This window comes from Opisthocomus hoazin, chromosome 12, assembly GCF_030867145.1.
Source record: "Opisthocomus hoazin isolate bOpiHoa1 chromosome 12, bOpiHoa1.hap1, whole genome shotgun sequence".
Classification (NCBI taxonomy): Eukaryota; Metazoa; Chordata; class Aves; order Opisthocomiformes; family Opisthocomidae; genus Opisthocomus; species Opisthocomus hoazin.
The window spans coordinates 24,561,412-24,630,391 of NC_134425.1; the positions used below are offsets into that span (position 1 = coordinate 24,561,412).

Below are 68,980 nucleotides of genomic sequence, written 5' to 3' on the forward strand. Positions count from 1 at the left end.
ATTGTTTAACGTTAATGATTACCTAGGGACTAAACCCTCTGTTCCCAGACCTAATGTCCAGATGGGCAGGGCTGTACAAGGGACATAGCAGTATTGTTCGTGCTTTATGATTAACTAATTCCATCACTGTGGTTACAATGGGACCATCAGAAAAAACAGATGAACAAAGCTGGAAAAATCATACTTGGGACAGATGTGCTCACTGGCCAGCTCGGTTTTGCTGTGCTCAGTGGGAACAGTACCATAGACTGGTGGCCTGGCAGAAGCTGTGAATCTCAAGGCTTTCTTTCCCCTTTTAACTTTTAAAAGTCCCACTAGTATTGGGTCCTTCATGCTCACTCAACTACGCCTCGCCTGCTATTGTACAGAGCCAACACAAGACATGATCACACAGGACAGTGCATGTCAGACTCCTGACCCGGTCTCTTCCAGTATCTAATTGCCATCTCACTGAAGATATTCCAGTTTGGGATGTTTACTGCTCAGGTATGGGAAGACTGACACTAAAATGAGGAATCTGCCAGCAAGCATAAATCTATCAGGGCGCTGACCACAGAGTTTCTGGTACTGTTATTTTAATGATATTTAACAATTAAAGCACAAAGACTGTAGTTTTAGGCTGGCAGTTAAAATGGTCAATTTTGATTTTCTATCATGAATAAAACAGGCAAGACTGCGAAGGATCGGTTTCGGGATGGAGTACTGTGTGGCAGTGTAACTCCTGCTGTGTCACAAAGAGCATCCTTCACTTCTGTCACAAAAACCAGCCAAGCATCCAGCATCCCTTGTTTGCAAGTCCATCAGGAAGGTACCTCCTCATTCTCTGGAGCCTTTGCCTAACATCTAGAGCCACTGTAGAGGTGAGAAAACATAAATCAGATTTTTGAGCCATATATACCTGAACTTCTCGTCTCAGCAAGTGAGACCAGAGCCAGAAGGGTTTTGTAAACAGCACGGTGAGGGTGGACGAGGTCACCCAGTCCGCAGTGAGCCTGCCACTAATTTGAAAGCTTTCGAGCATTGTCTGGGGGCAGATTTCATCAGTGTAACGATCTGTCGTACATCAGTGGTTTCTGAGTGCAAAACCTGTGGCCATCTGTAATCCTCTCCGTCTAATCTCTTCCAGCTTTTAAGAATAATTTTAAACTCTCTCAATTCCCACAATGCCTGTAAATTTGGCAGCTCTGGGCTCTGTGGGAAGGGAAAGACCCTTTCTTTCTCCTTTATGTGCTAGCCTGGTAAGATTTTACCATTCATGGGGTATTTAATTGTTTTACTATGAAGCACACAGACACAGAGCCCTTTGGCAAGGGCAGCCTTTAGAAATAAATTGAGTCATTATCCTTACAACAGAAAAGCTAATTCAATATGGATCTGTCCTCCAGTTAAGGGCATGCGCACCCCTTAGAGAATGGTATTACTGACTGACCAGACTTCTGCTAGTAACTGGTGCTTGCAAAAGCATCATGGATCCCACTGCCCTGCCTGTGGAAATGGCTTCTTGATGGCTGCTATAACAACATGCGCTCGTGTGGGATCAGCCTGGTCCTGGGCCCTCCTTTTATGGTGCTGCTGCACTCCCAGGACTACCACATCATCCACTGCTAGAAGGTCTCAGCTCAGAGACTGTTTGTCCTCTGACCTGCCCAGAGCCTAGTTGCCCTCTACTTTCTGCCTGCTTTTCTACACAAAACATAGCTGGCAATGCAACCCCAGGTTTGAAGTAGCCTTATCCTTTGTATGGGAGAATCTGCCGAGGCTGTAAAACTCCCATCTGGCCACAAAGAGAAAAATAAAGAATTGCAGGTTGGTGTCTGTCCACTGTGCAGGTGAGGGAGTGGAGTGGAGTTGTGAGAGGTGCAAAGATCTGTGTCTTGGTCACTTCTCACCTGTAAGTGGCTGAAGTGTGGCTGATACCTGATCTGGCATAAAGCTTCCCAGTGAAACATTAGCCCACTGACATGTGTAAGGAAATCTGAGCCAGCAAGGTGGGTTTATCCTGGATCACCTCTTTGAATAACGCACTTCCTCATCTGCCTTGGCTTTCTTTTACCTTACCCCTGTTTTTATTTGCTATCCTCTGTTCTTATTGGGAAGGAGGCATTTCATGTGGGACAGGACTGGAAAGGATTTTAAGGGCCTGCTGATTCCAGTGTCCTTCTAAAGGTATTGAGGCAATTCATAAAATGTCTCTTGGGCCACTTGGTGCCCTCTCTGTCACCAGGCTTCTCCATGCAAACTCTGACCAAATGGCTCCATGGAGCTGCTAGGGCCCACGCGCTGAGGCACCGTGGGTCATGCTAGGGAACAGGGCCCTGCCACAGCTGCTGCAGGCTATACTCTCGACAATCTCCACATGTGCTTTGATGAAAAAGCAAGGTTCCCATCCAGAGATGTATCCAAGCTGTGGAGCTGGCTAAGTAAGCTGTGCAGCAGACCTCCTGTGCAGTAGCTCTGCTGGCCTGGAATCATTCACTACGGGGCACACAGTCCCAAGCCACCTTCTGTCAGGATAGTAAACACTGTCATCTCTGGGTGCTAGATGGGGTTGCTCACATGTGCTCGCTATCTGCTGAAATGAATTCAGCCAAGAGGACCATGCTGGTGGCCTCATTCTGCCCTACATTCTGGTACATGACCCATCCACGCCGTTCATGCCTTCACCATGGGAGCCTCCATTGCAGCTGCTGCCTCCAGCGCAGAACCAAAGCCATCCATCGTGGCCCTTGAAGATTTGTCTCCAAGGCCAGTTTTGAGCCAACTAATCCTGTGAGATCTGAAGGCACCAGTGGCCAAAAGTTGTTTTCTTGCAGAGTTCCTCAGCAAAGACAAGGTGCATCATTCCTACTGGGCACCTGGCCAGGAGGGCTGTCACCAGAAGCCAGGAGTCGGGACCTTATTGCTAAGGCCGGCAGCAAGGGGAGCAGTGTGATCTGGAAACACAAAAGGAGAAGCATAAAATGCCAAGGAGATGACTTAAAAGACATGTCGTTGCACAACAGGGATCTGGGCCTGGGGAAGGAAGCAGCACTTTTCTCTCAGACATCTCACTGTGCTTTGGTAACGCAAGCTTTAATCAAAGCCTTTGCACTGGCAGGGTTGCAAGTACCACACAGCATTTGTTTTTCTAGGTGGTAAACTGAATGAACGCGTCTCAAAGGCTGCGAAGGTCGTGCTGTACAGACTGGTTTGGCTGGGTTGGTGTTTTACTGCGGTCAATAGATTTTTATCAGATGCTTTTACTTGTTAAATTTTCCTTGGTAATGGGAACAATCCAGCAAGTAATAAATGATGGAGCACCAGGAGACACGCAGCCAAGGAGATGGCTTGTTTGGCTGGATCCCCTCCTGCACAAGGGAGGCTTTGTGCAAGCTCACAGAAGCACCGTGTTCAGCTTGCTGTGGGCAGAGCTGGAGGCAGGCTTCGGGCTTTGTCTCCATGCAGAATCAGGCCAGCCTCGTTAACCACGGGGCTTAAAACTCATCAGTTCCGAGGTTGCAGCCAGGCTTCTGGGAGGCTGTGGCTCCTTGTGAGAGGTGTCCGTCTCCCAGCAGCAGGGGCAAGGAGGCAGCTGGTCCTTTGGGCAAAGGAAGAGGCTCGGGCTGGCTTCGGGCAGGGTCCCGCGCTACCTGTGAGAGCTGCCACGGGGGTCATGCTTCGCTGGCAGTGCTGACCTTGTCTGAGACATGCAAAGCGGGAAGGGGCCGGCGTCACCAAGCTGGCCAACCCACAGCCAATGGCTCAAGGACATGGGCTGGCCATGGCTCCACCAGCACCTGGTCTCATGCAAGTTGGCTTTGTCCCCTGTGGATCCAGATAACATGAAATAAGTGAAGTCATGCTCACAGTGAGTGAGGTGCCAGTCACCTCTGGCTCAGGCAGTGTCACTGTCAGCTGCCAGCATCACCTTGGGAAACCTTCTCTTTGCGGTGACACCAGCACCATGTTGGAACAGTGCAGCCGGTAATCGGGGACCTGCCTTGGAGCGGCACCCCCATGGGGAGGGCAGGGTCAAACCCACCTCTCAGAGATGTTTTCCTGGCTCTTGCAGGGTTATGCAGCCCCTTTTGGCACAAATCAACTACAAAGAGGCCTTGGGATCATCAGCTGCCTTCCAGCTGATTCCCATGGCATTTCAAACACAATATCACAAGAGCCACAGATAATACACGTGAAAGGCCCTACTCAGTGGCACAGAGGAGCACTAACAGGGTATTGCAGGAACACAGAGTACTGAATTTCCTATGTGCAGGACTGGCTGTATCTAGGGAGAAGAAGAGAACCATGAAAAAATCATCCAGGGTTTCCCTGGGATGCCCCTGTCCTAAACATGCCATGGCGTGGACCCTGCCCTTGCTAATTCTGCACATGGTAAATGTATTCAAATGCTGGGAAGAAATCAGTTCAGCTGACGCTGCCCTAGTCTGTACGCAGACAGGCGCTCGAACCTGGATTTCCCTCCAGCCTTCTCCCAGCACCGTTTCCCGTCCCCTTGGCTGGTTGGTTTGGGCATGTGCATCCACAGCCACCGCACACCTCGCCAGGGAGAAGAGCGGTCCAGGGATAACCTGCTGGGAGCACGTCAGCCCTCCAGCAGCCCCAGCGCCTTTGCTTTCTGCCTCTCGCCAGCTCCTTTTGCCCGCAGTTATTAGTGCATACAAGGGGTACTGTAATTTCTTTTTCTTAACAGTTTTCTCATCCTTGATGAAAGGAAGGAGTTTTCACATCCCTCGTACCATCCCACCTTCTCTGTCCTGCTCTCCAAAGGCACGCTTGGCCTTTCGTGAGCTGGCAAGGGACTTCTTGTCCCCACCAGGACCTCCCTGGGGGAAGGCCCAGCTGCAGGCAGCTGTAGCCTGGTGATGCCCCTCCTGCTGCCCTCCAGGTCCCCTAACCACTGCCCCCATGCTCTTTGGGTCCTTCAGTTTTTTGTAAATGCCCTTAAACAGCACCAGAGCTTCTCCTGCCTCCCGCTGCCCTTGCTTCTGCCTGCAAGTGGGAGCAGGGTGGGCAGAGACCGCAGTGGGTGCGCAGAAAGCAAGCTCCTGGGCAGGATGGACTGTCCAGGGAGAAGCCATGGGGCAGAACCCGGGGCAGAGCAGCTGCGCCTCAGAGACCCTTTCTGTGCAGGCAGATGCTGGCAGCAGCCTCCAGCAGCCCCTCCGCCGCACAGGAATGCCAGGGGGTCTCACGAGCCCCAGTGAGCAGCAAGGACTGCATGGGGCCGGGGGGTGCCGGCCCAGCATCGGGTGAGAGGTGGCACGATCTGACCCTCGCACACCACGCGCCATGCCACCGGCTTGGCCCCACACTTGAGGGGTCTGGACGACGCTGGCGTCAGCCCCAGGCGAGGTCAGAGCTCGGGACAGACACAGCAAGGGGGCATCGGAAAGAAGAGGGGGGCAGGAGAGCTCGGAGCCAGGCACATCCAGCCACGTGCCCCGTTTCCCTGCAGCCCATGGGATCCAGGCCACCCTGTCCCCCAGGAGATCGTGGCCGCAGGAGTTTGTGGCTGCAGAGCAGTTCCCGTGGGTGGTGGCACTGCAAGACAACCTCCTGGCCTTTGGCTCCATCCTGAACGAACACTGGATGCCCAGCACCGCAGCCAGGCTGTGGGGCAGGTCTGTACCCTGAGAGGCGCCTGCGTCGCCCCAGGCAAGGCTGGGGAAGCAGCAGGGAACACCACCACGTCCCACTGCTCAGGAGGGTCTTGTTGTTGCCCAGCAAGCTGGGTGAGCATCCCTCAGCCAGCATCAGGGCAGGCAGAGTTTGCCCCAGGTTTTTCCTTGCACCCAGTCCCCTCCATCCACCCTTTGCAGGTCGGGCATGAAGAGGTGATGGGAGGACCAGTCCCAGGATTCGATCAGCTCTGTCATCGCCCACAAGGACTTTAATGAGGTGACGCTCTACAACAACGTTGCTCTGCTCAGGACAGCCGCCCCGCCAGAGTTCAGCAGCATTGTTCAGCCCATCTGCTTACCCCACAGGAGCCTCTCTGCCTTGGACCTCGTGAACTTCTGGGTCTCAGGCTGGATCCACCCCACTGCAAGTAAGCCCCACTGCTGCAGCAAAGAGCTTCCTCCAGCAGGGCAGAGTGCCACCTTCCCACTCCCTCCTGCCAACAAGCCCAGTGGGAGGAAGGGGACCAGGGCTTGTCCTGGGAGGAAGAAGCACCCACTGGTCACCCACCAGTGACCCACCAGTTTTTTTGGAGGCCAGGGGCTGCCCAGAGCCGTAGGCTCACCGTGGTCCCCCAGCCAGGCAGGGGACAGTGCTGCAGCAGCTTCTTGAGGATGCTGTCTGTGGTGGGTGTGGATCCCTGCCCGCTGAAAAGGATCCCTGCAACCACACGCTGCAGCCCCAGGGATGCCGACGAAGTGGCAGGCGGTTTGGAAAGGGACACGGAGCACCAACCCAGCCCGAGCAGACGTTTAGCCAAACCGCCTCCTCCCCATTCTGCTCATCTCCGACTCCCGGCTGGGAGAGCTGCCAAAACACTTGTTGGGCTTCTCTTGCTCAGTTCTTACAGGAAAAGATCCCTTCCACACAGCTTGCAGATAGCAAGCGTGGGAGACTGAACGTGTGACAGCCGTCTGTGCATGTGCTGCAGGGTAAGCATCTCCCTGCGGGTGCTGCTTCTGGTCCCCGGACCTCTCCCACTGCCAAGACCTCCAAGGGCCTTTGATGTGGCCAAGGTCAAAGATGCTTGGGAGGCAAAACCGAGAGGGGTTGCTTGTGGTACGTACCACAGGATCAGGCGCAGGGCTGGGCTGATGGGGGCACAGGCAGCCACAGGGAGCGATGCTGGTCACTTCTGGGGCACGCAGGGACATCATCAGCCCAGAGGCAGCCAGCCCCCTGAGTCAGTGGTGCTTTGCTACCAGTGATGATAAATGACCGAACTGCTGTGATCTGCCCTCCTCTCACCCCAGCGAAGCCCACAGCCCCTGAGAGCAACGGCAGGAGGGGCACTGCTGAGAAACAACCCTGCCTTTTTTTGTCTCTCAAAAGGGTGATACCGGCAGCCCTGTCATGTGCCAGATTGGAGGGACTGAGAAATGAGTCCTGAAAGGCATTCTCAGTGAGAGTGGCATGAGATGCCACGGACCATTCCTGTACACCCCAGTGTCCTACTGCAGTGACTGGATCTTGGCCACCACCGAGAGGACAGGACCTCCTGCATTCCCCACCCTAGTCAGGGCGCAAGCTGATCTGCAAGCTCCACCCGAAGACTGGGAAGAGGCTTCCAGACCAGCAGTGAGGATATTTTAGGAAGATGGTTTCAACCCCAAGAAAGGAAAGACAGAGATGAACTCATCTGAGGCCGGGCCATCTGAGATGATTTATAACTCCTGCAGTGGGAAAACGCTTCCCATCTCCAAGGGACACTTACACTCGCCCCAGGTGCTTGGGAAAGGGGTAGCTGCTCCCTTCTTGCTGTTTTGTTTATTTAGGTAAATGAATATCCTTTTGCAATCAGAAATCTTGCTTGGTTCCTGCATGCCATGTTGAAATTATTTGCCCTATATGCTCACACTGCTCCGCTCTCTTCTATTGTTGGTGCACGCTCAGATATGTTGAACTGCCATGTGTCCCAGGGAGTCCCCTCTGGTTCCTGCTGCATTAGGTGATCACTAGGGCTTGCCCAGAGAGCCAGGACAGTTCCTGTGAACATGTCAGATTTGATCACCAGAGGCTAACTGCTTGCGGTGATGGAGGGAGGGGGGGGCACCCAGAGCAGAGCTGCCTGACCTAGCAGGACCTGTGGAGGGGCCAGGCAGCAGACCTTGGTGGAAGCCAGCACATGCTGGGACAGACCAAAGAGATGTCCTCACAACAGAGCCATGGGTTTCTTTATCATTTCATGCAGAAGTGGTTTCACCTTGCCGCAGCTTGCAGGGTGCTACATTTAGCCACTCGACAGCAAACTTCCCCACAGGGCTGGCTCTTTCTGCAGCTTCCACTGCCCACTTTGCAGCACCCGACAAGCCTAGTGCTGCTTACCAGACATCACGACCTGTTTCCATGCTCTGCGGTAGCTTTGCAAGGACATCTGCAACAGGAGAAAGGAGAAGGCCTTAACATGTTCAGACAGTGATATGTTGTGGAGAAAGCTGCAAGGCTGGACTCTAGCCTGGCCTGAGCTGCTGTATGGCTTGCCCCTTCATCCCCCCCTGCTCCCACCCACCATCGGCGCTCGCTGTGGCATGCTGAGGAGAGCTCCGCAGGTCTACACCAGCTTTGGTGTCTCACCTGAATGCCCCAGGAAGCCTGGAGACCCCACACAACGGCCCTGTATAGAAACCTACAGCCCCTTGCATGGCAGCAGGGGTGTTGGACATGACATGCCACAGAGGGGCCGGCAAAGAAAACAGGTTTATAGCCTCACTGTTATCCCAGGGAGAACTACAGGTTCCTTCTTTAGCCCCTTAAGCCCTTGCTGTACTCCAGCTCACAGAGGCTGGCAGCACTCTGGGCACTGCTGCATAGACATCATGCAAGCCAGAGCCTGGCTCTCCTGGTCAAGGGGAGCAGCTGGGTGAGATCTGCTTGCACAAAGACAGACCCACGCGCAGGCTGCCCACCAGCTCTGAGGAAGACACAGCTGGAGCCCTATTTCTGAACTCACCACTGGTGCTGGTGGGTCAAGCCCAAATCCACGAAGCTTTGACCTCTGAGAAAGGCTGGACCGTATGAGCCCTGTCCATTGCAGACTGGGGTGCTGAGGGGCTGAGTGCGGGCCAGGCGCAATCCCAGAGCCTTCTGCTGCGCAGCAACAGCTAAGCCCAGCTCTGCTCGAGGATAAGCAGGGTGTCAGGGTGCAGGACCACACTATCCACCCTATCCAGCCCAGCCGCTTCCCTCTCCGCACTGCTGTACGCACAGATGTCCTGACTGGGGCTGGGGTGCAGACATGTCCTGCTGCCTCCAGGCTTTGACTGTGCTCCTCTATGTTATATCTCTCTGTCTCCTCCCAGGCTGCAGGAGCTGGGGCAGGAGGAGAGTCAAAGATACTCCTGCAACTTTGCCATGAACTCATGTTTGGATCTTGGCTAGCCTTTCCTTGTCAAGGAAGAGTCAAGATACAAGTGAGTAAGAAGTGTCTGAGATCATCAGAGAGGACTACGAACACTAAGGGGCCGTCAAGGGTGCTGTAAAAAGGCCGGCGCAGGTTACATATGCAGGGTCCCCTTCTCCTTACAGACACGACGGGAGTCAGTATAGCAACAGCCCGATGGTGCTTCCTGTCAATTTACAAGCTGTGTCCTTGCCTCGGCTTCCCCTCTGAGCTCAGTCATTAAAATTCAGCCTCCATCCTCCAGGTAGGGAGCAATCGCTGCTCCGTAAAAAGGAAGAGCCTCCGGCTCTGCCAGGCACCAGCGAAACCCCCACAAAAGCTCTCACAGGGCTCCTGGGGGGCCGAGAGCAAGCAGTCTGGTCCCCAGGACGGCTGCGGGTGGGCAGGCAGATGCGGCTCCATGGGGACACAGCTCCCGGCTGGCACACGTCTGGGCTCCTGCACGCCCAGCCCGGCCTCGCTCACCTCGGCAATGGCCACCTTCCTCTCCCAAGCCTTCAGGCTCTTTTCGAGGTCAGTAACAGCCATCTTCTTCCACACGTAACTCAGCACAGGGGGAACGCTGTAGTCTGAGAGTTGCTTCTGCAGCTGCCGATTCACGCTCTCAGCTTTGGCCCATTGCTGCCGGAGGAACAGGGACAGAGGGCAAGGAGATCCCAGGGAAACATCCCTCTGCCAGCCTGCTGCCAGTCATCCAGGGAAGCAGGCAGGCAGGATAAGCTAAACCCCCAGCACTGCGGGGGAGCGGAGGAATGCATCCACCCCATCCCTGCCAGGCAGCACTGCTAGGGAGCCCCTTGAACCCACTTCCCAAAGCTGTGGTGTCCCCGCCAGGCTGTGTCCCCAGACTGGTATGACAGCAGTGCCGCTTCTCACTGGGGAGGACACTGCTGATGAAAAGTTCAAGGAAACAGAATTTCAAGAAGCCAGTGGCAGGTCCCTGTGGAGCTACGGCCAAAATCCACAAAATGGCCTGTTCTGCAAACCTGTCCGTGCTCACTGGCGCCAGCACGAGCCCCGGGACTTTCTCAGACCCAGAAAGGCATACAGGTATCCAGCTCATTGCCAGGCCTTGAATGGACATCAGTATCCAACATACCACCAAAAGAACCTCAAGAGAGTCCTCCCAAGTGAAGTCTCAGGGCCTCCCAAATTGCTCTCTTACCTCCTCCACCAGAACAGCTTCTCTTTCAGTTTTCTCCAGCAGCTCCTTCCTCTGGGAGATGTCTTTCATCAGAGACGCGGATGTTGCCATGGCATCCTGCAGCTTTGTCTGGAACAGGAGAGCAGGACATGATCAGCGGCAGCTCCCAGCCACCTGCAAAGCCACCCCTCTGCTCCTCCAGCTTGGTCGCAGCTGGCGGTGCAGGAGCTCTGCGGCACTGCTCGTTCCCTGCAGAAGGCAGCGTCATGCCCTGGTCACACAGCTACTGCTTCCTTACATCCTCTGTGTCACGCTACAGCACAGCCCACGGCACAGCAGCCAGGCTTTAGGACTGACCTGGACAGAATGGCTGATCAGAGAACACACCCAGCTGAGAAGAACTTTTCATTGATAAGAGCAGAGACTCAGAGTGACGGCTGCAGCTCATGACATCTTTCCAAATGTCGCAGGTTACGTAAAAAATGTATTTTCCTGTGCAAGACAGCACCGAAGCTCTTTCCTACTGGCATTTTCCCCTGGGGCATAAAATAACCACGCTGCAAATCACGAACCCCATCGTCAGGCTGCAGCCAAAGATGAATGAGAGCATCGCTGCTTTTGGCGTGTCGGGCAAACCGCCCAACCGAACTGCTCAGGCAGTGGGAAAGCAGGGAGGTGTCTCTCTGACTGAGAAAGGGAAGGATGCAAGAGCTATTCATCAGCTCCTGTGTGACCCTCAGAAACAAGAAAGGGAAAATGGAGGTGCTGAGAGGTTCACTCACTTTATAGAAGTTGAGGACGCGGACAGTCTTCTCTGAGGTCAGTTTTAGCTGCAGCAGCTCCTGGTTCTTCTCAGCAATCTTCTGCTGGTACTGGGCATTTCTAACCTGCAGCTGCTGCAGACGGAACTCAAGGAATGTCTCTCCCATCTGCTCCTTCTGCAAACCCTGAGGAAGCAGTGCTGTAGGTTGTTGACCAAAGCTACATCTCGAGTAAGAGAGCTTTGCTCTATGGGGAAAGCAGACCTAAAGAACAGGGTCTGCAGCCTGGCCCCAAACCTGAGGCTCAGGGAGAAAGGCGAGACACAGCGTGCCACCGAGCCTGTGCTCTGTGTCACAGCGTAGAGGGTCCAAGCAGCACAGACAGGGCCCCCCTGGCGAGGCTCCTGCCGTGCCAGCAGCAGCCAGTCCCCAGGGAACTGCTCTGATCCACCATACATCCTTTCCAGGGCACAAAGGGCATAAAGAGATCTGCCAGCTGCCACCCTGTGAGACTTCTGATCTCATCCCGTGCACACAGACATGTGCCAGGTCTGAACCTGGGCGGACAACAATGCCCTTTGACAAAGACAGCAAGGCCAGGAGCAATGGAGATGGAGGAGGAGGAAGAGGAGGAGGAGGGCCATGCATCTCTACACAGAGCAGGCCCTGTGTCTGCACTGGGCTGTATTCCTTTCGTTCTTCAAGCACAGAGTCACAGAGTGGTTTGGGTTGGAAGGGACCTTATAGACCACCTCGTTCCAACCCCCTGCCATGGGCTGGGACCCTTGCCACCAGCCCAGGGTGCTCAAAGACCCGTCCAACCTGGCCTTGAACACTGCCAGGGAGGGGGCAGCCACAGTTTATCTGGGCAGCCTGTGCCAGGGCCTCACCACCCTTCTTCAAGGGGCCATCTAGTCCCTGTTTCTCCCGACTGCCACACGCACCTGCTTGAGCTGCTGCTGTAGCTTCTTCTTGTCACCCTTGAGCAAAGAGTTTTTGAAGCGCAACTTCTGTCTCAGCAGATCCTAAAGAAATACAGCAGATTATGGTGGAGCAGCAGAGCCTGGGAGAAGAAAGAGCAGCCAGACCCCACTCCTTCTGCTGTGGTTCCCGTTTGTGTCATCCGCACGCTGCAGCCTGCACTGCTGGCTTAGAAAGGAGCCCAGCGAAAAACACTGCTCAGCATCACCCTGCCCCGAACGTGGGGGCATGGCCGTGTCCTTCCCCAGGCTCCGCTAAGGCCCCTGCATCATCTGTGCTGCAGCTCAGCAACCTGGTGAGCACCTGAGCTAGGCACTGACTGACAAGTGTGCCAGGGGCTGCCCAAAGACACTTGCCGTGACATAGGCCACACTGGAGTATGGGAACTCGGATTTTCCCTAACCGACATGCTTGTCAGATAACAGACTGGCCTTAGACTTTGCCTCGATGCACTGACCCGCTGGCGGTTCTTCTCCTCCATGTATCTCAGCAGCTTATCGGAAGCTCTGATACTCCCTTTCTTGCTGGATATGGTGCTGACGATGTCTTTCTCAAAGTCACTGATGGCTTTCTGCACATCAGCGCACCAAATGTCTGCTTCTTCAATGACTGCCTGTAGAAATAAAGTCACACAACAGTCAAGAGGTGCTAACTTCCGTTATTCAAACAGCTTTGGGAACAGAGAACACCAGAAAGGACCAGGCATGCTCTCGGCTGGCATCACTAGCGTTTCTCCCATGGGAGCACCGAGTTCCGCCCTGTGCAGCTCGGGGCATGCGCTGCAGGCTCACGCAGCGCTGCCACTTCATTGAGTTGAAAAGAACAAGAAAAAACATCTCACACACGCCCGAGCTTCAACATCTGTCACTCCGTCCCAACCTACAAACACTGCCAGCCTGACCAAGCCAACACCAGACAAAATACCACCCTTGGTTTACTGCGCATGGCCTGCGGCTGCCTGCTGCAGCTCTCCTGGCCACTGCAGGCAGTGTCAGTGGTCTGGACCGAATGCAGAGGTCTCTCCTTCCCCAGAAGCTCCTGGGCATCTTGGCTAGGAGGAGGTCTCAGCAGCCAGCACAGGGCAGGCGGAAATGGTGATAGAGCCGCGAGGAGCCTGCAGCACTGACGCAGTCTCGGAGACTTGGAGCATGCTCTGAATAAATCCCAGAGACAGCAGAAAACAGAGCCCGGTGGGGGCTGCACGGGGCCCAGCCAAACCAGGAAGCTTCTGGGAGCTTCTAGAATGAAAAATATGTCTGGCACAAAGTGCATACCTTCAAGAAGCTGACAAAAAGGAAATTGTTCTTTCGAACGTTGCCTTTTTCATCTCACACAGCAGATCTGATCTTCTCTACCTAAAAATCTTCCCCTCGCCTGTATTATTATTATTAGTTCCCGCCGTAATAAGATCCATCTTTAGAGACTGGGCACCTCTGCTCTCGGGGAGTGTGCTTGCCTTCAAGCAAGGGCTGAGGGGAGAGGACAGTTCTGGCTCCCCCCCTCAACACGTGACCCCTCCCAGCAATGCTCTGCTACGAACAGCCCTCACCAAGCAAGTCCATCTCACTGCCTGAGGCGTGGCACCTTGGAAGAGCTGTGAAAAGGAACCAGACTGTTTCACGCCTGGGTGATGGTAAGGGTCCCAGAGAGCCATACCTCGAGGTACTGCAAGGTCTTCTCCGAGTCCTCCTTCATCCTCTGAATCTCATCCTTCGTCTCAGACAGCTCCCGCTCAGCCAGCTCACATTTCTGCTCCACTGTCAGGCCTGCAGAATAGTCCGTCGCGCACTGCAGCTTGGACTTGTACCTGCCATGAGTCTGCAACAACCAAGGAACAACGCAGATGCCGTTAGAAAGCCGGCGCTGGCCAACCATTGCTGCATTTGCCTGTACTCAAAAAGTAATGTTAACGCTCACGTTGGAGGGATTCCAGCTTACAGCAAGGACAAGGAGGCCACTCTGGAGCAGAGGAAACCCCGGGCCACGCCTGGGCTCACCCCATCTGTCCTCTTCTCCACCCACAAAACCCACCATGCAAGCGCTCTCAGTTCAATTGAGGGTGAGAGGCTGCAGCCAACGCGACAGCATCACGTGGGCAGGTAAAAGACCTCGTCGCAGTGAAGGTGCTCATGGCTGTGTCCAGGTTAAGGGCTCGCTGCTGCGAAGCCCAAGCGCAGAAGGCTGTTGGGGGACTTCCTTCGTGACATTTCAACCCGGGGAGCCTGCCTGCTGGCCTGCGGTCAGATGTGCGCCGAGACTGGGTGTCGGCGGGGCCGCGGAGGGAGGAAGGCTCACGGCTCTGCGCGGCGAGGCGGCAGCCAGACCCAAACCCCAGCGCCCGCAGGCTTGGAGCCGTACCTGTGCCAGCTTCGGCGCGGCGTCCTGCAGCTCGGCCAGCAGCTGGCCCGGCTCCATCTTACGGTACCGTTTCTCCAACATTTCCACCTCGGTTCGCAGCAGGGCATTGGCATGACTGCGGGGGGGACGGGGTCGGGTCTGAGCCCCCAGACAAGCCCCGCGGCACCGGGTCCCGTCGGGGGTCCGGGGCGGGGGAGCGGGCAGCCGGACCCCCGGGGCCTTGGGATGCCGCCAGCCCGGGCCTCCCCGGCCCTCGCCCGGCCCCCGCAGTCCCCGGCCCGGCTCCCCTGGCCCCCCGCGCCCCGCCGGTACCGTGCTTCCCGCAGCTGCGCCCGGAGCTGTGGCAGCGGCAGCACTCCGCCATGGCCGTCTCCTGGCAACCTCATCTCCCCAGTGCCGGCCAGCCTCTGCTCGGTGGTCAGAGACCTCTCCTTCAGGAAGGCGGAGGGAGTCAGCTGAAACACAAAACACCAGCAAGAGCTACAGAACTGCCTGTGCTCAGAAAGGCTTTCCTTGTTCCAGTGCCACTGATGACAAATTTGTGATCCCCCCAACTAGGACAGTCCTGGAAGTCCTGTAAGCTACCTGCTGAAATATTTAACACCAGTAAATTAATAATGCAGAGCAGAATACACATGCTCTAACCGAGTGGCTCTGTCCCATCAGCTTCTCTTTCATGATCTGATGTGACACATTTGGGGATTTCTGCTCGTCGGGCATTTGTTTTCTCTTTGGTTTTGCTGGATTGAGCCAGCGACCTTTGAAGGGAGCGGGGAGGAGTTACCAGAACTCCCCCAGCTCCACCCTTGCACGATGCTCACAGCCAACACGCACGTGGAGACGTCACTGCTGGCTGAGTCGAAGCGAAGCAGAAAAGCAGCCTTGTGCCCAGACCGAGGTGGAGAGGAATGCGTCCAAGTTGGAGTTCTCTCTTTTTAACTAGCACTTGTTTTCTCTCTCTTCTGGCCTCACAGACCCCTCCACAGAAGTACACAGAGATATTTCCTTGACACAGCCTCAGCGCTGGGTCACCTCCGGCCAGCAAAGGGGATGTGTGTGGATGGGAAGGAGGAATTGCCCTGACTCCATAGCTGTTTGCGGGGCTGGATCTGCTCTCCACGCACGATATGAGACACCATAAAAGAGCTGCTTGGAACCTAGGCTATGTGGGACCAGCCACGTCTCTCCAGTCTTCAAGCAGACTTTGAGCAACCCACCACATGCCCAGCTGCCCAGAGGCATGGTCGGCCTACGAGGCAACGAGGCCTACATTACAGAAGATGTTACTGCCCACACAGCAACAAGGATGGAAAGCAGCACACGCTCATGTTCCATCTATTCCAGAGCAATGCCCACTACATTCATTTCACTTGGCTCCACTGGCCCATCCAGGGGAGACTCTGGACTTTCCCCGAAGCAGCACACAGTCCATCCCCCACCGCAGCATGATGGCCACCTCCAACAGCAGCATGGCACTGAAGAGATGGGGAGGTGGTGCCCAGCTTCACCATACTGCTAGACAACCGGAGGGACGGGCACAGCAGGGACACCGGGGCAGTTTCCAGCCTTACCACAGCTCCTACCTGGCCACAGCAGGTACTTACAGTTACAGGCTCCTCTGCCTCTCTCGCTAGCTTTGCATTACGAGGTGCTACCACGTTGCTCTGCAATCCATTGGACATTTTGGGGCAACGGAGCTTGCCAGTGGCTGTGCCTCAGCTCACCTAGAAGGAGCGACAATGGCACTGGAGGGTTGGACTGGATGACCCACAGAGGTCCCTTCCAACCCTGAACATTCTGTGACTCTGTGACTCTGACATTCTAGAATCCCATTCACGGCAGTCTCCAAGGACACAGCTGTGTCTCCAGGCTCTGGCATCCTTCAGAAGTGGAGAACATGAGGCCTCCCCACCCCGTTCCATGATGAAGACCATATTTCAGTGGCAGAGTGGAGATTCATAGAAGTCAGACCCCAGAACAAACAATCCCTGAGCCAAAACAGCAGTCCCACAAGCCACAGACACACACCGGGGGCCTGCTGGCATTTCTCACCTTGCCCCCTTCCAGCACTTTTGGAACACCATTTACTGGAATTATTAAACAAATCTCTATTAATATCCAAACTATCCTTTATTACTCTCTAGCAGTCTTTTGGTGGGAACAGAAGGAAGCCAAACATCACTCAGCCGCTTCATTTTGCAAGAGCAGCTGAGCTGACACGATGGTGCGCCCGACCCCACGAAGCGCTCAGTGTGTTACGAACAGCCTGAAACCCAGGGATCGCTGCTGCCCTGAGCAGTGACAAAGCCAGACCGCTGTCCTCCTCTGCAAACCAAATGTCCACCCTGGGCACCAGGAGCCTGCTGAGGTTTCTAACTAATGGAGCACAGAGTTCAATACCCGGATTAAGAACTATAGCTTCTCAAGGCTAATTTGGTTGGTGTAAGTTACAAAAAAACATCCAGCAAATATGACTCCTTCCAGGCATGAAATCACCACAGCGCCCAAGAGCGTTCCTCCACGGAGAACGAGGACCCTAATTTTTACTTATTAACACCCAAACTCCAGGCTCCCTACAGGCAGAGGCTGTAACCGCAGAAATAACGGCATCAAACTATTAAAGGAACATGAGCAATTAGCTCAAATATAAAGGCAATAGATGTGAAAGCAGGGCAGCTGAAGACTTTATCCTAACGACAGTTCTTTTCCAGCATCCTTATCCCGCAGGCAGCACAGGTTAACGGGTCTCTGGGCCGTTCTTCTTCCAGCCCCCAGCCCGCCGACCACCCCTCCATCTGCACTGCACAAAGCGGGTGTGCGAGTGAGGGCAAGGAGAGAAGACAACTCCACAGAGCGGGTCTCGACCACCAACAAAAATCCAAGGTAAACACGCACCGCTAAGGACTACTTCGGACTAGAAATAACTCTCCCCTCCCTTTCTGGCTAAGTGGACCAGGGAACAGCTTGTTTTCGGGGACCTGACAGACCAGTGCTCTCGAACCAAGCTCTGCCCTCAGCCTTTTTACGTCCCGACATGAAGGAAAATCACAGATCCTGTTCCCTCCTGCTTCCTTCTGTTCCACTTCACCATTTTTATGCAGACTCGTTGCATACAGCAAGGCATCATCTACACAAAGATGACCATGCCCTTCCCCTCCAGCTTTACCCAGTCACTTCCAGGCGATAACACCACTCCTTTACTCCCCAAACAGCGACAGCATTGGGCGGGTTTGTTGTGCTGGGCCCTTTGCAGTGCTCGGAAACGACAAGGCTGCCATTTCCCCTTTGCTCTTGCCAGAAACATGGGAGCACAGCACTGTCCAACGGACAGGCTGCAGCAACAGCTAGGATTTAACGCTGGAAATAACTATTTTTCAAGAGAGAAATCTGATGGGGATGGTAGAACATTAATCTGGATTTCAGCGTTTTATTAGTGGGTCTGGAAAACACCTGGACTATTTGTTCCAATTTTCTAACTGTAATTTCACTTCACTTGAAATTAACCCTGTCCATCATGCCCGCAATGCCTGTTTTCAGAGAGCTTCCCACCTCGACATCCCCCATCCCAGCCTCACAGCTCCCCCACCCTCCAGCCCCCGAGCCCACAGGCATCCACCTCCCGCCGAGGGGGAAAGGAGCTGCAGGGTATCACAGAGCTGCTGCATCCCTGCCGCTGGCCCTCTGGCCAACAAAACGGCCTCCACCCCGCCAGCTGGCCAGGCACTACCTGAGGACAGGTAACTCCCACTTCTCTGGGAAGATTCCCTTTTTGTAGTGCCTGGTCTTGCCTCCTGAACCACCACGGGCTACCTGGTGGCTGTGGAATGCCTGGAGGGACAGGAGCCGGCCAGGGAGCCGGCGGTGCGCAGCAGTAACTGTCACAATCACAGAATGACGGAATGTTCGGGGTTGGAAGGGACCTCTGTGGGTGATCTAGCCCAACAGAATCACAGAATCCCAGAGTGGTAGGGGTTGGCAGGGACCTCTGTGGGTCACCCAGTCCAACCCCCTGCTTCGGCAGGTGGGTCTTGAATATCTCCAGAGAAGGAGACTCCACAACCTCCCTGGGCAGCCTGGGCCAGGGCTCCGTCACCCTCAGAGTGAAGAAGTTCTTCCTCATGTTCAGCTGGAACCTCCTAGGCTTCAGTTTGTGCCCATTGCCCCTTGTCCTGTCGCTGGGCACCACTGAACAGAGTCTGGCCCCGTCCTCCTGACACCCACCCTGCAGATATTTGTAACCATATATTAGGTCCCCTCGCAGCCTTCTCTTTTCCAGGCTGAACAAGCCCAGCTCCCTCAGCGTCTCCTCGTAGCAGAGATGCTCCAGTCCCCTCCTCATCCTCGTAGCCCTCCGCTGGACTCTCTCCAGTAGCTCCTCATCTTTCTTGAACTGGGGAGCCCAGAACGTGGCTTGAAAGCACCTCCGCACCCCAATGCCAAACCTGACGCCGGCACCTCGACCTGCTCTCAGCCTCAACACGCTTAGCTCCGTTCCTGCTATGGAGCTCGTCAGCTCTTCTTCCAGCCCAAGCCTTCCCATCCTCCCAGGGGGACGGAGGGGGCCAAAGCCGTTCCTTAGCCCTGCTCACCAGCCCAGACAAGCTCACTGCCACATCTCCTTGCAGAGCTGCATGGAGAAATCAAGTGAAGAAAAGCCTGATGTGCAGGCTGCAGCTAAGATGCTTGAGAGTGGAAGAAAAGCCTTGGCTGGGGAGCTCTGCTCCCTGGATTACAAAGCCTTTTAGCTAATGACTATTTAACATGCGACACATAAGCAGCCTCTGGAGGAAGAAACAGAGACCAGAAGCATCTTCAAAGTGAAGGAAGAAGATTTGTTTCACTGTGTGGGCTCACAGCTACTACAGACTCTTTGCTTCACGCTCGGCAGAAAAGCAGGGTCTGCGCAGGATCGCCCTGCTCCCCCGTGAGTGCTTTTGGCCATGAGCTGCATTGGCAGTGAAGAGAAGCACCTTCACCTCTTTAGGGCAGCAATATTCACCTCTGAACGCTACCTGGCTCGGGATAGGGGCTAGGGTCATACGGCCAAAGTATCTGTAGGCACGAGGCAGGGCTCGATGCGAGTTCACTCATGCCAGGACCTGGAAAATCCCGCACGCTCACAGCACAGAATCAGGCACAGAGGGGCCCTTCGGTGCCCGCAAGCCTGGCAAAACCCGCGCTGAGGAGAAAGTTGATGTGAGCACTTTGATACGGCCCTAAAGCACCCAAATTCCTTTGTTCATACGTCCAACAGCTTCCCTCTGTAAAATAAAACTGAACAGCTCCCTGATGACACTGTGCGGAAAGGGACAGGAAATTAAGAATAAACAGCACATTTCTTAATGCACGTGATGGAAAAAACCATGTTTCATGCGAAGGCACAGCTTCCTGTCTGTACAGATCCCGTGGCTGTCACCACGCCTTGTGCCAACGCTCTTATTGCGAGGAACCCCACGTCACTTGTGCTGAGGCAGCGGCACCAACCTCCGAGCCGGTCTGATACCAACCGATTTCCCTCCAGACTTCAAGGCTGGAGATACCTCAGCACGCTCTGCACTACAACACACTACACCCAGCTTTTCTTGTAGGAGCACAGACTGGTGGCTACATCTTGCTTTGCTATTTACAAGTCCTCTTTCTTCTCCCTTCCACAAAGATAAACCATCTGTCTCTGGAGTAAGTGGTTAATTTGCCTTTCTAGTACACTTTGCTGGAAGAGTGACGACAGGAGATCTGTTAAGTGAGAATCAGGATGCTACTGAACCATTTTTTCCAGATAAATCATCTTGCCCTGTTCAGGCTTAAGTAACAAGATCACATTTCTTGCATAGAAATCACCTGCTTAGTTATAATTACCATATCAACAGCATCTCAAGGAAGCCAGGAAAGGAGAAGCCGAATTTCCAGGACTAAGCTCTCGCCCCTCCAGCCCACTGCTAAGTGGCCGAGTGCTTTCTAAATCAAGCCCTGCTACCCAGGCAGCCTCGCCTGTCGCCTTCAGATTCCAGTCCCTCTGTATTTTATCACTGTGCTACTGTCATCCTGCCATTTGTTACAAAAGCTCTACCATAGCTGAGATAATTCACAGGAGCCTAGTGTTACACCTTCCTGTTCTTTCTTTTAATAAGCTTCAGCTGGCAGCAAGACGGACCAAGCTCCCTTCCAAGGGTCTGCTGCAGATTCCCCAGCTCCGCACGCTGTAATTCACAACCGTGGCTCCTGCCTTAGGTATTTGCAGTACTATTCTCCCTTTCCCAGCTGCCTCTCCCAGCACCTGATCTCTGCTATCCTAACTTTGCAGCTCCCTATTCACTCTTTTCCTGGCATCTGGACCACAACGCATCAGAGCCTCCCTGCAGCTCCGTGGAAAAGGAGCAGGCAAAGGACGACGCGCGGATCCCCAGGCCAGGAGCAAGCGGCCACTGGCGGGGTCGGAGCTGACGCTGCCATGGTGAGTCCAGAGGACCAGGTCAGCCAAGCAGCACCACTCTTCAGGAGCTATGGCAAGACCTCACCCCAAGGCCACGGGAATCACAGCACGACTCCTGCGGATATCGGATTGTTTCCACACACGGTATCTTACTCTGCAGCAAATGCTTGGACGTGCCACTTCGCTTTCATTGGCAGGCCAGGGTAAGACAGAATGAACAGTTCTGTGCTCCCCAGGGGCTCAAAGCACATGAACCTCTGCTCTGCTGACGTGCAGCGATTTGTTCATCTCCCATTTAACCGCACACCCAAGCTGGACCAAGGGGCCCTGCCAGCGTCCCTGAAAAACACCCTCTCTCCCTTTCTGAGCCATCCCTGGCTTCTGCAGCATCGGCTCGCGGCGTGGAGCACCGGCTGTGCGACATTCACAGCCCGACCAGCTGCCGTCACCAGCCAGGACCCCGAGAGCTCGGGCACCAACCCAGGCGTCAGAAATGCTCCTACGAACCCCGATCCAAGACAAGCCCGTTTCATCCCCAAGCCTTCTCAGTGAAACACTTACGCGTGCTCATGCCCAGTTCTCACAAAGGAGTTTCAACCTCTGGAAGGACGTAAGCATTAATCGAATTCCAAGATGTCAAACTGCAGACAGAGAACCAACCCAACGCAGCGGCAGGAATCCCACCACCCCTCCACCTCACCTGGGCTGGGTCCAGCCTCGCACCCAACCATCCACACACTACCGCCTGCAGAGTAGTAAATATTCCTCATTTACTGGATTACCACTGTAATCCTGCAGCACTGGCTGTGACCCTGAGGCCTTACGGAGCAGGCTTGGGCTTCATCGAGCTACTTCCCATCCCTCAGTCAAGGGCCAAGGCTGGACAGTGCGTTACGAGCAATCTGCACCCTCCTGCGGCAGTCCAGCCTTTCCATTTTCCCTAGACGTCCACAAGAATCGCTTCTCAGAAAACAACCTCCAGATTTCATATGCAAGGAAAGGACAGTGAGGGCGACTTCGCTTTGCAGCCACTTCAAGCTAGGCCATCTGTGGCATTTTTCACACCTATTTCACACGCCCGGACAACAAAGACGTGCCAGAAGCAGCACCCAGTCATCCCAGGGCAACAGCACCCAAGGGATGCCCGAAGGCTAAAGCCGCTGCTGTTTTCGGGCATCCACCCACCGGGACCCTCTCCATTTAGTTTCTTCTCACTTGAACACTCTTCCAAGGCCTCCCACCATGCTTGCAGCCTGTTGCCTTTTCTGTTCTGGAAATTTTAGGACTTGTGGCGGGACACAACGCAGCAGGGCCCAGACCACGGCAGGCTCAGCATCTGGGCCTCACAGGGCTTTACCTGCTCTGCTGCTGGCAGCTTGCTGCTCTCCAGGATCTTCCCAGTCACATCTTCTGAGCTCAGCACCTGGATTTCTAAGCAGGGCACCCCGTCATCCTGGCCTCTAGCTGACCCTTCTGCACCTTCCCCTTCTGGCTGAGATAACCTGGAGTCCTCAAGAGCCTTCAGTTTCTCCAGTCGCTCTTTCTCCAGCCTCTCCTTCTCTCTGCCCTTCCGGCTCCTGCCGCTGGACAAATGCTGGCGCTGGTCTTCTGCTTGGTGCTGCACCTCCCCTTGGTTCAGAGGGGACAGCAGGACACCCTGAACCCTGTCACAGCATGACAAAACATGCATGACATCCTTCTGCGATGCCTCGTAGATCTTAAACCTCAGGGCTAAGTTCTTCTTGCTGTCACTCAGGGCCTCAGTTCTCTTGTCTGCCCCTTCGGTGACATCCAAACGCTTGCTGGTGGACACGTTGGTGTTGCTGGTGGATGTGTTCGTACTCTGGGCAGGAAGAGTAGGGGGGAAAGCAGTGAGCATTTCAAAACACCTTTCACTGCCCTACAGCACTGGAGGCGAGAGCACCCCAAGCCTCTCCAAGAGCTGTGCTAGGTGCTCTACAAATCCCATTACACAGAGCTGGCAGCCAGAAGGGGCTAGCCTGGAAAGCTGTTGCTCAGCCTCATCTGCCCATGGCAGTGCTCGCACAGAGGCACAGAGACTGGGGCTGCTTGCTTGTCTTGCCACCTCAAACTTCAAAAGCATGCTGGGAAAGTTGGTGTCTCTGCCAGGCTCCTTTCACAGCCCTGCTCCGAAAGTGCGAACGTCTGCAGATAGCTGGCAGCCATAAGGGGCTAGCCTGGAAAGCTGTTGCTCAGCCTCATCTGCCAATGGCAGTGCTCACACAGAGGCACAGAGAATGGGGCTGCTTGCTTGTCTTGCCACCTCAAACTTCAAAAGTAGCCTTAGAATTGTGGTGTCCCTGCCAGGCTCCTTTCGCAGCCCTGCTCCGAAAGTGCGAACGTCTGCAGATAGCTGGCAGCCAGAAGGGGCTAGCCTGGAAAGCTGTTGCTCACCCTCATCTGTCCATGGCACTGCTCGCACAGAGCCACAGAGAAAGGGGCTGCTTGCTTGTCTTGCCACCTCAAACTTCAAACGTAGCCTGGGAAAGTTGGTGTCCCAGCCAGGCTCCTTTCGCAGCCCTGCTCCGAAAGTGCGAACGTCTGCAGATAGCTGGCAGCCAGAAGGGGCTAGCCTGGAAAGCTGTTGCTCAGCCTCATCTGTCCATGGCACTGCTCACACAGAGGCACAGAGACTGGGGCTGCTTGCTTGTCTTGCCACCGCAAACTTCAAAAGCATGCTGGGAAACTTGGTGTCTCTGCCAGGCTGCTTTCGCAGCCCTGCTCCGAAAGTGCGAACATCTGCAGATAGCTGGCAGCCAGAAGGGGCTAGCCTGGAAAGCTGTTGCTCAGCCTCATCTGCCCATGGCACTGCTCGCACAGAGGCACAGAGATTGGGGCTGCTTGCTTGTCTTGCCACCTCAAACTTCAAACGTAGCCTGGGAAAGTTGGTGTCCCAGCCAGGCTCCTTTCGCAGCCCTGCTCCGAAAGTGCGAACGTCTGCAGATAGCTGGCAGCCAGAAGGTGCTAGCCTGGAAAGCTGTTGCTCAGCCTCATCTGCCCATGGCACTGCTCGCACAGAGGCACAGAGACTGGGGCTGCTTGCTTATCTTGCCACTTGAAACTTCAAACGTAGCCTTAGAATGGTGGTGTCCCTGCCAGCATCCTTTCGCAGCCCTGCTCTTAAAATGCGAACGTCTGCAGATAGTTGGCAGCCAGAAGGGGCTAGCCTGGAAAGCTGTTGCTCAGCCTCATCTGTCCATGGCAGTGCTCACACAGAGGCACAGAGAATGGGGCTGCTTGCTTGTCTTGCCACCTCAAACTTCAAACGTAGCCTGGGAAAGTTGGTGTCCCAGCCAGGCTTCTTTCGCAGCCCTGCTCCGAAAGTGCGAACGTCTGCAGATAGCTGGCAGCCAGAAGGGGCTAGCCTGGAAAGCTGTTGCTCAGCCTCATCTGCTCATGGCACTGCTCACACAGAGGCACAGAGACTGGGGCTGCTTGCTTGTCTTGCCACTTGAAACTTCAAACGCATGCTGGGAATGGTGGTGTCTCTGCCAGGATCCTTTCACAGCCCTGCTCTTAAAAAGCGAACATCTGCAGATAGCTGGTAGCCAGAAGGGGCTAGCCTGGAAAGCTGTTGCTCAGCCTCATCTGCCCATGGCAGTGCTTGCACAGAGGCACAGAGACTGGGGCTGCTTGCTTGTCTTGCCACCTCAAACTTCAAAAGAAGCCTTAGAATTGTGGTGTCCCTGCCAGGCTCCTTTACCAGCCCTGCTCCGAAAGTGCGAACGTCTGCAGATAGCTGGCAGCCAGAAGGGGCTAGCCTGGAAAGCTGTTGCTCACCCTCATCTGTGCATGGCAGTGCTCGCACAGAGGCACAGAGACTGGGGCTGCTTGCTTGTCTTGCCACCTCAAACTTCAAACGTAGCCTGGGAAAGTTGTTGTCCCAGCCAGGCTCCTTTCGCAGCCCTGCTCCGAAAGTGCGAACGTCTGCAGAGAGCTGGCAGCCAGAAGGGGCTAGCCTGGAAAGCTGTTGCTCAGCCTCATCTGCCCATGGCACTGCTCGCACAGAGGCCCAGAGACTGGGGCTGCTTGCTTGTCTTGCCACTTGAAACTTCAAACGTAGCCTGGGAATGTGGGTTGTCCCTGCCAGGCTCCTTTCGCAGCCCTGCTCTTGAAATGCGAACGTCTGCAGATAGCTGGCAGGCAGAAGGGGCTAGCCTGGAAAGCTGTTGCTCAGCCTCATCTGCCAATGGCAGTGCTCGCACAGAGGCACAGAGAATGGGGCTGCTTGCCTGTCTTGCCACATCAAACTTCAAAAGAAGCCTTAGAATTGTGGTGTCCCTGCGAGGCTCCTTTCGCAGCCCTGCTCCGAAAGTGCGAACGTCTGCAGATAGCTGGCAGCCAGAAGGGGCTAGCCTGGAAAGCTGTTGCTCAGCCTCATCTGTCCATGGCACTGCTCACACAGAGGCACAGAGACTGGGGCTGCTTGCTTGTCTTGCCACCTCAAACTTCAAACGTAGCCTGGGAAAGTTGGTGTCCCAGCCAGGCTCCTTTCGCAGCCCTGCTCCGAAAGTGCGAACGTCTGAAGATAGCTGGCAGCCAGAAGGTGCTAGCCTGGAAAGCTGTTGCTCAGCCTCATCTGCCCATGGCACTGTTCGCACAGAGGCACAGAGTATGGGGCTCCTTGATTGTCTTGCCACCTCAAACTTCAAACGTAACCTGGGAATGGTGGTGTCCCTGCCAGGCTCCTTTCGCAGCCCTGCTCTTAAAATATGAACGTCTGCAGATAGTTGGCAGCCAGAAGGGGCTAGCCTGGAAAGCTGTTGCTCAGCCTCATCTGTCCATGGCAGTGCTTGCACAGAGGCACAGAGAATGGGGCTGCTTGCTTGTCTTGCCACCTCAAACTTCAAACGTAGCCTGGGAAAGTTGGTGTCCCAGCCAGGCTCCTTTCGCAGCCCTGCTCCGAAAGTGCGAACGTCTGCAGATAGCTGGCAGCCAGAAGGGGCTAGCCTGGAAAGCTGTTGCTCAGCCTCATCTGCTCATGGCACTGCTCACACAGAGGCACAGAGACTGGGGCTGCTTGCTTGTCTTGCCACTTGAAACTTCAAACGCATGCTGGGAATGGTGGTGTCTCTGCCAGGCTCCTATCACAGACCTGCTCTTAAAAAGCGAACGTCTGCAGATAGCTGGCAGCCAGAAGGTGCTAGCCTGGAAAGCTGTTGCTCAGCCTCATCTGCCCATGGCACTGCTCGCACAGAGGCACAGAGAATGGGGCTGCTTGCTTGTCTTGCCACCTCAAACTTCAAAAGCATGCTGGGAAAGTTGGTGTCTCTGCCAGGCTTCTTTCACAGCCCTGCTCCGAAAGTGCAAACGTCTGCAGATAGCTGGCAGCCAGAAGGGGCTAGCCTGGAAAGCTGTTGCTCAGCCTCATCTGCCAATGGCAGTACTCACACAGAGGCACAGAGAATGGGGCTGCTTGCTTGTCTTGCCACCTCAAACTTCAAAAGTAGCCTTAGAATTGTGGTGTCCCTGCCAGGCTCCTTTACCAGCCCTGCTCCGAAAGTGCGAACGTCTGCAGATAGCTGGCAGCCAGAAGGGGCTAGCCTGGAAAGCTGTTGCTCACCCTCATCTGTCCATGGCACTGCTCGCACAGAGGCACAGAGAAAGGGGCTGCTTGCTTGTCTTGCCACCTCAAACTTCAAACGTAGCCTGGGAAAGTTGGTGTCCCAGCCAGGCTCCTTTCGCAGCCCTGCTCCGAAAGTGCGAACGTCTGCAGATAGCTGGCAGCCAGAAGGGGCTAGCCTGGAAAGCTGTTGCTCAGCCTCATCTGTCCATGGCACTGCTGACACAGAGGCACAGAGAACGGGGCTGCTTGCTTGTCTTGCCACCTCAAACTTCAAACGTAGCCTGGGAAAGTTGGTGTCCCAGCCAGGCTCCTTTCGCAGCCCTGCTCTTAAAATGAGAATGTCTGCAGATAGCTGGCAGTCAGAAGGGGCTAGCCTGGAAAGCTGTTGCTCAGCCTCATCTGCCCATGGCAGTGCTCGCACAGAGGCACAGAGAATGGGGCTGCTTGCTTTTCTTGCCACCTCAAACTTCAAACGTAGCCTGGGCATTGTGGTGTCTCTGCCAGGCTGCTTTCGCAGCCCTGCTCTTAAAATGCGAACATCTGCAGATAGCTGGCAGCCAGAAGGGGCTAGCCTGGAAAGCTGTTGCTCAGCCTCATCTGCTCATGGCACTGCTCACACAGAGGCACAGAGATTGGGGCTGCTTGCTTGTCTTGCCACCTCAAACTTCAAACGTAGCCTGGGAAAGTTGGTGTCCCAGCCAGGCTCCTTTCGCAGCCCTGCTCCGAAAGTGCGAACGTCTGCAGATAGCTGGCAGCCAGAAGGTGCTAGCCTGGAAAGCTGTTGCTCACCCTCATCTGCCCATGGCACTGCTCGCACAGAGGCCCAGAGACTGGGGCTCCTTGCTTGTCTTGCCACTTGAAACTTCAAACGCATGCTGGGAATTTGGGTTGTCCCTGCCAGGCTTCTTTCGCAGCCCTGCTCTTAAAATGAGAATGTCTGCAGATAGCTGGCAGGCAGAAGGGGCTAGCCTGGAAAGCTGTTGCTCAGCCTCATCTGCCCATGGCAGTGCTCGCACAGAGGCACAGAGAATGGGGCTGCTTGCTTGTCTTGCCACATCAAACTTCAAAAGTAGCCTTAGAAATGTGGTGTCCCTGCCAGGCTCCTTTACCAGCCCTGCTCCGAAAGTGCGAACGTCTGCAGATAGCTGGCAGCCAGAAGGGGCTAGCCTGGAAAGCTGTTGCTCAGCCTCATCTGCCCATGGCACTGCTTGCACAGAGGCACAGAGAATGGGGCTGCTTGCTTGTCTTGCGACCTGAAACTTCAAACGTAGCCTGTGAAAGCTGTTGTCCCAGCCAGGCTCCTTTCGCAGCCCTGCTCCGAAAGTGCGAACGTCTGCAGATAGCTGGCAGCCATAAGGGGCTAGCCTGGAAAGCTGTTGCTCAGCCTCATCTGCCCATGGCACTGCTCGCACAGAGGCACAGAGAATGGGGCTCCTTCCTTGTCTTGCCACTTGAAACTTCAAACGTAGCCTGGGAATTGTGGTGTCCCAGCCAGGCTCCTTTCGCAGCCCTGCTCTTAAAATGAGAATGTCTGCAGATAGCTGGCAGCCAGAAGGGGCTAGCCTGGAAAGCTGTTGCTCAGCCTCATCTGCCCATGGCACTGCTCGCACAGAGGCACAGAGGCTGGGGCTGCTTGCTTATCTTGCCACTTGAAACTTCAAAAGTAGCCTTAGAATTGTGGTGTCCCAGCCAGGCTGCTTTCGCAGCCCTGCTCCGAAAGTGCGAACGTCTGCAGATAGCTGGCAGCCAGAAGGGGCTAGCCTGGAAAGCTGTTGCTCACCCTCATCTGTCCATGGCACTGCTCGCACAGAGGCACAGAGAATGGGGCTGCTTGCTTGTCTTGCCACCTCAAACTTCAAACGTAGCCTGGGAAAGTTGGTGTCCCAGCCAGGCTCCTTTCGCAGCCCTGCTCCGAAAGTGCGAACGTCTGCAGATAGCTGGCAGCCAGAAGGGGCTAGCCTGGAAAGCTGTTGCTCAGCCTCATCTGTCCATGGCACTGCTCACACAGAGGCACAGAGACTGGGGCTGCTTGCTTGTCTTGCCACCTCAAACTTCAAACGTAGCCTGGGAAAGTTGGTGTCCCAGCCAGGCTCCTTTCGCAGCCCTGCTGTTAAAATGAGAATGTCTGCAGATAGCTGGCAGTCAGAAGGGGCTAGCCTGGAAAGCTGTTGCTCAGCCTCATCTGCCCATGGCACTGCTCGCACAGAGGCACAGAGAATGGGGCTGCTTGCTTTTCTTGCCACCTCAAACTTCAAACGTAGCCTGGGAATTGTGGTGTCTCTGCCAGGCTCCTTTCACAGCCCTGCTCTTAAATGCGAACGTCTGCAGATAGCTGGCAGCCAGAAGGGGCTAGCCTGGAAAGCTGTTGCTCAGCCTCATCTGCTCATGGCACTGCTCACACAGAGGCCCAGAGACTGGGGCTGCTTGCTTGTCTTGCCACTTGAAACTTCAAACTCATGCTGGGAATGTGGGTTGTCCCTGCCAGGCTCCTTTCGCAGCCCTGCTCTTGAAATGCGAACGTCTGCAGATAGCTGGCAGCCAGAAGGGGCTAGCCTGGAAAGCTGTTGCTCAGCCTCATCTGCCAATGGCAGTGCTCGCACAGAGGCACAGAGAATGGGGCTGCTTGCTTGTCTTGCCACATCAAACTTCAAAAGTAGCCTTAGAATTGTGGTGTCCCTGCCAGGCTCCTTTACCAGCCCTGCTCCGAAAGTGCGAACGTCTGCAGATAGCTGGCAGCGAGAAGGGGCTAGCCTGGAAAGCTGTTGCTCACCCTCATCTGTGCATGGCAGTGCTCGCACAGAGGCACAGAGACTGGGGCTGCTTGCTTGTCTTGCCACCTCAAACTTCAAACGTAACCTGGGAATGGTGGTGTCCCTGCCAGGCTCCTTTCGCAGCCCTGCTCTTAAAATATGAACGTCTGCAGATAGTTGGCAGCCAGAAGAGGCTAGCCTGGAAAGCTGTTGCTCAGCCTCATCTGTCCATGGCAGTGCTCGCACAGAGGCACAGAGAATGGGGCTGCTTGCTTGTCTTGCCACCTCAAACTTCAAACGTAGTCTGGGAACGTTGGTGTCCCAGCCAGGCTCCTTTCGCAGCCCTGCTCCGAAAGTGCGAACGTCTGCAGATAGCTGGCAGCCAGAAGGGGCTAGCCTGGAAAGCTGTTGCTCAGCCTCATCTGCCCATGGCACTGCTCGCACAGAGGCACAGAGACTGGGGCTGCTTGCTTGTCTTGCCACCTCAAACTTCAAAAGTAGCCTTAGAATTGTGGTGTCCCTGCCAGGCTCCTTTACCAGCCCTGCTCCGAAAGTGCGAACGTCTGCAGATAGCTGGCAGCCAGAAGGGGCTAGCCTGGAAAGCTGTTGCTCACCCTCATCTGTGCATGGCACTGCTCGCACAGAGGCACAGAGAAAGGGGCTGCTTGCTTGTCTTGCCACCTCAAACTTCAAACGTAGCCTTGGAAAGTTGGTGTCCCAGCCAGGCTCCTTTCGCAGCCCTGCTCCGAAAGTGCGAACGTCTGCAGATAGCTGGCAGCCAGAAGGGGCTAGCCTGGAAAGCTGTTGCTCAGCCTCATCTGTCCATGGCACTGCTCACACAGAGGCACAGAGAACGGGGCTGCTTGCTTGTCTTGCCACCTCAAACTTCAAACGTAGCCTGGGAAAGTTGGTGTCCCAGCCAGGCTCCTTTCGCAGCCCTGCTCTTAAAATGAGAATGTCTGCAGATAGCTGGCAGTCAGAAGGGGCTAGCCTGGAAAGCTGTTGCTCAGCCTCATCTGCCCATGGCAGTGCTCGCACAGAGGCACAGAGACTGGGGCTGCTTGCTTTTCTTGCCACCTCAAACTTCAAACGTAGCCTGGGCATTGTGGTGTCTCTGCCAGGCTGCTTTCGCAGCCCTGCTCTTAAAATGCGAACATCTGCATATAGCTGGCAGCCAGAAGGGGCTAGCCTGGAAAGCTGTTGCTCAGCCTCATCTGCTCATGGCACTGCTCACACAGAGGCACAGAGATTGGGGCTGCTTGCTTGTCTTGCCACATCAAACTTCAAACGTAGCCTGGGAAAGTTGGTGTCCCAGCCAGGCTCCTTTCGCAGCCCTGCTCCGAAAGTGCGAACGTCTGCAGATAGCTGGCAGCCAGAAGGCGCTAGCCTGGAAAGCTGTTGCTCACCCTCATCTGCCCATGGCACTGTTCGCACAGAGGCCCAGAGACTGGGGCTCCTTGCTTGTCTTGCCACTTGAAACTTCAAACGCATGCTGGGAATTTGGGTTGTCCCTGCCAGGCTTCTTTCGCAGCCCTGCTCTTAAAATGAGAATGTCTGCAGATAGCTGGCAGCCAGAAGGGGCTAGCCTGGAAAGCTGTTGCTCAGCCTCATCTGCCCATGGCAGTGCTCGCACAGAGGCACAGAGAATGGGGCTGCTTGCTTGTCTTGCCACATCAAACTTCAAAAGTAGCCTTAGAATTGTGGTGTCCCTGCCAGGCTCCTTTCGCAGCCCTGCTCCGAAAGTGCGAACGTCTGCAGATAGCTGGCAGCCAGAAGGGGCTATCCTGGAAAGCTGTTGCTCAGCCTCATCTGCCCATGGCAGTGCTTGCACAGAGGCACAGAGAATGGGGCTGCTTGCTTGTCTTGCCACCTCAAACCTCAAACGTAGCCTGGGAAAGTTGGTGTCCCAGCCAGGCTGCTTTCGCAGCCCTGCTCCGAAAGTGCGAACGTCTGCAGATAGCTGGCAGCCAGAAGGGGCTATCCTGGAAAGCTGTTGCTCAGCCTCATCTGCCCATGGCACTGTTCGCATAGAGGCACAGAGAATGGGGCTGCTTGCTTATCTTGCCACTTGAAACTTCAAACGTATGCTGGGAATGGTGGTGTCCCTGCCAGGCTCCTATCACAGCCCTGCTGCGAAAGTGCGAACGTCTGCAGATAGCTGGCAGCCAGAAGGGGCTAGCCTGGAAAGCTGTTGCTCAGCCTCATCTGCCCATGGCAGTGCTCGCACAGAGGCACAGAGAATGGGGCTGCTTGCTTGTCTTGCCACCTCAAACCTCAAACGTAACCTGGGAAAGTTGGTGTCCCAGCCAGGCTCCTTTCGCAGCCCTGCTCTTGAAATGCGAACGTCTGCAGATAGCTGGCAGCCAGAAGGGGCTATCCTGGAAAGCTGTTGCTCAGCCTCATCTGCCCATGGCACTGTTCGCATAGAGGCACAGAGAATGGGGCTGCTTGCTTGTCTTGCCACCTCAAACCTCAAACGTAACCTGGGAAAGTTGGTGTCCCAGCCAGGCTGCTTTCGCAGCCCTGCTCTGAAAGTGCGAACGTCTGCAGATAGCTGGCAGCCAGAAGGGGCTATCCTGGAAAGCTGTTGCTCAGCCTCATCTGCCCATGGCACTGCTCGCACAGAGGCACAGAGACTGGGGCTGCTTGCTTGTCTTGCCACCTCAAACTTCAAACGTAGCCTGGGAAAGATGTTGTACCTGCTAGGCTCCTTTCGCAGCCCTGCTCTTGAAAGGCGAACGTCTGCAGATAGCTGGCAGCCAGAAGGGGCTAGCCTGGAAAGCTGTTGCTCAGCCTCATCTGCCCATGGCACTGTTCGCATAGAGGCACAGAGAATGGGGCTGCTTGCTTATCTTGCCACTTGAAACGTCAAACGCATGCTGGGAATGGTGGTGTCCCTGCCAGGCTGCTTTCGCAGCCCTGCTCCGAAAGTGCGAACGTCTGCAGATAGCTGGCAGGCAGAAGGGGCTATCCTGGAAAGCTGTTGCTCAGCCTCATCTGCCCATGGCAGTGCTCGCACAGAGGCACAGAGAATGGGGCTGCTTGCTTGTCTTGCCACCTCAAACCTCAAACGTAACCTGGGAAAGTTGGTGTCCCAGCCAGGCTGCTTTCGCAGCCCTGCTCCGAAAGTGCGAACGTCTGCAGATAGCTGGCAGCCAGAAGGGGCTAGCCTGGAAAGCTGTTGCTCAGCCTCATCTGCCCATGGCACTGCTCGCACAGAGGCCCAGAGACTGGGGCTCCTTGCTTGTCTTGCCACTTGAAACTTCAAACGCATGCTGGGAATTTGGGTTGTCCCTGCCAGGCTTCTTTCGCAGCCCTGCTCTTAAAATGAGAATGTCTGCAGATAGCTGGCAGCCAGAAGGGGCTAGCCTGGAAAGCTGTTGCTCAGCCTCATCTGCCCATGGCAGTGCTCGCACAGAGGCACAGAGAATGGGGCTGCTTGCTTGTCTTGCCACATCAAACTTCAAAAGTAGCCTTAGAATTGTGGTGTCCCTGCCAGGCTCCTTTACCAGCCCTGCTCCGAAACTGCGAACGTCTGCAGATAGCTGGCAGCCAGAAGGGGCTAGCCTGGAAAGCTGTTGCTCAGCCTCATCTGCCCATGGCAGTGCTCGCACAGAGGCACAGAGAATGGGGCTGCTTGCTTGTCTTGCCACATCAAACTTCAAAAGTAGCCTTAGAATTGTGGTGTCCCAGCCAGGCTGCTTTCGCAGCCCTGCTCCGAAAGTGCGAACGTCTGCAGATAGCTGGCAGCCAGAAGGGGCTATCCTGGAAAGCTGTTGCTCAGCCTCATCTGCCCATGGCAGTGCTTGCACAGAGGCACAGAGAATGGGGCTGCTTGCTTGTCTTGCCACCTCAAACCTCAAACGTAGCCTGGGAAAGTTGGTGTCCCAGCCAGGCTGCTTTCGCAGCCCTGCTCCGAAAGTGCGAACGTCTGCAGATAGCTGGCAGCCAGAAGGGGCTATCCTGGAAAGCTGTTGCTCAGCCTCATCTGCCCATGGCACTGTTCGCATAGAGGCACAGAGAATGGGGCTGCTTGCTTATCTTGCCACTTGAAACTTCAAACGCATGCTGGGAATGGTGGTGTCCCTGCCAGGCTCCTATCACAGCCCTGCTGCGAAAGTGCGAACGTCTGCAGATAGCTGGCAGCCAGAAGGGGCTATCCTGGAAAGCTGTTGCTCAGCCTCATCTGCCCATGGCAGTGCTCGCACAGAGGCACAGAGAATGGGGCTGCTTGCTTGTCTTGCCACCTCAAACCTCAAACGTAACCTGGGAAAGTTGGTGTCCCAGCCAGGCTGCTTTCGCAGCCCTGCTCTGAAAGTGCGAACGTCTGCAGATAGCTGGCAGCCAGAAGGGGCTATCCTGGAAAGCTGTTGCTCAGCCTCATCTGCCCATGGCACTGCTCGCACAGAGGCACAGAGACTGGGGCTGCTTGCTTGTCTTGCCACCTCAAACTTCAAACGTAGCCTGGGAAAGATGGTGTACCTGCTAGGCTCCTTTCGCAGCCCTTCTCTTGAAATGCGAACGTCTGCAGATAGCTGGCAGCCAGAAGGGGCTAGCCTGGAAAGCTGTTGCTCAGCCTCATCTGCCCATGGCACTGTTCGCATAGAGGCACAGAGAATGGGGCTGCTTGCTTATCTTGCCACTTGAAACGTCAAACGCATGCTGGGAATGGTGGTGAACCTGCCAGGCTGCTTTCGCAGCCCTGCTCCGAAAGTGCGAACGTCTGCAGATAGCTGGCAGGCAGAAGGGGCTATCCTGGAAAGCTGTTGCTCAGCCTCATCTGCCCATGGCAGTGCTCGCACAGAGGCACAGAGAATGGGGCTGCTTGCTTGTCTTGCCACCTCAAACCTCAAACGTAACCTGGGAAAGTTGGTGTCCCAGCCAGGCTGCTTTCGCAGCCCTGCTCCGAAAGTGCGAACGTCTGCAGATAGCTGGCAGGCAGAAGGGGCTAGCCTGGAAAGCTGTTGCTCAGCCTCATCTGCCCATGGCACTGCTCGCACAGAGGCCCAGAGACTGGGGCTCCTTGCTTGTCTTGCCACTTGAAACTTCAAACGCATGCTGGGAATTTGGGTTGTCCCAGCCAGGCTTCTTTCGCAGCCCTGCTCTTAAAATGAGAATGTCTGCAGATAGCTGGCAGCCAGAAGGGGCTAGCCTGGAAAGCTGTTGCTCAGCCTCATCTGCCCATGGCAGTGCTCGCACAGAGGCACAGAGAATGGGGCTGCTTGCTTGTCTTGCCACATCAAACTTCAAAAGTAGCCTTAGAATTGTGGTGTCCCTGCCAGGCTCCTTTACCAGCCCTGCTCCGAAACTGCGAACGTCTGCAGATAGCTGGCAGCCAGAAGGGGCTAGCCTGGAAAGCTGTTGCTCAGCCTCATCTGCCCATGGCACTGCTTGCACAGAGGCACAGAGAATGGGGCTGCTTGCTTGTCTTGCGACCTGAAACTTCAAACGTAGCCTGTGAAAGCTGTTGTCCCAGCCAGGCTCCTTTCGCAGCCCTGCTCCGAAAGTGCGAACGTCTGCAGATAGCTGGCAGCCATAAGGGGCTAGCCTGGAAAGATGTTGCTCAGCCTCATCTGCCCATGGCACTGCTCGCACAGAGGCACAGAGAATGGGGCTGCTTCCTTGTCTTGCCACTTGAAACTTCAAACGTAGCCTGGGAATTGTGGTGTCCCAGCCAGGCTCCTTTCGCAGCCCTGCTCTTAAAATGAGAATGTCTGCAGATAGCTGGCAGCCAGAAGGGGCTAGCCTGGAAAGCTGTTGCTCAGCCTCATCTGCCCATGGCACTGCTCGCACAGAGGCACAGAGGCTGGGGCTGCTTGCTTATCTTGCCACTTGAAACTTCAAAAGTAGCCTTAGAATTGTGGTGTCCCAGCCAGGCTGCTTTCGCAGCCCTGCTCCGAAAGTGCGAACGTCTGCAGATAGCTGGCAGCCAGAAGGGGCTAGCCTGGAAAGCTGTTGCTCACCCTCATCTGTCCATGGCACTGCTCGCACAGAGGCACAGAGAATGGGGCTGCTTGCTTGTCTTGCCACCTCAAACTTCAAACGTAGCCTGGGAAAGTTGGTGTCCCAGCCAGGCTCCTTTCGCAGCCCTGCTCCGAAAGTGCGAACGTCTGCAGATAGCTGGCAGCCAGAAGGGGCTAGCCTGCAAAGCTGTTGCTCAGCCTCATCTGTCCATGGCACTGCTCACACAGAGGCACAGAGACTGGGGCTGCTTGCTTGTCTTGCCACCTCAAACTTCAAACGTAGCCTGGGAAAGTTGGTGTCCCAGCCAGGCTCCTTTCGCAGCCCTGCTCTTAAAATGAGAATGTCTGCAGATAGCTGGCAGTCAGAAGGGGCTAGCCTGGAAAGCTGTTGCTCAGCCTCATCTGCCCATGGCACTGCTCGCACAGAGGCACAGAGAATGGGGCTGCTTGCTTTTCTTGCCACCTCAAACTTCAAACGTAGCCTGGGAATTGTGGTGTCTCTGCCAGGCTCCTTTCACAGCCCTGCTCTTAAATGCGAACGTCTGCAGATAGCTGGCAGCCAGAAGGGGCTAGCCTGGAAAGCTGTTGCTCAGCCTCATCTGCTCATGGCACTGCTCACACAGAGGCCCAGAGACTGGGGCTGCTTGCTTGTCTTGCCACTTGAAACTTCAAACGCATGCTGGGAATGTGGGTTGTCCCTGCCAGGCTCCTTTCGCAGCCCTGCTCTTGAAATGCGAACGTCTGCAGATAGCTGGCAGCCAGAAGGGGCTATCCTGGAAAGCTGTTGCTCAGCCTCATCTGCCCATGGCACTGTTCGCATAGAGGCACAGAGAATGGGGCTGCTTGCTTGTCTTGCCACCTCAAACCTCAAACGTAACCTGGGAAAGTTGGTGTCCCAGCCAGGCTGCTTTCGCAGCCCTGCTCTGAAAGTGCGAACGTCTGCAGATAGCTGGCAGCCAGAAGGGGCTATCCTGGAAAGCTGTTGCTCAGCCTCATCTGCCCATGGCACTGCTCGCACAGAGGCACAGAGACTGGGGCTGCTTGCTTGTCTTGCCACCTCAAACTTCAAACGTAGCCTGGGAAAGATGGTGTACCTGCTAGGCTCCTTTCGCAGCCCTTCTCTTGAAATGCGAACGTCTGCAGATAGCTGGCAGCCAGAAGGGGCTAGCCTGGAAAGCTGTTGCTCAGCCTCATCTGCCCATGGCACTGTTCGCATAGAGGCACAGAGAATGGGGCTGCTTGCTTATCTTGCCACTTGAAACGTCAAACGCATGCTGGGAATGGTGGTGTCCCTGCCAGGCTGCTTTCGCAGCCCTGCTCCGAAAGTGCGAACGTCTGCAGATAGCTGGCAGGCAGAAGGGGCTATCCTGGAAAGCTGTTGCTCAGCCTCATCTGCCCATGGCAGTGCTCGCACAGAGGCACAGAGAATGGGGCTGCTTGCTTGTCTTGCCACCTCAAACCTCAAACAAAACCTGGGAAAGTTGGTGTCCCAGCCAGGCTGCTTTCGCAGCCCTGCTCCGAAAGTGCGAACGTCTGCAGATAGCTGGCAGGCAGAAGGGGCTAGCCTGGAAAGCTGTTGCTCAGCCTCATCTGCCCATGGCACTGCTCGCACAGAGGCCCAGAGACTGGGGCTCCTTGCTTGTCTTGCCACTTGAAACTTCAAACGCATGCTGGGAATTTGGGTTGTCCCTGCCAGGCTTCTTTCGCAGCCCTGCTCTTAAAATGAGAATGTCTGCAGATAGCTGGCAGCCAGAAGGGGCTAGCCTGGAAAGCTGTTGCTCAGCCTCATCTGCCCATGGCAGTGCTCGCACAGAGGCACAGAGAATGGGGCTGCTTGCTTGTCTTGCCACATCAAACTTCAAAAGTAGCCTTAGAATTGTGGTGTCCCTGCCAGGCTCCTTTACCAGCCCTGCTCCGAAACTGCGAACGTCTGCAGATAGCTGGCAGCCAGAAGGGGCTAGCCTGGAAAGCTGTTGCTCAGCCTCATCTGCCCATGGCACTGCTTGCACAGAGGCACAGAGAATGGGGCTGCTTGCTTGTCTTGCGACCTGAAACTTCAAACGTATCCTGGGAAAGTTGGTGTCCCAGCCAGGCTGCTTTCGCAGCCCTGCTCCGAAAGTGCGAACGTCTGCAGATAGCTGGCAGCCATAAGGGGCTAGCCTGGAAAGATGTTGCTCAGCCTCATCTGCCCATGGCACTGCTCGCACAGAGGCCCAGAGACTGGGGCTCCTTGCTTGTCTTGCCACTTGAAACTTCAAACGCATGCTGGGAATTTGGGTTGTCCCTGCCAGGCTTCTTTCGCAGCCCTGCTCTTAAAATGAGAATGTCTGCAGATAGCTGGCAGCCAGAAGGGGCTAGCCTGGAAAGCTGTTGCTCAGCCTCATCTGCCCATGGCAGTGCTCGCACAGAGGCACAGAGAATGGGGCTGCTTGCTTGTCTTGCCACATCAAACTTCAAAAGTAGCCTTAGAATTGTGGTGTCCCTGCCAGGCTCCTTTACCAGCCCTGCTCCGAAACTGCGAACGTCTGCAGATAGCTGGCAGCCAGAAGGGGCTAGCCTGGAAAGCTGTTGCTCAGCCTCATCTGCCCATGGCACTGCTTGCACAGAGGCACAGAGAATGGGGCTGCTTGCTTGTCTTGCGACCTGAAACTTCAAACGTAGCCTGGGAAAGTTGGTGTCCCAGCCAGGCTCCTTTCGCAGCCCTGCTCCGAAAGTGCGAACGTCTGCAGATAGCTGGCAGCCATAAGGGGCTAGCCTGGAAAGATGTTGCTCAGCCTCATCTGCCCATGGCACTGCTCGCACAGAGGCACAGAGAATGTGGCTGCTTCCTTGTCTTGCCACTTGAAACTTCAAAAGTAGCCTGGGAATTGTGGTGTCCCAGCCAGGCTCCTTTCGCAGCCCTGCTCTTAAAATGAGAATGTCTGCAGATAGCTGGCAGCCAGAAGGGGCTAGCCTGGAAAGCTGTTGCTCAGCCTCATCTGCCCATGGCACTGCTCGCACAGAGGCACAGAGGCTGGGGCTGCTTGCTTATCTTGCCACTTGAAACTTCAAAAGTAGCCTTAGAATTGTGGTGTCCCAGCCAGGCTGCTTTCGCAGCCCTGCTCCGAAAGTGCGAACGTCTGCAGATAGCTGGCAGCCAGAAGGGGCTAGCCTGGAAAGCTGTTGCTCACCCTCATCTGTCCATGGCACTGCTCGCACAGAGGCACAGAGAATGGGGCTGCTTGCTTGTCTTGCCACCTCAAACTTCAAACGTAGCCTGGGAAATTTGGTGTCCCAGCCAGGCTCCTTTCGCAGCCCTGCTCCGAAAGTGCGAACGTCTGCAGATAGCTGGCAGCCAGAAGGGGCTAGCCTGCAAAGCTGTTGCTCAGCCTCATCTGTCCATGGCACTGCTCACACAGAGGCACAGAGACTGGGGCTGCTTGCTTGTCTTGCCACCTCAAACTTCAAACGTAGCCTGGGAAAGTTGGTGTCCCAGCCAGGCTCCTTTCGCAGCCCTGCTCTTAAAATGAGAATGTCTGCAGATAGCTGGCAGTCAGAAGGGGCTAGCCTGGAAAGCTGTTGCTCAGCCTCATCTGCCCATGGCACTGCTCGCACAGAGGCACAGAGAATGGGGCTGCTTGCTTTTCTTGCCACCTCAAACTTCAAACGTAGCCTGGAAATTGTGGTGTCTCTGCCAGGCTCCTTTCACAGCCCTGCTCTTAAATGCGAACGTCTGCAGATAGCTGGCAGCCAGAAGGGGCTATCCTGGAAAGCTGTTGCTCAGCCTCATCTGCTCATGGCACTGCTCACACAGAGGCCCAGAGACTGGGGCTGCTTGCTTGTCTTGCCACTTGAAACTTCAAACGCATGCTGGGAATGTGGGTTGTCCCTGCCAGGCTCCTTTCGCAGCCCTGCTCTTGAAATGCGAACGTCTGCAGATAGCTGGCAGCCAGAAGGGGCTAGCCTGGAAAGCTGTTGCTCAGCCTCATCTGCCAATGGCAGTGCTCGCACAGAGGCACAGAGAATGGGGCTGCTTGCTTGTCTTGCCACATCAAACTTCAAAAGTAGCCTTAGAATTGTGGTGTCCCTGCCAGGCTCCTTTACCAGCCCTGCTCCGAAAGTGCGAACGTCTGCAGATAGCTGGCAGCGAGAAGGGGCTAGCCTGGAAAGCTGTTGCTCACCCTCATCTGTGCATGGCAGTGATCGCACAGAGGCACAGAGACTGGGGCTGCTTGCTTGTCTTGCCACCTCAAACTTCAAACGTAACCTGGGAATGGTGGTGTCCCTGCCAGGCTCCTTTCGCAGCCCTGCTCTTAAAATATGAACGTCTGCAGATAGTTGGCAGCCAGAAGGGGCTAGCCTGGAAAGCTGTTGCTCAGCCTCATCTGTCCATGGCAGTGCTCGCACAGAGGCACAGAGAATGGGGCTCCTTGCTTGTCTTGCCACCTCAAACTTCAAACGTAGCCTGGGAAAGTTGGTGTCCCAGCCAGGCTCCTTTCGCAGCCCTGCTCCGAAAGTGCGAACGTCTGCAGATAGCTGGCAGCCAGAAGGGGCTAGCCTGGAAAGCTGTTGCTCAGCCTCATCTGCCCATGGCACTGCTCGCACAGAGGCACAGAGACTGGGGCTGCTTGCTTGTCTTGCCACCTCAAACTTCAAAAGCATGCTGGGAAAGTTGGTGTCTCTGCCAGGCTCCTTTCACAGCCCTGCTCCGAAAGTGCAAACGTCTGCAGATAGCTGGCAGCCAGAAGGGGCTAGCCTGGAAAGCTGTTGCTCAGCCTCATCTGCCCATGGCACTGTTCGCATAGAGGCACAGAGAATGGGGCTGCTTGCTTGTCTTGCCACCTCAAACTTCAAAAGTAGCCTTAGAATTGTGGTGTCCCTGCCAGGCTCCTTTACCAGCCCTGCTCCTAAAGTGCGAACGTCTGCAGATAGCTGGCAGCCAGAAGGGGCTAGCCTGGAAAGCTGTTGCTCACCCTCATCCGTCCATGGCACTGCTCGCACAGAGGCACAGAGAATGGGGCTGCTTGCTTGTCTTGCCACCTCAAACTTCAAACGTAGCCTGGGAAAGTTGGTGTCCCAGCCAGGCTCCTTTCGCAGCCCTGCTCCGAAAGTGCGAACGTCTGCAGATAGCTGGCAGCCAGAAGGGGCTAGCCTGGAAAGCTGTTGCTCAGCCTCATCTGTCCATGGCACTGCTCACACAGAGGCACAGAGAACGGGGCTGCTTGCTTGTCTTGCCACCTCAAACTTCAAACGTAGCCTGGGAAAGTTGGTGTCCCAGCCAGGCTCCTTTCGCAGCCCTGCTCTTAAAATGAGAATGTCTGCAGATAGCTGGCAGTCAGAAGGGGCTAGCCTGGAAAGCTGTTGCTCAGCCTCATCTGCCCATGGCAGTGCTCGCACAGAGGCACAGAGACTGGCGCTGCTTGCTTTTCTTGCCACCTCAAACTTCAAACGTAGCCTGGGCATTGAGGTGTCTCTGCCAGGCTCCTTTCACAGCCCTGCTCTTAAAATGCGAACGTCTGCAGATAGCTGGCAGCCAGAAGGGGCTAGCCTGGAAAGCTGTTGCTCAGCCTCATCTGCTCATGGCACTGCTCACACAGAGGCACAGAGACTGGGGCTGCTTGCTTGTCTTGCCACTTGAAACTTCAAACGCATGCTGGGAATTTGGGTTGTCCCTGCCAGGCTTCTTTCGCAGCCCTGCTCTTAAAATGAGAATGTCTGCAGATAGCTGGCAGCCAGAAGGGGCTAGCCTGGAAAGCTGTTGCTCAGCCTCATCTGCCCATGGCAGTGCTCGCACAGAGGCACAGAGAATGGGGCTGCTTGCTTGTCTTGCCACATCAAACTTCAAAAGTAGCCTTAGAATTGTGGTGTCCCTGCCAGGCTCCTTTACCAGCCCTGCTCCGAAAGTGCGAACGTCTGCAGATAGCTGGCAGCCAGAAGGGGCTAGCCTGGAAAGCTGTTGCTCACCCTCATCTGTCCATGGCACTGCTCGCACAGAGGCACAGAGAATGGGGCTGCTTGCTTGTCTTGCCACCTCAAACTTCAAACGTAGCCTGGGAAAGTTGGTGTCCCAGCCAGGCTCCTTTCGCAGCCCTGCTCCGAAAGTGCGAACGTCTGCAGATAGCTGGCAGCCAGAAGGGGCTAGCCTGCAAAGCTGTTGCTCAGCCTCATCTGCCCATGGCAGTGCTCGCACAGAGGCACAGAGAATGGGGCTGCTTGCTTGTCTTGCCACCTCAAACCTCAAACGTAGCCTGGGAAAGTTGGTGTCCCAGCCAGGCTGCTTTCGCAGCCCTGCTCCGAAAGTGCGAACGTCTGCAGATAGCTGGCAGCCAGAAGGGGCTATCCTGGAAAGCTGTTGCTCAGCCTCATCTGCCCATGGCACTGTTCGTATAGAGGCACAGAGAATGGGGCTGCTTGCTTGTCTTGCCATCTCAAACCTCAAACGTAACCTGGGAAAGTTGGTGTCCCAGCCAGGCTGCTTTCAAAGCCCTGCTCTGAAAGTGCGAACGTCTGCAGATAGCTGGCAGCCAGAAGGGGCTATCCTGGAAAGCTGTTGCTCAGCCTCATCTGCCCATGGCACTGCTCGCACAGAGGCACAGAGACTGGGGCTGCTTGCTTGTCTTGCCACCTCAAACTTCAAACGTAGCCTGGGAAAGATGGTGTACCTGCTAGGCTCCTTTCGCAGCCCTTCTCTTGAAATGCGAACGTCTGCAGATAGCTGGCAGCCAGAAGGGGCTAGCCTGGAAAGCTGTTGCTCAGCCTCATCTGCCCATGGCACTGTTCGCATAGAGGCACAGAGAATGGGGCTGCTTGCTTATCTTGCCACTTGAAACGTCAAACGCATGCTGGGAATGGTGGTGTCCCTGCCAGGCTGCTTTCGCAGCCCTGCTCCGAAAGTGCGAACGTCTGCAGATAGCTGGCAGGCAGAAGGGGCTATCCTGGAAAGCTGTTGCTCAGCCTCATCTGCCCATGGCAGTGCTCGCACAGAGGCACAGAGAATGGGGCTGCTTGCTTGTCTTGCCACCTCAAACCTCAAACGTAACCTGGGAAAGTTGGTGTCCCAGCCAGGCTGCTTTCGCAGCCCTGCTCCGAAAGTGCGAACGTCTGCAGATAGCTGGCAGGCAGAAGGGGCTAGCCTGGAAAGCTGTTGCTCAGCCTCATCTGCCCATGGCACTGTTCGCATAGAGGCACAGAGAATGGGGCTGCTTGCTTATCTTGCCAGTTGAAACTTCAAACGCATGCTGGGAATGGTGGTGTCCCTGCCAGCCTCCTATCACAGCCCTGCTCCGAAAGTGCGAACGTCTGCAGATAGCTGGCAGGCAGAAGGGGCTAGCCTGGAAAGCTGTTGCTCAGCCTCATCTGCCCATGGCAGTGCTTGCACAGAGGCACAGAGAATGGGGCTGCTTGCTTGTCTTGCCACCTCAAACCTCAAACGTAACCTGGGAAAGTTGGTGTCCCAGCCAGGCTCCTTTCGCAGCCCTTCTCCGAAAGTGCGAACGTCTGCAGATAGCTGGCAGCCAGAAGGGGCTAGCCTGGAAAGCTGTTGCTCAGCCTCATCTGCCCATGGCAGTGCTCGCACAGAGGCACAGAGAATGGGGCTGCTTGCTTGTCTTGCCACCTCAAACTTCAAACGTAGCCTGGGAAAGTTGGTGTACCTGCTAGGCTCCTTTCGCAGCCCTGCTCTTGAAATGCGAACGTCTGCAGATAGCTGGCAGCCAGAAGGGGCTAGCCTGGAAAGCTGTTGCTCAGCCTCATCTGCCCATGGCACTGTTCGCATAGAGGCACAGAGAATGGGGCTGCTTGCTTATCTTGCCACTTGAAACTTCAAACGCATGCTGGGAATGGTGGTGTCCCTGCCAGGCTCCTATCACAGCCCTGCTGCGAAAGTGCGAACGTCTGCAGATAGCTGGCAGCCAGAAGGGGCTATCCTGGAAAGCTGTTGCTCAGCCTCATCTGCCCATGGCAGTGCTCGCACAGAGGCACAGAGAATGGGGCTGCTTGCTTGTCTTGCCACCTCAAACTTCAAAAGTAGCCTGGGAAAGATGGTGTACCTGCTAGGCTCCTTTCGCAGCCCTGCTCTTGAAGTGCGAACGTCTGCAGATAGCTGGCAGCCAGAAGGTGCTAGCCTGGAAAGCTGTTGCTCAGCCTCATCTGCCCATGGCACTGTTCGCATAGAGGCACAGAGAATGGGGCTGCTTGCTTATCTTGCCACTTGAAACTTCAAACGCATGCTGGGAATGGTGGTGTCCCTGCCAGGCTCCTATCACAGCCCTGCTCCGAAAGTGCGAACGTCTGCAGATAGCTGGCAGCCAGAAGGGGCTATCCTGGAAAGCTGTTGCTCAGCCTCATCTGCCCATGCCAGTGCTCGCACAGAGGCACAGAGAATGGGGCTGCTTGCTTGTCTTGCCACCTCAAACCTCAAACGTAGCCTGGGAAAGCTGGTGTCCCAGCCATGCTGCTTTCGCAGCCCTGCTCCGAAAGTGCGAACGTCTGCAGATAGCTGGCAGCCAGAAGGGGCTAGCCTGGAAAGCTGTTGCTCAGCCTCATCTGCCCATGGCAGTGCTCGCACAGAGGCACAGAGAATGGGGCTCCTTGCTTGTCTTGCCACCTCAAACTTCAAACGTAGCCTGGGAAAGTTTGTGTCCCAGCCAGGCTCCTTTCGCAGCCCTGCTCTTGAAATGCGAACGTCTGCAGATAGCTGGCAGCCAGAAGGTGCTAGCCTGGAAAGCTGTTGCTCAGCCTCATCTGCCCATGGCACTGTTCGCATAGAGGCACAGAGAATGGGGCTGCTTGCTTATCTTGCCACTTGAAACGTCAAACGCATGCTGGGAATGGTGGTGTCCCTGCCAGGCTCCTATCACAGCCCTGCTCCGAAAGTGCGAACGTCTGCAGATAGCTGGCAGCCAGAAGGGGCTATCCTGGAAAGCTGTTGCTCAGCCTCATCTGCCCATGGCACTGTTCGCATAGAGGCACAGAGAATGGGGCTGCTTGCTTATCTTGCCACTTGAAACTTCAAACGCATGCTGGGAATGGTGGTGTCCCTGCCAGGCTCCTATCACAGCCCTGCTCCGAAAGTGCGAACGTCTGCAGATAGCTGGCAGCCAGAAGGGGCTATCCTGGAAAGCTGTTGCTCAGCCTCATCTGCCCATGGCAGTGCTTGCACAGAGGCACAGAGAATGGGGCTGCTTGCTTGTCTTGCCACCTCAAACCTCAAACGTAGCCTGGGAAAGTTGGTGTCCCAGCCATGCTGCTTTCGCAGCCCTGCTCCGAAAGTGCGAACGTCTGCAGATAGCTGGCAGCCAGAAGGGGCTATCCTGGAAAGCTGTTGCTCAGCCTCATCTGCCCATGGCACTGTTCGCATAGAGGCACAGAGAATGGGGCTGCTTGCTTATCTTGCCACTTGAAACTTCAAACGCATGCTGGGAATGGTGGTGTCCCTGCCAGGCTCCTATCACAGCCCTGCTCCGAAAGTGCGAACGTCTGCAGATAGCTGGCAGCCAGAAGGGGCTAGCCTGGAAAGCTGTTGCTCAGCCTCATCTGCCCATGGCACTGTTCGCATAGAGGCACAGAGAATGGGGCTGCTTGCTTGTCTTGCCACCTCAAACCTCAAACGTAACCTGGGAAAGTTGGTGTCCCAGCCAGGCTGCTTTCGCAGCCCTGCTCTGAAAGTGCGAACGTCTGCAGATAGCTGGCAGCCAGAAGGGGCTAGCCTGGAAAGCTGTTGCTCAGCCTCATCTGCCCATGGCAGTGCTCGCACAGAGGCACAGAGAATGGGGCTCCTTGCTTGTCTTGCCACCTCAAACTTCAAACGTAGCCTGGGAAAGTTGGTGTCCCAGCCAGTCTGCTTTCAAAGCCCTGCTCCGAAAGTGCGAACGTCTGCAGATAGCTGGCAGCCAGAAGGGGCTAGCGTGGAAAGCTGTTGCTCAGCCTCATCTGCCCATGGCAGTGCTCGCACAGAGGCACAGAGAATGGGGCTGCTTGCTTGTCTTGCCACCTCAAACCTCAAAAGTAGCCTGGGAAAGATGGTGTACCTGCTAGGCTCCTTTCGCAGCCCTGCTCTTGAAATGCGAACGTCTGCAGATAGCTGGCAGCCAGAAGGTGCTAGCCTGGAAAGCTGTTGCTCAGCCTCATCTGCCCATGGCAGTGCTCGCACAGAGGCACAGAGAATGGGGCTGCTTGCTTATCTTGCCACTTGAAATGTCAAACACATGCTGGGAATGGTGGTGTCCCAGCCAGGCTCCTATCACAGCCCTGCTCCGAAAGTGCGAACGTCTGCAGATAGCTGGCAGCCAGAAGGGGCTATCCTGGAAAGCTGTTGCTCAGCCTCATCTGCCCATGGCAGTGCTCGCACAGAGGCACAGAGAATGGGGCTGCTTGCTTGTCTTGCCACCTCAAACCTCAAACGTAACCTGGGAAAGTTGGTGTCCCAGTCAGGCTCCTTTCGCAGACCTGCTCTTGAAATGCGAACGTCTGCAGATAGCTGGCAGCCAGAAGGGGCTATCCTGGAAAGCTGTTGCTCAGCCTCATCTGCCCATGGCACTGTTCGCATAGAGGCACAGAGAATGGGGCTCCTTGCTTGTCTTGCCACCTCAAACCTCAAATGTAGCCTGGGAAAGTTGGTGTCCCAGCCAGTCTGCTTTCAAAGCCCTGCTCCGAAAGTGCGAACGTCTGCAGATAGCTGGCAGCCAGAAGGGGCTATCCTGGAAAGCTGTTGCTCAGCCTCATCTGCCCATGGCAGTGCTCGCACAGAGGCACAGAGAATGGGGCTGCTTGCTTGTCTTGCCACCTCAAACCTCAAACGTAGCCTGGGAAAGTTGGTGTCCCAGCCAGGCTGCTTTCGCAGCCCTGCTCTTGAAATGCGAACGTCTGCAGATAGCTGGCAGCCAGAAGGTGCTAGCCTGGAAAGCTGTTGCTCAGCCTCATCTGCCCATGGCACTCTTCGCATAGAGGCACAGAGAATGGGGCTGCTTGCTTATCTTGCCACTTGAAACTTCAAACGCATGCTGGGAATGGTGGTGTCCCTGCCAGGCTCCTATCACAGCCCTGCTCCGAAAGTGCGAACGTCTGCAGATAGCTGGCAGCCAGAAGGGGCTATCCTGGAAAGCTGTTGCTCAGCCTCATCTGCCCATGGCACTGTTCGCATAGAGGCACAGAGAATGGGGCTGCTTGCTTATCTTGCCACTTGAAACTTCAAACGCATGCTGGGAATGGTGGTGTCCCTGCCAGGCTCCTATCACAGCCCTGCTCCGAAAGTGCGAACGTCTGCAGATAGCTGGCAGCCAGAAGGGGCTATCCTGGAAAGCTGTTGCTCAGCCTCATCTGCCCATGGCAGTGCTTGCACAGAGGCACAGAGAATGGGGCTGCTTGCTTGTCTTGCCACCTCAAACCTCAAACGTAGCCTGGGAAAGTTGGTGTCCCAGCCATGCTGCTTTCGCAGCCCTGCTCCGAAAGTGCGAACGTCTGCAGATAGCTGGCAGCCAGAAGGGGCTATCCTGGAAAGCTGTTGCTCAGCCTCATCTGCCCATGGCACTGTTCGCATAGAGGCACAGAGAATGGGGCTGCTTGCTTATCTTGCCACTTGAAACTTCAAACGCATGCTGGGAATGGTGGTGTCCCTGCCAGGCTCCTATCACAGCCCTGCTCCGAAAGTGCGAACGTCTGCAGATAGCTGGCAGCCAGAAGGGGCTAGCCTGGAAAGCTGTTGCTCAGCCTCATCTGCCCATGGCACTGTTCGCATAGAGGCACAGAGAATGGGGCTGCTTGCTTGTCTTGCCACCTCAAACCTCAAACGTAACCTGGGAAAGTTGGTGTCCCAGCCAGGCTGCTTTCGCAGCCCTGCTCCGAAAGTGCGAACGTCTGCAGATAGCTGGCAGCCAGAAGGGGCTAGCCTGGAAAGCTGTTGCTCAGCCTCATCTGCCCATGGCAGTGCTCGCACAGAGGCACAGAGAATGGGGCTCCTTGCTTGTCTTGCCACCTCAAACTTCAAACGTAGCCTGGGAAAGTTGGTGTCCCAGCCAGTCTGCTTTCAAAGCCCTGCTCCGAAAGTGCGAACGTCTGCAGATAGCTGGCAGCCAGAAGGGGCTAGCGTAGAAAGCTGTTGCTCAGCCTCATCTGCCCATGGCAGTGCTCGCACAGAGGCACAGAGAATGGGGCTGCTTGCTTGTCTTGCCACCTCAAACCTCAAAAGTAGCCTGGGAAAGATGGTGTACCTGCTAGGCTCCTTTCGCAGCCCTGCTCTTGAAATGCGAACGTCTGCAGATAGCTGGCAGCCAGAAGGTGCTAGCCTGGAAAGCTGTTGCTCAGCCTCATCTGCCCATGGCAGTGCTCGCACAGAGGCACAGAGAATGGGGCTGCTTGCTTATCTTGCCACTTGAAATGTCAAACACATGCTGGGAATGGTGGTGTCCCTGCCAGGCTCCTATCACAGCCCTGCTCCGAAAGTGCGAACGTCTGCAGATAGCTGGCAGCCAGAAGGGGCTATCCTGGAAAGCTGTTGCTCAGCCTCATCTGCCCATGGCAGTGCTCGCACAGAGGCACAGAGAATGGGGCTGCTTGCTTGTCTTGCCACCTCAAACCTCAAACGTAACCTGGGAAAGTTGGTGTCCCAGTCAGGCTCCTTTCGCAGCCCTGCTCTTGAAATGCGAACGTCTGCAGATAGCTGGCAGCCAGAAGGGGCTATCCTGGAAAGCTGTTGCTCAGCCTCATCTGCCCATGGCACTGTTCGCATAGAGGCACAGAGAATGGGGCTGCTTGCTTGTCTTGCCACCTCAAACCTCAAATGTAGCCTGGGAAAGTTGGTGTCCCAGCCAGGCTGCTTTCGCAGCCCTGCTCCGAAAGTGCGAACGTCTGCAGATAGCTGGCAGCCAGAAGGGGCTATCCTGGAAAGCTGTTGCTCAGCCTCATCTGCCCATGGCAGTGATTGCACAGAGGCACAGAGAATGGTGCTGCTTGCTTGTCTTGCCACCTCAAACCTGAAACGTAGCCTGGGAAAGTTGGTGTCCCAGCCAGGCTGCTTTCGCAGCCCTGCTCCGAAAGTGCGAACGTCTGCAGATAGCTGGCAGCCAGAAGGTGCTATCCTGGAAAGCTGTTGCTCAGCCTCATCTGCCCATGGCACTGTTCGCATAGAGGCACAGAGAATGGGGCTGCTTGCTTATCTTGCCACTTGAAACTTCAAACGCATGCTGGGAATGGTGGTGTCCCTGCCAGGCTCCTATCACAGCCCTGCTCCGAAAGTGCGAACGTCTGCAGATAGCTGGCAGGCAGAAGGGGCTATCCTGGAAAGCTGTTGCTCAGCCTCATCTGCCCATGGCAGTGCTCGCACAGAGGCACAGAGAATGGGGCTGCTTGCTTGTCTTGCCACCTCAAACCTCAAAAGTAGCCTGGGAAAGATGGTGTACCTGCTAGGCTCCTTTCGCAGCCCTGCTCTTGAAATGCGAACGTCTGCAGATAGCTGGCAGCCAGAAGGTGCTAGCCTGGAAAGCTGTTGCTCAGCCTCATCTGCCCATGGCAGTGCTCGCACAGAGGCACAGAGAATGGGGCTGCTTGCTTATCTTGCCACTTGAAATGTCAAACACATGCTGGGAAAGTTGGTGTCCCAGCCAGGCTCCTTTCGCAGCCCTGCTCCGAAAGTGCGAACGTCTGCAGATAGCTGGCAGCCAGAAGGTGCTATCCTGGAAAGCTGTTGCTCAGCCTCATCTGCCCATGGCACTGTTCGCATAGAGGCACAGAGAATGGGGCTGCTTGCTTGTCTTGCCACCTCAAACCTCAAACGTAGCCTGGGAAAGTTGGTGTCCCAGCCAGGCTGCTTTCGCAGCCCTGCTCCGAAAGTGCGAACGTCTGCAGATAGCTGGCAGCCAGAAGGGGCTATCCTGGAAAGCTGTTGCTCAGCCTCATCTGCCCATGGCAGTGATTGCACAGAGGCACAGAGAATGGGGCTGCTTGCTTGTCTTGCCACCTCAAACCTGAAACGTAGCCTGGGAAAGTTGGTGTCCCAGCCAGGCTGCTTTCGCAGCCCTGCTCCGAAAGTGCGAACGTCTGCAGATAGCTGGCAGCCAGAAGGTGCTATCCTGGAAAGCTGTTGCTCAGCCTCATCTGCCCATGGCACTGTTCGCATAGAGGCACAGAGAATGGGGCTGCTTGCTTATCTTGCCACTTGAAACTTCAAACGCATGCTGGGAATGGTGGTGTCCCTGCCAGGCTCCTATCACAGCCCTGCTCCGAAAGTGCGAACGTCTGCAGATAGCTGGCAGGCAGAAGGGGCTATCCTGGAAAGCTGTTGCTCAGCCTCATCTGCCCATGGCAGTGCTCGCACAGAGGCACAGAGAATGGGGCTGCTTGCTTGTCTTGCCACCTCAAACCTCAAAAGTAGCCTGGGAAAGATGGTGTACCTGCTAGGCTCCTTTCGCAGCCCTGCTCTTGAAATGCGAACGTCTGCAGATAGCTGGCAGCCAGAAGGTGCTAGCCTGGAAAGCTGTTGCTCAGCCTCATCTGCCCATGGCAGTGCTCGCACAGAGGCACAGAGAATGGGGCTGCTTGCTTATCTTGCCACTTGAAATGTCAAACACATGCTGGGAATGGTGGTGTCCCAGCCAGGCTCCTATCACAGCCCTGCTCCGAAAGTGCGAACGTCTGCAGATAGCTGGCAGCCAGAAGGGGCTAGCCTGGAAAGCTGTTGCTCAGCCTCATCTGCCCATGGCAGTGCTCGCACAGAGGCACAGAGAATGGGGCTGCTTGCTTGTCTTGCCACCTCAAACCTCAAATGTAGCCTGGGAAAGTTGGTGTCCCAGCCAGGCTGCTTTCGCAGCCCTGCTCCGAAAGTGCGAACGTCTGCAGATAGCTGGCAGCCAGAAGGGGCTATCCTGGAAAGCTGTTGCTCAGCCTCATCTGCCCATGGCAGTGATTGCACAGAGGCACAGAGAATGGGGCTGCTTGCTTGTCTTGCCACCTCAAACCTCAAACGTAGCCTGGGAAAGTTGGTGTCCCAGCCAGGCTGCTTTCGCAGCCCTGCTCCGAAAGTGCGAACGTCTGCAGATAGCTGGCAGCCAGAAGGGGCTATCCTGGAAAGCTGTTGCTCAGCCTCATCTGCCCATGGCACTGTTCGCATAGAGGCACAGAGAATGGGGCTGCTTGCTTGTCTTGCCACCTCCAACCTCAAATGTAGCCTGGGAAAGTTGGTGTCCCAGCCAGGCTGCTTTCGCAGCCCTGCTCCGAAAGTGCGAACGTCTGCAGATAGCTGGCAGCCAGAAGGGGCTATCCTGGAAAGCTGTTGCTCAGCCTCATCTGCCCATGGCAGTGATTGCACAGAGGCACAGAGAATTGGGCTGCTTGCTTGTCTTGCCACCTCAAACCTCAAACGTAACCTGGGAAAGTTGGTGTCCCAGCCAGGCTGCTTTCGCAGCCCTGCTCCGAAAGTGCGAACGTCTGCAGATAGCTGGCAGCCAGAAGGGGCTATCCTGGAAAGCTGTTGCTCAGCCTCATCTGCCCATGGCAGTGCTCGCACAGAGGCACAGAGAATGGGGCTGCTTGCTTGTCTTGCCACCTCAAACTTCAAACGTAGCCTAGGAAAGATGGTGTACCTGCTAGGCTCCTTTCGCAGCCCTTCTCTTGAAATGCGAACGTCTGCAGATAGCTGGCAGGCAGAAGGGGCTAGCCTGGAAAGCTGTTGCTCAGCCTCATCTGCCCATGGCACTGTTCGCATAGAGGCACAGAGAATAGGCCTGCTTGCTTATCTTGCCACTTGAAACTTCAAACTTAGCCTGGGAAAGTTGGTGTCCCAGCCAGGCTCCTTTCGCAGCCCTGCTCCGAAAGTGCGAACGTCTGCAGATAGCTGGCAGCCAGAAGGGGCTAGCCTGGAAAGCTGTTGCTCAGCCTCATCTGCCCATGGCACTGTTCGCATAGAGGCACAGAGAATGGGGCTGCTTGCTTGTCTTGCCACCTCAAACCTCAAACGTAGCCTGGGAAAGTTGGTGTCCCAGCCAGGCTGCTTTAGCAGCCCTGCTCCGAAAGTGCGAACGTCTGCAGATAGCTGGCAGCCAGAAGGGGCTAGCCTGGAAAGCTGTTGCTCAGCCTCATCTGCCCATGGCAGTGCTCGCACAGAGGCACAGAGACTGGGGCTGCTTGCTTGTCTTGCCACCTCAAACTTCAAACGTAGCCTAGGAAAGATGGTGTACCTGCTAGGCTCCTTTCGCAGCCCTTCTCTTGAAATGCGAACGTCTGCAGATAGCTGGCAGGCAGAAGGGGCTAGCCTGGAAAGCTGTTGCTCAGCCTCATCTGCCCATGGCACTGTTCGCATAGAGGCACAGAGAATAGGCCTGCTTGCTTATCTTGCCACTTGAAACTTCAAACGTAGCCTGGGAAAGTTGGTGTCCCAGCCAGGCTCCTTTCGCAGCCCTGCTCCGAAAGTGCGAACGTCTGCAGATAGCTGGCAGCCAGAAGGGGCTAGCCTGGAAAGCTGTTGCTCAGCCTCATCTGCCCATGGCACTGTTCGCATAGAGGCACAGAGAATGGGGCTGCTTGCTTGTCTTGCCACCTCAAACCTCAAACGTAACCTGGGAAAGTTGGTGTCCCAGCCAGGCTGCTTTCGCAGCCCTGCTCTGAAAGTGCGAACGTCTGCAGATAGCTGGCAGCCAGAAGGGGCTAGCCTGGAAAGCTGTTGCTCAGCCTCATCTGCCCATGGCAGTGCTCGCACAGAGGCACAGAGAATGGGGCTGCTTGCTTGTCTTGCCACCTCAAACCTCAAACGTAGCCTGGGAAAGTTGGTGTCCCAGCCAGGCTGCTTTCGCAGCCCTGCTCCGAAAGTGCGAACGTCTGCAGATAGCTGGCAGCCAGAAGGGGCTATCCTGGAAAGCTGTTGCTCAGCCTCATCTGCCCATGGCAGTGCTTGCACAGAGGCACAGAGAATGGGGCTGCTTGCTTGTCTTGCCACCTCAAACCTCAAACGTAGCCTGGGAAAGTTGGTGTCCCAGCCATGCTGCTTTCGCAGCCCTGCTCCGAAAGTGCGAACGTCTGCAGATAGCTGGCAGCCAGAAGGGGCTATCCTGGAAAGCTGTTGCTCAGCCTCATCTGCCCATGGCACTGTTCGCATAGAGGCACAGAGAATGGGGCTGCTTGCTTATCTTGCCACTTGAAACTTCAAACGCATGCTGGGAATGGTGGTGTCCCTGCCAGGCTCCTATCACAGCCCTGCTCCGAAAGTGCGAACGTCTGCAGATAGCTGGCAGCCAGAAGGGGCTAGCGTGGAAAGCTGTTGCTCAGCCTCATCTGCCCATGGCAGTGCTCGCACAGAGGCACAGAGAATGGGGCTCCTTGCTTGTCTTGCCACCTCAAACTTCAAACGTAGCCTGGGAAAGATGGTGTACCTGCTAGGCTCCTTTCGCAGCCCTGCTCTTGAAATGCGAACGTCTGCAGATAGCTGGCAGCCAGAAGGTTCTAGCCTGGAAAGCTGTTGCTCAGCCTCATCTGCCCATGGCACTGTTCGCATAGAGGCACAGAGAATGGGGCTGCTTGCTTATCTTGCCACTTGAAACGTCAAACACATGCTGGGAATGCTGGTGTCCCTGCCAGGCTCCTATCACAGCCCTGCTCCGAAAGTGCGGAACGTCTGCAGATAGCTGGCAGGCAGAAGGGGCTATCCTGGAAAGCTGTTGCTCAGCCTCATCTGCCCATGGCAGTGCTCGCACAGAGGCACAGAGAATGGGGCTGCTTGCTTGTCTTGCCACCTCAAACCTCAAACGTAACCTGGGAAAGTTGGTGTCCCAGCCAGGCTGCTTTTGCAGCCCTGCTCCGAAAGTGCGAACGTCTGCAGATAGCTGGCAGCCAGAAGGTGCTAGCCTGGAAAGCTGTTGCTCAGCCTCATCTGCCCATGGCACTGCTCGCACAGAGGCAAAGAGAATGGGGCTCCTTGCTTGTCTTGCCACCTCAAACTTCAAAAGTAGCCTGGGAAAGATGGTGTACCTGCTAGGCTCCTATCACAGCCCTGCTCCGAAAGTGCGAACGTCTGCAGATAGCTGGCAGCCAGAAGGTGCTAGCCTGGAAAGCTGTTGCTCAGCCTCATCTGCCCATGGCACTGTTCGCATAGAGGCACAGAGAATGGGGCTGCTTTGCTTGTCTTGCCACCTCAAACCTCAAACGTAGCCTGGGAAAGTTGGTGTCCCAGCCAGGCTGCTTTCGCAGCCCTGCTCCGAAAGTGCGAACGTCTGCAGATAGCTGGCAGCCAGAAGGGGCTATCCTGGAAAGCTGTTGCTCAGCCTCATCTGCCCATGGCACTGTTCGCATAGAGGCACAGAGAATGGGGCTGCTTGCTTATCTTGCCACTTGAAACTTCAAACGCATGCTGGGTATGGTGGTGTCCCTGCCAGGCTCCTATCACAGCCCTGCTCCGAAAGTGCGAACGTCTGCAGATAGCTGGCAGGCAGAAGGGGCTATCCTGGAAAGCTGTTGCTCAGCCTCATCTGCCCATGGCAGTGCTCGCACAGAGGCACAGAGAATGGGGCTGCTTGCTTGTCTTGCCACCTCAAACCTCAATAGTAGCCTGGGAAAGTTGGTGTCCCAGCCAGGCTGCTTTCGCAGCCCTGCTCCGAAAGTGCGAACGTCTGCAGATAGCTGGCAGCCAGAAGGTGCTAGCCTGGAAAGCTCTTGCTCAGCCTCATCTGCCCATGGCAGTGCTCGCACAGAGGCACAGAGAATGGGGCTCCTTGCTTGTCTTGCCACCTCAAACTTCAAACGTAGCCTAGGAAAGATGGTGTACCTGCTAGGCTCCTTTCGCAGCCCTTCTCTTGAAATGCGAACGTCTGCAGATAGCTGGCAGGCAGAAGGGGCTAGCCTGGAAAGCTGTTGCTCAGCCTCATCTGCCCATGGCACTGTTCGCATAGAGGCACAGAGAATAGGCCTGCTTGCTTATCTTGCCACTTGAAACTTCAAACGTAGCCTGGGAAAGTTGTTGTCCCAGCCAGGCTCCTTTCGCAGCCCTGCTCCGAAAGTGCGAACGTCTGCAGATAGCTGGCAGCCAGAAGGGGCTAGCCTGGAAAGCTGTTGCTCAGCCTCATCTGCCCAAGGCACTGTTCGCACAGAGGCACAGAGAATGGGGCTCCTTGCTTGTCTTGCCACCTCAAACTTCAAACGTAGCCTGGGAAAGATGGTGTACCTGCTAGGCTCCTTTCGCAGCCCTGCTCTTGAAATGCGAACGTCTGCAGATAGCTGGCAGCCAGAAGGGGCTAGCCTGGAAAGCTGTTGCTCAGCCTCATCTGCCCATGGCACTGTTCGCATAGAGGCACAGAGAATGGGGCTGCTTGCTTATCTTGCCACTTGAAACTTCAAACGCATGCTGGGAATGGTGGTGTCCCTGCCAGGCTCCTATCACAGCCCTGCTGCGAAAGTGCGAACGTCTGCAGATACCTGGCAGCCAGAAGGGGCTATCCTGGAAAGCTGTTGCTCAGCCTCATCTGCCCATGGCAGTGCTCGCACAGAGGCACAGAGAATGGGGCTCCTTGCTTGTCTTGCCACCTCAAACTTCAAACGTAGCCTGGGAAAGTTGGTGTCCCAGCCAGTCATCTTTCACAGCCCTGCTCCGAAAGTGCGAACGTCTGCAGATAGCTGGCAGCCAGAAGGGGCTAGCCTGGAAAGCTGTTGCTCAGCCTCATCTGCCCATGGCAGTGCTCGCACAGAGGCACAGATAATGGGGCTCCTTGCTTGTCTTGCCACCTCAAACTTCAAACGTAGCCTGGGAAAGATGGTGTACCTGCTAGGCTCCTTTCGCAGCCCTGCTCTTGAAATGCGAACGTCTGCAGATAGCTGGCAGCCAGAAGGTGCTAGCCTGGAAAGCTGTTGCTCAGCCTCATCTGCCCATGGCACTGTTCGCATAGAGGCACAGAGAATGGGGCTGCTTGCTTATCTTGCCACTTGAAACGTCAAACACATGCTGGGAATGGTGGTGTCCCTGCCAGGCTCCTATCACAGCCCTGCTCCGAAAGTGCGAACGTCTGCAGATAGCTGGCAGCCAGAAGGGGCTATCCTGGAAAGCTCTTGCTCAGCCTCATCTGCCCATGGCAGTGCTCGCACAGAGGCACAGAGAATGGGGCGGCTTGCTTGTCTTGCCACCTCAAACCTCAAACGTAGCCTGGGAAAGTTGGTGTCCCAGCCAGGCTGCTTTCGCAGCCCTGCTCCGAAAGTGCGAACGTCTGCAGATAGCTGGCAGCCAGAAGGTGCTAGCCTGGAAAGCTGTTGCTCAGCCTCATCTGCCCAAGGCACTGCTCGCACAGAGGCACAGAGAATGGGGCTCCTTGCTTGTCTTGCCACCTGAAACTTCAAACGTAGCCTGGGAAAGATGGTGTCCCAGCCAGGCTGCTTTCGCAGCCCTGCTCCGAAAGTGCGAACGTCTGCAGATAGCTGGCAGCCAGAAGGTGCTATCCTGGAAAGCTGTTGCTCAGCCTCATCTGCCCATGGCAGTGCTCGCACAGAGGCACAGAGAATGGGGCTGCTTGCTTGTCTTGCCACCTCAAACCTCAAACGTAGCCTGGGAAATTTGGTGTCCCTGCCAGGCTGCTTTCGCAGCCCTGCTCCGAAAGTGCAAACGTCTGCAGATAGCTGGCAGCCAGAAGGGGCTAGCCTGGAAAGCTGTTGCTCAGCCTCATCTGCCCATGGCACTGTTCGCACAGAGGCACAGAGAATGGGGCTCCTTGCTTGTCTTGCCACCTCAAACTTCAAACGTAGCCTGGGAAAGTTGGTGTCCCAGCCAGTCATCTTTCAAAGCCCTGCTCTGAAAGTGTGAACGTCTGCAGATAGCTGGCAGCCAGAAGGGGCTATCCTGGAAAGCTGTTGCTCAGCCTCATCTGCCCATGGCAGTTCTCGCACAGAGGCACAGAGAATGGGGCTGCTTGCTTGTCTTGCCACCTCAAACTTCAAATGTAGCCTGGGAAAGATGGTGTACCTGCTAGGCTCCTTTCGCAGCCCTGCTCTTGAAATGCGAACGTCTGCAGATAGCTGGCAGCCAGAAGGTGCTATCCTGGAAAGCTGTTGCTCAGCCTCATCTGCCCATGGCACTGTTCGCATAGAGGCACAGAGAATGGGGCTGCTTGCTTATCTTGCCACTTGAAACGTCAAACGCATGCTGGGAATGGTGGTGTCCCTGCCAGGCTGCTTTCGCAGCCCTGCTCCGAAAGTGCGAACGTCTGCAGATAGCTGGCAGGCAGAAGGGGCTATCCTGGAAAGCTGTTGCTCAGCCTCATCTGCCCATGGCAGTGCTCGCACAGAGGCACAGAGAATGGGGCTGCTTGCTTGTCTTGCCACCTCAAACCTCAAACGTAACCTGGGAAAGTTGGTGTCCCAGCCAGGCTCCTTTCGCAGCCCTGCTCCGAAAGTGCGAACGTCTGCAGATAGCTGGCAGCCAGAAGGTGCTATCCTGGAAAGCTGTTGCTCAGCCTCATCTGCCCATGGCACTGCTCGCACAGAGGCAAAGAGAATGGGGCTCCTTGCTTGTCTTGCCACCTCAAACTTCAAAAGTAGCCTGGGAAAGATGGTGTACCTGCTAGGCTCCTATCACAGCCCTGCTCCGAAAGTGCGAACGTCTGCAGATAGCTGGCAGCCAGAAGGTGCTAGCCTGGAAAGCTGTTGCTCAGCCTCATCTGCCCATGGCACTGTTCGCATAGAGGCACAGAGAATGGGGCTGCTTGCTTGTCTTGCCACCTCAAACCTCAAACGTAGCCTGGGAAAGTTGGTGTCCCAGCCAGGCTGCTTTCGCAGCCCTGCTCCGAAAGTGCGAACGTCTGCAGATAGCTGGCAGCCAGAAGGGGCTAGCCTGGAAAGCTGTTGCTCAGCCTCATCTGCCCATGGCACTGTTCGCATAGAGGCACAGAGAATGGGGCTGCTTGCTTATCTTGCCACTTGAAACTTCAAACGCATGCTGGGAATGGTGGTGTCCCTGCCAGGCTCCTATCACAGCCCTGCTGCGAAAGTGCGAACGTCTGCAGATAGCTGGCAGCCAGAAGGGGCTATCCTGGAAAGCTGTTGCTCAGCCTCATCTGCCCATGGCAGTGCTCGCACAGAGGCACAGAGAATGGGGCTGCTTGCTTGTCTTGCCACCTCAAACTTCAAAAGTAGCCTGGGAAAGTTGGTGTCCCAGCCAGGCTGCTTTCGCAGCCCTGCTCCGAAAGTGCGAACGTCTGCAGATAGCTGGCAGCCAGAAGGTGCTAGCCTGGAAAGCTGTTGCTCAGCCTCATCTGCCCATGGCACTGTTCGCACAGAGGCACAGAGAATAGGCCTGCTTGCTTATCTTGCCACTTGAAACTTCAAACGTAGCCTGGGAAAGTTGGTGTCCCAGCCAGGCTCCTTTCGCAGCCCTGCTCCGAAAGTGCGAACGTCTGCAGATAGCTGGCAGCCAGAAGGTGCTAGCCTGGAAAGCTGTTGCTCAGCCTCATCTGCCCATGGCAGTGCTCGCACAGAGGCACAGAGAATGGGGCTCCTTGCTTGTCTTGCCACCTCAAACTTCAAACGTAGCCTGGGAAAGATGGTGTACCTGCTAGGCTCCTTTCGCAGCCCTGCTCTTGAAATGCGAACGTCTGCAGATAGCTGGCAGCCAGAAGGTGCTAGCCTGGAAAGCTGTTGCTCAGCCTCATCTGCCCATGGCACTGTTCGCATAGAGGCACAGAGAATGGGGCTGCTTGCTTATCTTGCCACTTGAAACGTCAAACACATGCTGGGAATGGTGGTGTCCCTGCCAGGCTCCTATCACAGCCCTGCTCCGAAAGTGCGAACGTCTGCAGATAGCTGGCAGCCAGAAGGGGCTATCCTGGAAAGCTCTTGCTCAGCCTCATCTGCCCATGGCAGTGCTCGCACAGAGGCACAGAGAATGGGGCGGCTTGCTTGTCTTGCCACCTCAAACCTCAAACGTAGCCTGGGAAAGTTGGTGTCCCAGCCAGGCTGCTTTCGCAGCCCTGCTCCGAAAGTGCGAACGTCTGCAGATAGCTGGCAGCCAGAAGGTGCTAGCCTGGAAAGCTGTTGCTCAGCCTCATCTGCCCAAGGCACTGCTCGCACAGAGGCACAGAGAATGGGGCTCCTTGCTTGTCTTGCCACCTGAAACTTCAAACGTAGCCTGGGAAAGATGGTGTACCTGCTAGGCTCCTTTCGCAGCCCTGCTCTTGAAAAGCGAACGTCTGCAGATAGCTGGCAGCCAGAAGGGGCTAGCCTGGAAAGCTGTTGCTCAGCCTCATCTGCCCATGGCACTGTTCGCATAGAGGCACAGAGAATGGGGCTGCTTGCTTATCTTGCCACTTGAAACTTCAAACGCATGCTGGGAATGGGGGTGTCCCTGCCAGGCTTCTATCACAGCCCTGCTCCGAAAGTGCGAACGTCTGCAGATAGCTGGCAGCCAGAAGGGGCTATCCTGGAAAGCTGTTGCTCAGCCTCATCTGCCCATGGCAGTGCTCGCACAGAGGCACAGAGAATGGGACTGCTTGCTTGTCTTGCCACCTCAAACCTCAAACGTAACCTGGGAAATTTGGTGTCCCTGCCAGGCTGCTTTCGCAGCCCTGCTCCGAAAGTGCAAACGTCTGCAGATAGCTGGCAGCCAGAAGGGGCTAGCCTGGAAAGCTGTTGCTCAGCCTCATCTGCCCATGGCACTGTTCGCACAGAGGCACAGAGAATGGGGCTCCTTGCTTGTCTTGCCACCTCAAACTTCAAACGTAGCCTGGGAAAGTTGGTGTCCCAGCCAGTCATCTTTCAAAGCCCTGCTCTGAAAGTGCGAACGTCTGCAGATAGCTGGCAGCCAGAAGGGGCTATCCTGGAAAGCTGTTGCTCAGCCTCATCTGCCCATGGCAGTTCTCGCACAGAGGCACAGAGAATGGGGCTGCTTGCTTGTCTTGCCACCTCAAACTTCAAATGTAGCCTGGGAAAGATGGTGTACCTGCTAGGCTCCTTTCGCAGCCCTGCTCTTGAAATGCGAACGTCTGCAGATAGCTGGCAGCCAGAAGGTGCTAGCCTGGAAAGCTGTTGCTCAGCCTCATCTGCCCATGGCACTGTTCGCATAGAGGCACAGAGAATGGGGCTGCTTGCTTATCTTGCCACTTGAAACGTCAAACGCATGCTGGGAATGGTGGTGTCCCTGCCAGGCTGCTTTCGCAGCCCTGCTCCGAAAGTGCGAACGTCTGCAGATAGCTGGCAGGCAGAAGGGGCTATCCTGGAAAGCTGTTGCTCAGCCTCATCTGCCCATGGCAGTGCTCGCACAGAGGCACAGAGAATGGGGCTGCTTGCTTGTCTTGCCACCTCAAACCTCAAACGTAACCTGGGAAAGTTGGTGTCCCAGCCAGGCTCCTTTCGCAGCCCTGCTCCGAAAGTGCGAACGTCTGCAGATAGCTGGCAGCCAGAAGGTGCTATCCTGGAAAGCTGTTGCTCAGCCTCATCTGCCCATGGCACTGCTCGCACAGAGGCAAAGAGAATGGGGCTCCTTGCTTGTCTTGCCACCTCAAACTTCAAAAGTAGCCTGGGAAAGATGGTGTACCTGCTAGGCTCCTATCACAGCCCTGCTCCGAAAGTGCGAACGTCTGCAGATAGCTGGCAGCCAGAAGGTGCTAGCCTGGAAAGCTGTTGCTCAGCCTCATCTGCCCATGGCACTGTTCGCATAGAGGCACAGAGAATGGGGCTGCTTGCTTGTCTTGCCACCTCAAACCTCAAACGTAGCCTGGGAAAGTTGGTGTCCCAGCCAGGCTGCTTTCGCAGCCCTGCTCCGAAAGTGCGAACGTCTGCAGATAGCTGGCAGCCAGAAGGGGCTAGCCTGGAAAGCTGTTGCTCAGCCTCATCTGCCCATGGCACTGTTCGCATAGAGGCACAGAGAATGGGGCTGCTTGCTTATCTTGCCACTTGAAACTTCAAACGCATGCTGGGAATGGTGGTGTCCCTGCCAGGCTCCTATCACAGCCCTGCTGCGAAAGTGCGAACATCTGCAGATAGCTGGCAGCCAGAAGGGGCTATCCTGGAAAGCTGTTGCTCAGCCTCATCTGCCCATGGCAGTGCTCGCACAGAGGCACAGAGAATGGGGCTGCTTGCTTGTCTTGCCACCTCAAACTTCAAAAGTAGCCTGGGAAAGTTGGTGTCCCAGCCAGGCTGCTTTCGCAGCCCTGCTGCGAAAGTGCGAACGTCTGCAGATAGCTGGCAGCCAGAAGGTGCTAGCCTGGAAAGCTGTTGCTCAGCCTCATCTGCCCATGGCACTGTTCGCACAGAGGCACAGAGAATAGGCCTGCTTGCTTATCTTGCCACTTGAAACTTCAAACGTAGCCTGGGAAAGTTGGTGTCCCAGCCAGGCTCCTTTCGCAGCCCTGCTCCGAAAGTGCGAACGTCTGCAGATAGCTGGCAGCCAGAAGGTGCTAGCCTGGAAAGCTGTTGCTGAGCCTCATCTGCCCAAGGCACTGTTCGCACAGAGGCACAGAGAATGGGGCTCCTTGCTTGTCTTGCCACCTCAAACTTCAAACGTAGCCTGGGAAAGATGGTGTACCTGCTAGGCTCCTTTCGCAGCCCTGCTCTTGAAAAGCGAACGTCTGCAGATAGCTGGCAGCCAGAAGGGGCTAGCCTGGAAAGCTGTTGCTCAGCCTCATCTGCCCATGGCACTGTTCGCATAGAGGCACAGAGAATGGGGCTGCTTGCTTATCTTGCCACTTGAAACGTCAAACGCATGCTGGGAATGGGGGTGTCCCTGCCAGGCTTCTATCACAGCCCTGCTCCGAAAGTGCGAACGTCTGCAGATAGCTGGCAGCCAGAAGGGGCTATCCTGGAAAGCTGTTGCTCAGCCTCATCTGCCCATGGCAGTGCTCGCACAGAGGCACAGAGAATGGGGCTGCTTGCTTGTCTTGCCACCTCAAACCTCAAACGTAACCTGGGAAATTTGGTGTCCCTGCCAGGCTGCTTTCGCAGCCCTGCTCCGAAAGTGCGAACGTCTGCAGATAGCTGGCAGCCAGAAGGGGCTAGCCTGGAAAGCTGTTGCTCAGCCTCATCTGCCCATGGAAGTGCTCGTACAGAGGCACAGAGAATGGGGCTCCTTGCTTGTCTTGCCACCTCAAACTTCAAACGTAGCCTGGGAAAGATGGTGTACCTGCTAGGCTCCTTTCGCAGCCCTGCTCTTGAAATGCGAACGTCTGCAGATAGCTGGCAGGCAGAAGGTGCTAGCCTGGAAAGCTGTTGCTCAGCCTCATCTGCCCATGGCACTGTTCGCATAGAGGCACAGAGAATGGGGCTGCTTGCTTATCTTGCCACTTGAAACGTCAAACACATGCTGGGAATGGTGGTGTCCCTGCCAGGCTCCTATCACAGCCCTGCTCCGAAAGTGCGAACGTCTGCAGATAGCTGGCAGCCAGAAGGGGCTATCCTGGAAAGCTCTTGCTCAGCCTCATCTGCCCATGGCAGTGCTCGCACAGAGGCACAGAGAATGGGGTGGCTTGCTTGTCTTGCCACCTCAAACCTCAAACGTAGCCTGGGAAAGTTGGTGTCCCAGCCAGGCTGCTTTCGCAGCCCTGCTCCGAAAGTGCGAACGTCTGCAGATAGCTGGCAGCCAGAAGGTGCTAGCCTGGAAAGCTGTTGCTCAGCCTCATCTGCCCAAGGCACTGCTCGCACAGAGGCACAGAGAATGGGGCTCCTTGCTTGTCTTGCCACCTCAAACTTCAAAAGTAGTCTGGGAAAGATGGTGTACCTGCTAGGCTCCTTTCGCAGGCCTGCTCTTGAAAAGCGAACGTCTGCAGATAGCTGGCAGCCAGAAGGGGCTATCCTGGAAAGCTGTTGCTCAGCCTCATCTGCCCATGGCACTGTTCGCATAGAGGCACAGAGAATGGGGCTGCTTGCTTATCTTGCCACTTGAAACTTCAAACGCATGCTGGGAATGGGGGTGTCCCTGCCAGGCTTCTATCACAGCCCTGCTCCGAAAGTGCGAACGTCTGCAGATAGCTGGCAGCCAGAAGGGGCTATCCTGGAAAGCTGTTGCTCAGCCTCATCTGCCCATGGCAGTGCTCGCACAGAGGCACAGAGAATGGGGCTGCTTGCTTGTCTTGCCACCTCAAACCTCAAACGTAACCTGGGAAATTTGGTGTCCCTGCCAGGCTGCTTTCGCAGCCCTGCTCCGAAAGTGCGAACGTCTGCAGATAGCTGGCAGCCACAAGGGGCTAGCCTGGAAAGCTGTTGCTCAGCCTCATCTGCCCATGGCACTGTTCGCACAGAGGCACAGAGAATGGGGCGGCTTGCTTATCTTGCCACTTGAAACTTCAAACGCATGCTGGGAATGGTGGTGTCCCTGCCAGGCTCCTATCACAGCCCTGCTCCGAAAGTGCGAACGTCTGCAGATAGCTGGCAGCCAGAAGGGGCTAGCCTGGAAAGCTGTTGCTCAGCCTCATCTTCCCATGGCAGTGCTCGCACCGAGGCACAGAGAATGGGGCTGCTTGCTTGTCTTGCCACCTCAAACCTCAAACGTAGCCTGGGAAAGTTGGTGTCCCTGCCAGGCTCCTATCACAGCCCTGCTCCGAAAGTGCGAATGTCTGCAGATAGCTGGCAGCCAGAAGGGGCTATCCTGGAAAGCTGTTGCTCAGCCTCATCTGCCCATGGCAGTGCTCGCACAGAGGCACAGAGAATGGGACTGCTTGCTTGTCTTGCCACCTCAAACCTCAAACGTAACCTGGGAAATTTGATGTCCCTGCCAGGCTGCTTTCGCAGCCCTGCTCCGAAAGTGCGAACGTCTGCAGATAGCTGGCAGCCACAAGGGGCTAGACTGGAAAGCTGTTGCTCAGCCTCATCTGCCCATGGCACTGTTCGCACAGAGGCACAGAGAATGGGGCTGCTTGCTTATCTTGCCACTTGAAACTCATGCTGGGAATGGTGGTGTCCCTGCCAGGCTCCTATCACAGCCCTGCTGCGAAAGTGCGAACGTCTGCAGATAGCTGGCAGCCAGAAGGGGCTAGCCTGGAAAGCTGTTGCTCAGCCTCATCTGCCCATGGCAGTGCTCGCACAGAGGCACAGAGAATGGGGCTCCTTGCTTGTCTTGCCACCTCAAACTTCAAACGTAACCTGGGAAATTTGATGTCCCTGCCAGGCTGCTTTCGCAGCCCTGCTCCGAAAGTGCGAACGTCTGCAGATAGCTGGCAGCCAGAAGGGGCTAGCCTGGAAAGCTGTTGCTCAGCCTCATCTGCCCATGGCAGTGCTCGCACAGAGGCACAGAGAATGGGGCTCCTTGCTTGTCTTGCCACCTGAATCTTCAAACGTAGCCTGGGAAAGATGGTGTACCTGCTAGGCTCCTTTCGCAGCCCTGCTCTTGAAATGCGAACGTCTGCAGATAGCTGGCAGCCAGAAGGGGCTATCCTGGAAAGCTGTTGCTCAGCCTCATCTGCCCATGGCAGTGCTCGCACAGAGGCACAGAGAATGGGGCTCCTTGCTTGTCTTGCCACCTCAAACCTCAAACGTAACCTGGGAAATTTGATGTCCCTGCCAGGCTGCTTTCGCAGCCCTGCTCCGAAAGTGCGAACGTCTGCAGATAGCTGGCAGCCAGAAGGGGCTAGCCTGGAAAGCTGTTGCTCAGCCTCATCTGCCCATGGCAGTGCTCGCACAGAGGCACAGAGAATGGGGCTCCTTGCTTGTCTTGCCACCTCAAACTTCAAACGTAGCCTGGGAAAGTTGGTGTCCCAGCCAGTCTGCTTTCAAAGCCCTGCTCCGAAAGTGCGAACGTCTGCAGATAGCTGGCAGCCAGAAGGTGCTAGCCTGGAAAGCTGTTGCTCAGCCTCATCTGCCCATGGCACTGTTCGCATAGAGGCACAGAGAATGGGGCTGCTTGCTTGTCTTGCCACCTCAAACTTCAAACGTAGCCTGGGAAAGATGGTGTACCTGCTAGGCTCCTTTCGCAGCCCTGCTCTTGAAATGCGAACGTCTGCAGATAGCTGGCAGGCAGAAGGGGCTAGCCTGGAAAGCTGTTGCTCAGCCTCATCTGCCCATGGCACTGTTCGCATAGAGGCACAGAGAATAGGCCTGCTTGCTTATCTTGCAACTTGAAACTTCAAACGTAGCCTGGGAAAGTTGGTGTCCCAGCCAGGCTCCTTAAGCAGCCCTGCTCCTTAAGTGCGAACGTCTGCAGATAGCTGGCAGCCAGAAGGTGCTAGCCTGGAAAGCTGTTGCTCAGCCTCATCTGCACAAGGCACTGTTCGCACAGAGGCACAGAGAATGGGGCTCCTTGCTTGTCTTGCCACCTCAAACTTTAAACGTAGCCTGGGAAAGATGGTGTACCTGCTAGGCTCCTTTCGCAGCCCTGCTCTTGAAAAGCGAACGTCTGCAGATAGCTGGCAGCCAGAAGGGGCTAGCCTGGAAAGCTGTTGCTCAGCCTCATCTGCCCATGGCACTGTTCGCATAGAGGCACAGAGAATGGGGCTGCTTGCTTATCTTGCCACTTGAAACTTCAAACGCATGCTGGGAATGGTGGTGTCCCTGCCAGGCTTCTATCACAGCCCTGCTCCGAAAGTGCGAACGTCTGCAGATAGCTGGCAGCCAGAAGGGGCTATCCTGGAAAGCTGTTGCTCAGCCTCATCTGCCCATGGCAGTGCTCGCACAGAGGCACAGAGAATGGGGCTGCTTGCTTGTCTTGCCACCTCAAACCTCAAACGTAACCTGGGAAATTTGGTGTCCCTGCCAGGCTGCTTTCGCAGCCCTGCTCCGAAAGTGCGAACGTCTGCAGATAGCTGGCAGCCACAAGGGGCTAGCCTGGAAAGCTGTTGCTCAGCCTCATCTGCCCATGGCACTGTTCGCACAGAGGCACAGAGAATGGGGCTGCTTGCTTATCTTGCCACTTGAAACTTCAAACGCATGCTGGGAATGGTGGTGTCCCTGCCAGGCTCCTATCACAGCCCTGCTGCGAAAGTGCGAATGTCTGCAGATAGCTGGCAGCCAGAAGGGGCTATCCTGGAAAGCTGTTGCTCAGCCTCATCTGCCCATGGCAGTGCTCGCACAGAGGCACAGAGAATGGGGCTCCTTGCTTGTCTTGCCACCTTAAACTTCAAACGTAGCCTGGGAAAGTTGGTGTCCCAGCCAGGCTGCTTTCAAAGCCCTGCTCCGAAAGTGCGAACGTCTGCAGATAGCTGGCAGCCAGAAGGGGCTAGCCTGGAAAGCTGTTGCTCAGCCTCATCTGCCCATGGAAGTGCTCGCACAGAGGCACAGAGAATGGGGCTCCTTGCTTGTCTTGCCACCTCAAACTTCAAACGTAGCCTGGGAAAGACGGTGTACCTGCTAGGCTCCTTTCGCAGCCCTGCTCTTGAAATGCGAACGTCTGCAGATAGCTGGCAGCCACAAGGTGCTAGCCTGGAAAGCTGTTGCTCAGCCTCATCTGCCCATGGCACTGTTCGCATAGAGGCACAGAGAATGGGGCGGCTTGCTTATCTTGCCACTTGAAACTTCAAACGCATGCTGGGAATGGTGGTGTCCCTGCCAGGCTCCTATCACAGCCCTGCTCCGAAAGTGCGAACGTCTGCAGATAGCTGGCAGCCAGAAGGGGCTAGCCTGGAAAGCTGTTGCTCAGCCTCATCTTCCCATGGCAGTGCTCGCACCGAGGCACAGAGAATGGGGCTGCTTGCTTGTCTTGCCACCTCAAACCTCAAACGTAGCCTGGGAAAGTTGGTGTCCCTGCCAGGCTCCTATCACAGCCCTGCTCCGAAAGTGCGAATGTCTGCAGATAGCTGGCAGCCAGAAGGGGCTATCCTGGAAAGCTGTTGCTCAGCCTCATCTGCCCATGGCAGTGCTCGCACAGAGGCACAGAGAATGGGACTGCTTGCTTGTCTTGCCACCTCAAACCTCAAACGTAACCTGGGAAATTTGATGTCCCTGCCAGGCTGCTTTCGCAGCCCTGCTCCGAAAGTGCGAACGTCTGCAGATAGCTGGCAGCCACAAGGGGCTAGACTGGAAAGCTGTTGCTCAGCCTCATCTGCCCATGGCACTGTTCGCACAGAGGCACAGAGAATGGGGCTGCTTGCTTATCTTGCCACTTGAAACTCATGCTGGGAATGGTGGTGTCCCTGCCAGGCTCCTATCACAGCCCTGCTGCGAAAGTGCGAACGTCTGCAGATAGCTGGCAGCCAGAAGGGGCTAGCCTGGAAAGCTGTTGCTCAGCCTCATCTGCCCATGGCAGTGCTCGCACAGAGGCACAGAGAATGGGGCTCCTTGCTTGTCTTGCCACCTCAAACTTCAAACGTAACCTGGGAAATTTGATGTCCCTGCCAGGCTGCTTTCGCAGCCCTGCTCCGAAAGTGCGAACGTCTGCAGATAGCTGGCAGCCAGAAGGGGCTAGCCTGGAAAGCTGTTGCTCAGCCTCATCTGCCCATGGCAGTGCTCGCACAGAGGCACAGAGAATGGGGCTCCTTGCTTGTCTTGCCACCTGAATCTTCAAACGTAGCCTGGGAAAGATGGTGTACCTGCTAGGCTCCTTTCGCAGCCCTGCTCTTGAAATGCGAACGTCTGCAGATAGCTGGCAGCCAGAAGGGGCTATCCTGGAAAGCTGTTGCTCAGCCTCATCTGCCCATGGCAGTGCTCGCACAGAGGCACAGAGAATGGGGCTCCTTGCTTGTCTTGCCACCTCAAACCTCAAACGTAACCTGGGAAATTTGATGTCCCTGCCAGGCTGCTTTCGCAGCCCTGCTCCGAAAGTGCGAACGTCTGCAGATAGCTGGCAGCCAGAAGGGGCTAGCCTGGAAAGCTGTTGCTCAGCCTCATCTGCCCATGGCAGTGCTCGCACAGAGGCACAGAGAATGGGGCTCCTTGCTTGTCTTGCCACCTCAAACTTCAAACGTAGCCTGGGAAAGTTGGTGTCCCAGCCAGTCTGCTTTCAAAGCCCTGCTCCGAAAGTGCGAACGTCTGCAGATAGCTGGCAGCCAGAAGGTGCTAGCCTGGAAAGCTGTTGCTCAGCCTCATCTGCCCATGGCACTGTTCGCATAGAGGCACAGAGAATGGGGCTGCTTGCTTGTCTTGCCACCTCAAACTTCAAACGTAGCCTGGGAAAGATGGTGTACCTGCTAGGCTCCTTTCGCAGCCCTGCTCTTGAAATGCGAACGTCTGCAGATAGCTGGCAGGCAGAAGGGGCTAGCCTGGAAAGCTGTTGCTCAGCCTCATCTGCCCATGGCACTGTTCGCATAGAGGCACAGAGAATAGGCCTGCTTGCTTATCTTGCAACTTGAAACTTCAAACGTAGCCTGGGAAAGTTGGTGTCCCAGCCAGGCTCCTTAAGCAGCCCTGCTCCTTAAGTGCGAACGTCTGCAGATAGCTGGCAGCCAGAAGGTGCTAGCCTGGAAAGCTGTTGCTCAGCCTCATCTGCACAAGGCACTGTTCGCACAGAGGCACAGAGAATGGGGCTCCTTGCTTGTCTTGCCACCTCAAACTTTAAACGTAGCCTGGGAAAGATGGTGTACCTGCTAGGCTCCTTTCGCAGCCCTGCTCTTGAAAAGCGAACGTCTGCAGATAGCTGGCAGCCAGAAGGGGCTAGCCTGGAAAGCTGTTGCTCAGCCTCATCTGCCCATGGCACTGTTCGCATAGAGGCACAGAGAATGGGGCTGCTTGCTTATCTTGCCACTTGAAACTTCAAACGCATGCTGGGAATGGTGGTGTCCCTGCCAGGCTTCTATCACAGCCCTGCTCCGAAAGTGCGAACGTCTGCAGATAGCTGGCAGCCAGAAGGGGCTATCCTGGAAAGCTGTTGCTCAGCCTCATCTGCCCATGGCAGTGCTCGCACAGAGGCACAGAGAATGGGGCTGCTTGCTTGTCTTGCCACCTCAAACCTCAAACGTAACCTGGGAAATTTGGTGTCCCTGCCAGGCTGCTTTCGCAGCCCTGCTCCGAAAGTGCGAACGTCTGCAGATAGCTGGCAGCCACAAGGGGCTAGCCTGGAAAGCTGTTGCTCAGCCTCATCTGCCCATGGCACTGTTCGCACAGAGGCACAGAGAATGGGGCTGCTTGCTTATCTTGCCACTTGAAACTTCAAACGCATGCTGGGAATGGTGGTGTCCCTGCCAGGCTCCTATCACAGCCCTGCTGCGAAAGTGCGAATGTCTGCAGATAGCTGGCAGCCAGAAGGGGCTATCCTGGAAAGCTGTTGCTCAGCCTCATCTGCCCATGGCAGTGCTCGCACAGAGGCACAGAGAATGGGGCTCCTTGCTTGTCTTGCCACCTTAAACTTCAAACGTAGCCTGGGAAAGTTGGTGTCCCAGCCAGGCTGCTTTCAAAGCCCTGCTCCGAAAGTGCGAACGTCTGCAGATAGCTGGCAGCCAGAAGGGGCTAGCCTGGAAAGCTGTTGCTCAGCCTCATCTGCCCATGGAAGTGCTCGCACAGAGGCACAGAGAATGGGGCTCCTTGCTTGTCTTGCCACCTCAAACTTCAAACGTAGCCTGGGAAAGACGGTGTACCTGCTAGGCTCCTTTCGCAGCCCTGCTCTTGAAATGCGAACGTCTGCAGATAGCTGGCAGCCACAAGGTGCTAGCCTGGAAAGCTGTTGCTCAGCCTCATCTGCCCATGGCACTGTTCGCATAGAGGCACAGAGAATGGGGCTGCTTGCTTATCTTGCCACTCGAAACGTCAAACACATGCTGGGAATGGTGGTGTCCCTGCCAGGCTCCTATCATAGCCCTGCTCCGAAAGTGCGAACGTCTGCAGATAGCTGGCAGCCAGAAGGGGCTATCCTGGAAAGCTGTTGCTCAGCCTCATCTGCCCATGGCAGTGCTCGCACAGAGGCACAGAGAATGGGACTGCTTGCTTGTCTTGCCACCTCAAACCTCAAACGTAACCTGGGAAATTTGATGTCCCTGCCAGGCTGCTTTCGCAGCCCTGCTCCGAAAGTGCGAACGTCTGCAGATAGCTGGCAGCCACAAGGGGCTAGACTGGAAAGCTGTTGCTCAGCCTCATCTGCCCATGGCACTGTTCGCACAGAGGCACAGAGAATGGGGCTGCTTGCTTATCTTGCCACTTGAAACTCAT

At 55.6% G+C, this 68,980-nt stretch overlaps 1 protein-coding gene across 1 annotated transcript; it reads right to left on the reverse strand.

The window, feature by feature from the left end:
• Nucleotides 1-7,676: 7,676 nt before the first annotated feature.
• Nucleotides 7,677-15,565, reverse strand: LOC104338212 (cilia- and flagella-associated protein 263-like). The gene is made up of 12 exons (XM_075433433.1): nt 15,541-15,565; nt 14,969-15,081; nt 14,636-14,778; nt 14,324-14,438; nt 13,622-13,783; nt 12,423-12,578; nt 11,929-12,009; nt 11,006-11,161; nt 10,245-10,352; nt 9,545-9,700; nt 8,005-8,053; nt 7,677-7,807 (listed from the first exon to the last, which is right to left on the reverse strand). The coding sequence occupies exons 1-12, from the start codon at nt 15,563-15,565 to the stop codon at nt 7,677-7,679; spliced, it is 1,395 nt and encodes a 464-aa protein (XP_075289548.1).
• Nucleotides 15,566-68,980: the final 53,415 nt, after the last annotated feature.

What these genes read in the sequence shown, in the direction of transcription:
- LOC104338212 (XM_075433433.1), bottom strand. Translation starts at nt 15,565, where the DNA reads ATGCCTCTGGGCAGCTGGGCATGTG. An exon ending in TCTGGGCAGCTGGGCATGTG is followed by an intron (nt 15,082 to 15,540) that starts GTGGGTTGCTCA and finishes CTCCCTTCAAAG; the next exon opens with GTCGCTGGCTCAATCCAGCA. An exon ending in GGAAGGTGGCCATTGCCGAG is followed by an intron (nt 8,054 to 9,544) that starts GTGAGCGAGGCC and finishes CTCCTGTTGCAG; the next exon opens with ATGTCCTTGCAAAGCTACCG.